The sequence below is a fragment of the Schistocerca americana genome, chromosome 11 (assembly GCF_021461395.2).
Source record: "Schistocerca americana isolate TAMUIC-IGC-003095 chromosome 11, iqSchAmer2.1, whole genome shotgun sequence".
NCBI classification, from domain to species: Eukaryota; Metazoa; Arthropoda; class Insecta; order Orthoptera; family Acrididae; genus Schistocerca; species Schistocerca americana.
Genome location: NC_060129.1, coordinates 132,452,913 through 132,525,001, shown reverse-complemented (window position 1 = coordinate 132,525,001; position 72,089 = coordinate 132,452,913). Strand labels below are relative to the sequence as shown.

At 42.4% G+C, this 72,089-nt stretch overlaps 1 protein-coding gene across 1 annotated transcript; it reads right to left on the bottom strand.

The window, feature by feature from the left end:
- Nucleotides 1-18,810: 18,810 nt before the first annotated feature.
- LOC124553901 (BTB/POZ and MATH domain-containing protein 4-like) lies at nt 18,811-65,519 on the bottom strand. The gene is made up of 4 exons (XM_047127915.1): nt 65,352-65,519; nt 41,472-42,051; nt 26,612-26,761; nt 18,811-19,385 (listed from the first exon to the last, which is right to left on the bottom strand). The coding sequence occupies exons 1-4, from the start codon at nt 65,440-65,442 to the stop codon at nt 18,899-18,901; spliced, it is 1,308 nt and encodes a 435-aa protein (XP_046983871.1). The 5' UTR covers nt 65,443-65,519; the 3' UTR covers nt 18,811-18,898.
- Between the last annotated feature and the right edge of the window lie 6,570 nt (nt 65,520-72,089).

The window sequence follows — 72,089 nt, the reverse complement described above, 5'->3', positions numbered from 1 at the left end:
AGCAGGACGGGGAAAGGCATCCTCTTGCTTACGCATCACGAGCTTTGTCACCAGCCAAGTACTCAGTGTACGAATTAGAGGCTTTGGCGGTCATATTCGCCTTGGAAAAATATAAATTCTACTTGGGACATCGTCAGTTTCGTTTAGAAACAGACAATCAGGCCCTGAGTTGGGTGCTTGCTCGGCCAAGGAAGACAGGAAGAATAGCGCGTTGGGCCGTTAGAATCTCGCCGTTCCAGTTCGATGTTTGTCATATTAGAGGGGGACAGAATCAAGTGGCGGACGTTCTCAGTCGCATGTTTCGAGGAAGCAGACGATCATTTCGAGCTAGCCACCTGTAATATGGCTGTGTTAACTGAAATTCCATCTCTGTTCAGTAAACTTAAGGAGGAACAACGACAGGACCCCGAATTGCGAACTGTGGTATACAGACGTAGTGCCGGGGAAACTGTTCCGGGTTACTCCTTGGAACGGGGGTTTCTCTGCTTTCGCGCTAACCGCCATAAGGTTCCTAAATTATACGTACCCCGGAGTTTAGTGCCTGGAGTTTTCGAATATTTTCACCAGACCTTGTGCGGGGGACATTTTGTTGTTGTTGTGGTCTTCAGTCCTGAGACTGGTTTGATGCAGCTCTCCATGCTACTCTATCCCGTGCAAGCTTCTTCATCTCCCAGTACCTACTGCAACCTACATCCTTCTGAATCTGCTTAGTGTATTCATCTCTTGGTCTCCCCCTACGATTTTTACCCTCCACGCTGCCCTCCAATACTAAATTGGTGATCCCTTGATGCCTCAGAACATGTCCTACCAACCGATCCCTTCTTCTCGTCAAGTTGTGCCACAAACTTCTCTTCTCACCAATCCTATTCAATACTTCCTCATTAGTTATGTGATCTACCCATATAATCTTCAGAATTCTTCTGTAGCACCACATTTCGAAAGCTTCTATTCTCTTCTTGTCCAAACTATTTATCGTCCATGTTTCACTTCCATACACGGCTACACTCCATACAAATACTTTCAGAAAAGACTTCCTGACACTTAAATCTATACTCGATGTTAACAAATTTCTCTTCTTCAGAAATGCTTTCCTTGCCATTGCCAGTCTACATTTTATATCCTCTCTACTTCGACCATCATCAGTTATTTTGCTCCCCAAATAGCAAAACTCCTTTACTACTTTAAGTGTCTCATTTCCTAATCTAACTCCCTCAGCATCACCCGACTTAATTCGACTACATTCCATTATCCTCGTTTTGCTTTCGACCATCATCAGTTATTTTGCTCCCCAAATAGCAAAACTCCTTTACTACTTTTTAAGTGTCTCATTTCCTAATCTAATTCCCTCTGCATCACCCAATTTAATTCGACTACGTTCCATTGTCCTCGTTTTGCTTTTGTTGGTGTTCATCTTATATCTTCCTTTCAAGACACTGTCCATACCGCTCAACTGCTCTTCCAGATCCTTTGCTGTCTCTGACAGAATTACAATGTCATCGGCGAACCTCAAAGTTTTTATTTCTTCTCCATGGATTTTAATACCTACTCCGAATTTTTCTTTTGTTTCCTTTACTGCTTGCTCTATATAAAGATTGAATAACATCGGGGAGAGGCTACAACCCTGTGTTACTCCCTTCCCAACCGCTGCTTCCCTTTCATGTCCCTCGACTCTTATAACTGGCATCTGGTTTCTGTACAAATTGTAAATAGCCTTTCGCTCCCTGTATTTTACCCCTGCCACCTTTAGAATTTGAAAGAGAGTATTCCAGTCAACATTGTCAAAAGCTTTCTCTAAGTCTACAAATGCTAGAAACGTAGGTTTGCCTTTCCTTAATCTTTCTTCTAAGATAAGTCGTAAGGTCAGTATTGCCTCACGTGTTCCAGTATTTCTACGGAATCCAAACTGATCTTCCCCGACATTTAGCTTTCCATAAAACCCTGCTCAAGGTGAGCGAAAGGTTAACTTGGAAGGGATTGGTCCGCGATGTAATAAGGCTTGTTAAAGGGTGTGAGGCTTGTAAGATGTCGAAGCCGGATACTGCGCCCAAGAAAGGGTTCTTGCAATCTACTCGAGAATCTCGATCCTTAGATAAAATCTATATTGACTATTTGGGTCTCTTACCGCGTACCCAGAGAGGCAATCGCTTCGTGTTCGCCATGGTAGACACCTTCACCAGGTTTGTGTGGTTAATTGCTAGCAGCGGTACTACTGCTAGTGTTAGTATTCAACATTTCGAGAGTGTTTTCGCTATCCTTGGCGCGCCAACGTTGCTAGTGAGCGATAACGCCCCCGCTTTTGTTTCTAAACAGTTTAAACAATTCTGTTCTGACCGGGGTATTTCTCATATTACCACTACACCTTATTATCCCCAACCGTCCTTCGCTGAAAGAGTCCATAGGAATTTAACGTCCCCGCTCATCGCGTACCATTCTGGGTCACAATGACGGTGGGATTTCTCTCTCCACTGGTTATATTTTGCTTTTAATACCGCTCACCACGAAGCGCACAAATTTTCTCCTGCTAAATTAATGTTTGCCTTCCCGTTGAATTCTCCCTTGTCCAATTTGTGTTCGCTTAATGATCTGCTACCAGAGCAGGTCAACCCGGAGGAAAGTAAAGTGAACTGGGAGGCAGCACGCAGAAACATCCGGCTGGTACATCGCCGGGAGCAGCTGCGTTACAGTAAGGGTAGGCAACCCGCGCAGGTCCAGAAGGGGCAGGAAGTGTACCTTAAGAATTTTTGGGGTCAGAGTCAGGCCAGTCAAGGTGTCACTCGTAAGTTGCTGCCTAGATTTGAGGGTCCATATAAGGTTATTAAGAGACTCTCACCGGTGAACCTTCTACTGCAAGACCTTAAAAAGAAGGCTGAAGGCACACCTGAGTCAGCTCAAATTGAGTACGATTGATCGCCGTTGAGAATGTCAGGGGGCAAACGCAGGTTTTCCACCCCAATTTAAGCCTTTAAGGGGGGGGGGCGGAGATTAAACCGTATCATCTTCATCTTTGCCTAGGTTTGGTGTGTCGTCTTCCGGAGCCTTGGCTTTGCTCTGCCGCGATTGGTCCGTTTGCTTACGGAGGGCGCTGCGTGCGAGGAGAGACCTGCTGACGACGAGGGTATCGAGTGCTGCTGCCAGAGTGAGACGGGGAGTTTTGTTTCCGGTTGTGTGGCAGCGCAATGTTGCGGGAAAGGTGGTACAACTTCCTGTGAACGCACGTGATTGCTACGAGCGTGTGTACTCGGGAAGGCGGCAGTCGTTCTGGACGGGCTGTGTGATAAGGAAGCTCGGCGTGACAACTGTTGACGCGGCGCTGCACGTTGCTATGGCGGATCTGGGGCGGGTGACATAACCCAAGTTGGTGCTGGTTGCAACCTGTCGCCGAATGCTTGTCTGCCTTCTGGACTAACGGTGAGAATTTCTTGACTTGAGGTGTCTCACTCAATTTCTGCCCGTGTCGTCGGGTGTGTTTCGCTCTAAGGTCATGTGCCATGGGGTTTCGCAATTTTAGTAGGCTCAGGCGTGCCCGGAATCCCGATTCAGTGATCTGCTGTTATATTGTCAAGTGTAGCTATCACTAGAAAAGAGTGTTAACTCTGTGTGCCTTAATAACTGAACCTAAAATATTATCTGTGGTTGAAATTTTATTCTGACCCAAGTGAAATAACGATCTTGTATTTTACAATTTGTTGGGTGGTATTATTATTTAGGTCTGGCTGTCACATTTACTAAGTCGAAGATTTACGAAGGCCAGTGGGCGTCATCAACAGCTCCTGCCTAGATAGGAGTTATATTTTGAACCATGTGTTTCAATGTTTAGTAATTTTTATTTTATGTGTTATAGAGAATTGCTGTGGTGCCCTATGTGAACGATTCGCCACGTAGGTGAAGTTACTAGTTGTTCTGCTGGTCTGCGTCATATTACTAAAGCAGGCAGTCCTAGCACAGCTGGCCAGCCGGAGTGGCTGAGCGGTTCTAGGCGCTTCAGTCTGGAACCGCGCGACCGCGACGGTCGCAGGTTCGAATCCTGCCTCGGTCATGGATGTGTGCGACGTCCTTAGGTTAGTTAGATTAAAGTAGTTCTAAGTTCTAGGGGACTCATGACAAATGTTAAGTCCCATAGTGCTCAGAGCCATTTGAATCATTTGAACCTAGCACACCTGATTGTAAATTTTTCCTAGTTGTGAGGAGCACGGGCTGGTTTTAAGTGCTAACTCACTAACTTCAACCATTCTCAGATATTTATCACTACTGATATTCAGGCCCTTCAGGCCGAGTAGCGACGTCACTACCCTTTTTTGGTTATTAATTTTATCTTGTTAGCTTGTTTCATTAAAAAAAACACACCTTTGGAATATGAATTTGTCATTTTGTCTTTACTGTTCCTTTGGAGGAAGTAAATTAACTGTTGGTTTTGCATTCTTGTAGCATTATCAAAACAGCATTTGTGGTTATATTTGATTAGCCTTTCTGGCCTAATGATTAAAGTCATTCCTTAGAGTAACTTATTGTATTGGTGAATAATTAATCAAAGGTTTTGGGTCCTTCAGACCGTGATTATCTCCTTATGTTGAATCTTAAGGTTGTCATTCTGACATTACAGTTGTGAATGTTCAGTGGCCCTTCAGGCCTGGAATTTAAAAAATATTATTGTGTTTATTGATATATATATATATATATATATATATATATATATATATATATATATATATATATGTATGTATTTGTACCAGTGCACAAGTGTTTTTCAATGTTTAATAAAATTATATACATTACTGATCATTAAAATTGCTACACCAAGAAGAAATGCAGATGATAAACGGGTATTCATTGGATAAATATATTATACCATAACTGGCATTTTCACGCAATTTGGGTGCATAGATCCTGAGAAACCAGTAACTATGACAACTACCTCTGGCCGTAATAACGGCCTTGATATGCCTGGGCATTGAGTCAAACAGAGCTTGGATAGTGCGTACAGGTACAGCTGCCCGTGCAGCTTCAACACGATACCACAGTTCATCAAGAGTAGTGACTGGCATATTGTGACGAGCCAGTTGCTCGGCCACCATTGACCAGATGTTTTCAATTCGTGAGAGATCTGGAGAATCTGCTGGCTAGGGCAGCAGTAGAACATTTTCTGTATCCAGAAAGGCCCGTACAAGACCTGCAACAAGCGGTCGTGCATTATCCTGCTGAAATATAGGGTTTCGCAGGGATCAAATGAAGGGTAGAGGTACGGGTCGTAACACATCTGAAATGTAACGTCCACTGTTCAAAGTGCCGTAAATGGGAACAAGAGGAGACCGAGACGTGTAACCAATGGCACGCCATACCATCACGCCAGGTGATACGCCAGTACGGCGATGACGAATACACGCTTCCAATGTGCGTTCACCGCGATGTCCCCAAACACGGATGCGACCATCATGATGCTCTAAACAGTACCTGGATTCATCCGAAAAAATGACGTTTTGCCATTCGTGCACCCAGGTTCGTCGTTGAGTACACCATCGCAGGCGCTCCTGTCTGTGATGCAGCGTCAAGGGTAACCGCAGCCATGGTCTCCGAACTGATAGTCCATGCTTCTGGAAACATCGTCGAACTGCTCGTGCAGATGGTTGTTGTCTTGTAAACGTCCCCATCTGTTGACTCAGGGATCGAGACGCAGCTGCACGATCTGTTACAGCCATGCGCATAAGATCCCTGTCATGTTGACTGCTAGTGATACGAGGCCATTGGGATCCAACACGGTGTTCCGTATTACCCTCCTGAACCCACCGATTCCATATTCTGCTAACAGTCATTGGATCTCGACCAACGCGAGCAGCAATGTCGGGATACGATAAACCGCAATCGCGATAGGCTACAACCCGACCTTTATCAAAGTCGGAAACATGATGGTACGCATTTCTCCTCCTTAGACGAGGCATCATAACATGGTTTCACTAGGCGACGCCAGTCAACTGCTGTCTATGTATGAGAAATCGGCTGGAAACTTTCCTGATGTCAGCACGTTGTAGGTGTCGCCACCGGCGCCAACCTTGTGTGAATGCTCTGAAAAGCTAATCATTTGCATTTGACAGCATCTTCTTCCTGTCGGTTAAATTTGGCCTCTGTAGCACGTCATCTTCGTGGTGTAGCAATTTTAATGGCCAGTAGTGTGGAAGTTGCCGGCAGCAGTGCTGTATTCTGTCTGTTTACATATCTCTGTGTTTCAATAGGAGTGACTATACCAGTTGCTTTTTTCGCTTCAGTGTATATGTGGTGTCCGTTCTTTCAGACATGTCCTAAAGAACGGGCACCATATGTGTATTTAATAAATGCTTTTGTCAAACTGACATACATATTTCAAATGACGACGTGATACAAGCAAATTCAGTAAGATGAGTTGTGGTCACTAGCAGGTTTGAAGTGACTGATGAGGCTGCTTCTATTACATGCGTTTGTGCTTCCTTGCGGACTTGTAGTTTTCGTCAAAGCCTGGGCAGACGTTCCTGTCTTGAGCTTGCTTCCATGCGATCAGCGCCTGCCTTTCCATATCTACATCTGCCCTCCGTAAGTCACTTACGGTGTGTGGCGGAGGGTATTTCTGCTACCACTGTGATTTCCTCCCCCCCCCCCCCCTCCCTTTGCTTGTTCCATTCTCGAACGGTGTGTGAACCGAATGGCTTTCTATAAACATTCTCATTGGCCCTGCTTTCTCTGATTTTCTGGTTGTCCTGATTTCACATGTCATGTGCGTCTCTTATTTGATCACACAATCTCGAAATCTCAGCAGCAACCCACTGCATGGTACAAGGCGCCTGTCTTGTATCGACTGCTACTACCACTTCCTAAGAATGTTTGTAAGATTCTTGCATCGAGTGAACGATCCCGTGGCGAAACGCGCGACTCGTCATCGAATGTTCTCCATCTCTGCCAGTCATCCTTCCGTATGACTCTCGTACGCTCGGGTCGGTGCTCTGCTGTCGGGCATAGGCTGCACAGCGCATCCTTATAGCCGGGGATTGCGCTCTATGCGTTTGAGTGAGCCAACACCGACACTAGTTAGTTGGCCATAAGTTTTCTTCGAGATTTCCGCTGCCAGCTGCTTATCCAACGACCATTTTCCAATTCTTGATTAAAAATCCTTTATCTATACAATTTATTATTAAAGGAGAGATAAAAGGTACCACAGAGGAAATTCGGGCTTTTACTTTAGTAGTGGAAAGTAATTAAAGCTAAACAGCACATTTTCAGTGGACTTGCAGACCTGGAAAAAGCGTCTGAGGTCGTACAGTCGACACCTAAGGAAATATAGGTAGAGGGTGACACTTGCTGGACTACATGAAACAAAATCGTCAAAACTTCTGAACGGTTTGCGTTAAGACGTTCGAACTGCACGGTTGGCTTCCGGGAAAGATGGGAATTAATATGCGCATGCCGGTTTGGTTTAGCGACGAAGCCCACCTCATTTACTTGGGTTCGTCCATAAGAAAGACTGACGCATTTGGGGGGCTGAGAATCCACATTGTCCGACACGTCGCTTATGTAAGTCGAGATAACTGGGGGTCCTTCTGTAGTGTCTTCCGACATACACACAGTGGGACATGGGTTTCTGTTGAGCTGTCGCTCTCTGTTATTTTATAGTGTACGAGGTCTGTTAAAAAATTTCCTGAACATTCGTAATTTCGGACCAATGGTGTGTTGGGACGAATTGGGTTGGCATCCCTGAAAACGCCTGTGTTTAACGTGTAACTGTCCGCCCCCATTAGCTGAGTGTTCAGCGCCACAGAATGTCAGTCCTAAGGGACCGGGTTACATGCCTGGCTGGGTCAGAGATTTTCTCCGCTCAGGGAGTGGGTGTTGTGTTGTCCTAATCATCATTATTTCATCCCCATCGATGCGCAAGTCACCGAAATGGCGTCAAATCGAAAGACTAGCACCCAGCGAACGGTCTACCCAAGGGGAGGCCCTAGTCACACTACATATACATTTAACTTGTAACTACCGGAAGTTCCATTGCTGTACGTCCGTTAGTTATGGTTCAGTGCTGTAGTGAGTAGAAAGTTGTATCATACAGTGTGCGAATTTCACGATGGCAGAGTTCGAGGAGCACGGCGTCTGCATTAAATTTTACGTGAAAGTCAAGGAAACCTTTACAGAGGCCCACCAAGTGATGCGGGAAGCCTACGCTGAGTAGTTAAGCCGTTACGAATGTTCCACACGGTTTAAAAACTGCCGGACGGAAGTTGAAGATGACCCTCGTTCAGGACGCCCTTCGACGTCTACCGAAGACGCTATCAGGAACGTGAACGAAATTGTACCTGTCAATAGAAGACTGATTGTCCGAGAGATTGCAGTAGAATGTAGCATTTCAGTTGGATCATGTCACGAAATCCTGACACAGCATCTTGGAATGCTCCTAGTTGCTGTTCGATTTCACAAATGAGAACGAGATATTCTTTAAGAGAATCATAATTGTGATGTGACGTGGCTCTATTGTTATGATGTTGATACCAAGGAATGATGTGGAAGGAAACATCAGAACCCTAGGAATCAGAGGATGGAGAAGGAAAGTAAATGGGAGGAAATTGTTGAGAAGGCTATGACCCATGCAGCGTTGTAAAGGCACAAAACTAATTAAAATGGTTTTGCAGCCTCATCAAATGTATATCTCATTTTTGTGTAGTTAAGAGTTGAAGTAATGAGAACTGGTACGATTTTTCAACAGACTCTGTTAATAAGGTGTGTTGGTAGGTAAGTAATTATTGATTCTTCTCTCAGAAATATAACTCGTATGCATACAGGGTGTTTGGAAATATCCGTTACAAATCTAGGACTTACAGAGGTGAGTTCATAATATCTTGAATAGGAAACCACATCTGGAAACATACTGTTTCCGTTCTATTACAGTTTCAATTCAGATATTGAACTCATCCACTTATACTTGATGAACTGAATGATCCGTGACACAGTATAGTTATCAGGTAACAATTCGAAATGAAACATAACGAAACATGGATTTATCACTTAGGCACATTTATATGTATTAGCACTTTAGCGTCATGGCCTGTGTGTTTGTACAAAGAGCTTATGTGGCTGACCATGTAATTTTATACAAGACAGATGAGAAAACAGCATATTTACTAGACATTTTTGCAACACAGTATGTTTACATTCGTATCAAGTTTTCACCCAACACAAGAACATTTGCAGTATTCCACAGCATACTACAGTATGTAATGTATTGGTAAAGTATGTTATTTTCATCTGGTGTTCGCAGAGAGCGCCAATGGCCTTGCCGCAGTGGTTACACAGTTTCCCGTCAGATCACTGCAATGTCTGACAGCTGGGCCTGCCACAGCCTGAAATTCGTTTCGATTGAAGTTCGCTGACAGTGCTGCCAACAGCCGAGTGCACGGCATTACCAATATTACTTTTGCTGTTGTTGAGGAGAGTGAGGAAATAGGCCTTGTATTCAAGTGGCAAGTTCGAGCTTATTGTCTCTGAGAGAATCAGTTTGTTGTGCAGAACAGACCATTGTGTAACATGCACGCCACCCACTGCAGACTAAGGGAACGACTTGGAACAGTGTATCAGGACAGCAGGAAAGATGAACAGCTGTTCTTGTTGCAGAAACATAAGAAAATTCTGAGTGATGTTACATTAGTTGCTGACATTTTAACATATCCCCTACAGTACATGGTAGTAGCAGCTTCGTGTTCCTAACTATCTGCACTGCAATTTCTAAGTGTCAGCACGTGAGATATAAGAGTCTGTTTTCATTGAAGAACCGCAGACTTTAGTAACGTGCAGCTTTGAGAAGTATTATCGAAAAAAAACCTGGAAGATTCATACCATGATCCAACATGTTCAAATTTGTTTTAAAATCAACGTCTTCTGGCTGTTTGCCGCTTTACCATTGAGAAAGCTAAAAAGGCGGTTATAGATTATCTCCAAGTTAATAGCAACAATACCAACCATATAACTGTTAAACTATGACACATGGCTTATGGTTTCATTCTTTTTCGTGTGCGGTGAGATTTACAAAGAAGGTTTGAGAACCCTCCACGTGTGTGATACCACTGTTAGAGATATTTACAAAATTTTTTTTGAATAAATTGTTTCATATTTGTCTACACTATGGCCTCAATAGGTTACAAGCAGATGAAGTTAAAATACAGCGACAAAGAGCATCAGCAGACGAGAGATCGGCGGAGCAGCGAGTCCCAGCAGCGGTTTTATAAATGTGTGCCTATTGTTCAGTAAGAATCTGGTGACAGTAGTTGTTACTGTATTTATAGGATAGACACAGCAATTTTTCAAGGTGTTTACTTAAATTATCTAGCAAACATAGGCTGTACATGTATAATCACCTTACACCAGTCTGCCATTTACTGTGCATTGCACTGTTGGGTTCCTCAACACATCTACACCAATACTCACACTGTACAAACCCTACAGGTAGGTGGCAGTGGACCATTACAACTGTACCATATGGTACTCTTAGCTTCTGTTTTCTTTCCATTCTCATGTGGAACACAGAAAGAATGGTAAATTTAAATACTACAGCGAAATACTGTTTGTGATGTCCTTTTTGTAAGCTTTTAAAATCCCCTGTCAGTTCTATTCTCTACAAGTCCAACATACTATATCAACGTTCAAGAATGGATACAAAGGAGTTTTGTTGGCTGTTTTCTTGTAGACTCACTGTATTTTCACAATATCATACGAAAGAATTGTAGTCTGTTATCTACTTTACCTATGACTGTGCTTTTGTGGTCGTTGTGGCCATATCCCTACAAACAGTTATCCCTAGGTATCTCTATGGGTTGACTGATTCTAGATTTTATTCACTGATATTCAAATCATAGAACACAACATTTTCGCATTTTGTATAATGCACAGTTTTATATTTCTGATCAATTAAAGCTAGCTGCCACTTTTTGTACCGCTATTAAACGTTATCAAGTTGTTACGATTTGTGCACTTCCTCCACCTAACTGCCTTTATCCATGGTCTTAAGGGTATCTTGCGAGGAAACCGTGAGCTGGAATTTTTATAACCAGTGTCTTCAAAGTCGATGCAAATTGACATGGATTAGGTTAATTTTTTCTACATACTTATCAATGAATACTGCAGATAAACATCTCCAAAACATGTTTGCAATGAAATCTCCTTATTCACTGTTGAACATGGAATGGTTGACTGATTATTGTGGAGGGTATAGCTTACTCAACATTTACATAGAGTAGTATGAGACATTCATAGGCTGCAGCTGATTTTGCTTGGAGCCGTATTGGATACCTTAACTTTTACAAAAACTGAGAAGAAATATTCTGCTTTAGCATCCTGCAACAGTCAGAGCCGCTCTATAATTGCGATCAATAAACGTATCGACCTTTCATTTGATTACTGAAGCACTAACTTAATTTGAATTATGTACTTGATTTATAGGCCAAAGTAGAGAATTTTATTGCCAGTACTCTAACTACAACCGTAATTGCACCCTTGTGGCTGATGCGTGTGTCCAGCATTGTGAACTATGTGTTGCTGTTTTGTGCCCATAGTTGACAGTCTGCCGTCTGTCTGAAGTGCAACTTCAGTTCTTTTGACGGTTGTATTTTGGTGGCACAAAATAGGCAGGACAATATTAAGATTAGACTAATTTTATTTTTCGCATGCGCCGTCTTCCATTCACGGCTGTATTAGTGCATCTCGTCACCCCTTCAGCTTTCTTTACTCTAAACGAAATTGATCTGTTGTTCATATTTCATTGAATATAACTTGCTTTTGGATACTCAGTCTCAAAGAGTATTGTATTACATTGTCATTATACCAAAGATTGTTAGCTGTTAACTGGCAGTCCCTGGCAATCCTCTGTTTGAGAACTGACTGTAATCTTCTATTGTCTGTTTTGGCGAAAGCGAAAGATCTCTCTAGCTTTGTAGCCATTTTTTTTAAATAGCTTGAGTGGTTTCAGGTTTTACCCTGTGAGAGTGGAGTGGCATTCGCACACCGTCTGACATGTTAAATTTTCTGATACAATCGCCCACACTAATTCCTCATTCACATGTACATTTCCTGCAAGCAGTAGTTGGCCAGACTGATGCCTGAGGCAATGGAGATGCTATCGGCAGGGGCGTCTGTCTGGCCAGGGCTGCTGTGCAGCTGGTAGCAAGGCGGCCCCTGCAGGTGCGTTGTAGACGTGATGCCTGACAGAGGAAAATGCACTGAGGACGGCCAAATGGAATATGTGGAAAAATAGAATAATTTCTCTGGCTTCCTGTAATGTGATAGAGGAGATCAATGTTACATGATACCTGGTAATACATCTCCTAAGTCGAGTATTACATCTGTGAGTTTTATTTCCGATCATATGTGAATTCTTTTTAATTTAAGATAACCTATTGCGCTTTTCAAATGATCAGCACATAACTGATTATTGCTGCAGTTGCCACACTGTAATTATGCAGATTAATCACTGAACCATCTGTTTTCACATACATGATTAAATTTGTTCTGGTGTAAAGTCAAATCCCATCACGCCAGTCAGGAACGTTAGAGCAAGAGGGCTGTGGAGAAGGTATCAGCCAACGGCACGCCTCTCGAGGACGACAACGCGGCAGCAGCGGCCTCTAGGCGAAGAGAACATAAGCGCCGCGCCCGTCTGGTGGCTGTCACTTCTACAGCAGCATCGAGATTAGGAACATCAAGACCAGCGACTTAGGAATTGTATATACTGAAGAGATTTCTTATTTGCATGTCACCCTTTCCTTGCCACACTTCTGTGTTATTGTCAAAGTTAGGTATTGTCATTGACTCATTTAGTAATAAGTCTCTTTAATACTATTTGCTTCAATTGCTGTCTAGAAACCCCCGAAGCAGGTTTCCTAGGCTCCCCATTTGCGAAATCGAGGGAGGATACAACATGAGCGGTGAGTATTAAGAGGAACCCAGTGCATGACGGCCACTGATTCTCTTTCGTGTTTTGCTGCCGCCTTAAATCTACATTGGCTTTTCTTTGCAGAGGCGTGTTTACATGCTTGAATAGTGTATCTTATAGTGTTTTTGCTAATCAGTGTTTTCAGGAGGGCGTTGCGGAAATTTTCTTTGCTTTTGTACTTACTTTTTTGCTTGCTTAGTCTGTTTATTGCATTTCTCTCTTCCAAAATGAACAACCCACCTCTCCCAGCCCCTGCTCCAGGGCCACAGCGGCAAGTGATAGATGCAACGCAGCTGACACAGATCACAAATGTTTCAGCTGCAGACTCAGCAAATCGCAACTCTACAGTACAGCAGCTGCTCACCGCTCAAGTCACTAATGCAGCCCAAAATACCCGCCCTCTAGCTTCGAGTGTCATACTGCCTTTTCGCCAGTTCAATTAATAACAAGAGGAAGGGCTCGAATGGTTGCAACAGTTTGAAGCCCAAATACCTGGTCACAAATACCAGGTACTGTGAAACTCCATTATTTCTTATCAGCAGTAGGAAGTGCTGTGTTTCGCCTCACTCAGAGATTATTCCCTACCACAGCTCTGAGAGAACTTTCTTGAGATCAAGTTGTAGACTCGATAATTAACTATTATGACTAACAAGTCACTGTTGTAGAAGCTAGGTATCACTTCTTTCACTGCAAGAAACGGTCAGAACAAACTTATCATGAGTGGTTAACAGATTTGCAGGGTATGATCAAGAAATTCAAATTAAAATGTGCTTCTGGTGCTTTATATTTAGATGTTATGTTGCGTGATGCGATCATTTACAATGTAACTGATGTCACACTTAGAGAACAAATTTTGAAACTGGCCGATCCACCAGTTCAGCAAGTAGAGCTAATACTAGATCAGTGCAGTTCAGGTGCCATGTCGGCTGATAAATCTGAGCGGCCACCAGTTTGTCAGGCTGAGTGTCTTGCTCACGAGCGGCCTGTCAGGCGGCGGCTGCCTGCGCACGCCACGCCTCGTAAACAGGTCTCTACTCAGTGTAAGCAGCTCTCTATAAGGTATTGAGAGTTGAGTCATGCCCTTTGTGCTATTCACAGCACAAACGCCAAGATTGCCCTTGTAGACGAGTACAGTGGTATGCCTGCAGAAAGAAAGGTCACAAACAGTCAGTATGTTTGCAACGGAACAACCATAAGATTTCTGTTCACTCACATAATTCTAGTCATAAGACCCATGTAATCAATGCAGTGTACTCAAAGCCTGCTGCAGGTATTAGCATAACTAGCAACCACAAACGTTTTGTTAATTTGCATATTAGTGAAAAACGTGTGAAATTTCAGTTGGACATGGGTGCCTCTGTAACGTACCTGAATCGTAACACATATGAACTTTTTGGCTCCCCATGCCTGTCTAAAACTAGCACGCACCTGATGGCCTATAATGGACAAGACGTTCATGTTCTCGGAAAATGTACTTTGCCTGCAAAGTATCACTCACGTACACGAACTGTAGCGTTCACTGTGCTACAATCATGCGATTGTGAGAACATACACTACGTGATCGACAGTATCCGAAAACGTGGATGAAAATGAGTTACAAAATCCTGACGCCCACCATCGATAATGCTGGAATACAGTGTGGTGTTGGCCCACCCTTAGCCTTGATGACAGCTTCCACTCTCGCAGGCATACGTTCGATCAGATGATGGAAGGTTCCTTGTGGAATGGCAGCCCATTCTTCACGGAGTGTTACACTGAGGAGAGGTATCGATGTCGATCAGTGAGACCTGGCACGAAGTCGGCTTTCCAAAACATCTCAAAGGTGTTCTGTAGGATTCAGGTCAGGGCTCTCTGCATTGCAGGGACGTTACTGTCGTGCAACCACTCCGCCAAAGGCCGTGCTTTATGAAGAGGTGCTCGATCATGTTGAAGGATGCAATCGCCATCCCCGAATTGCTCTTCATCAGTGGGAAGCAAGAAGGTGCTTAAAACATCAATGTAGGCCTGTGCTGTGACAGGGCCACGCAAAACAGTAAGGAGGGCAAGCCCCTCCATGAAAAACACGACCACACCATTACACCACCGCCTCAGAATTTTACTGTTGGCACCACACACGCTTACACATGACGTTCACTGGGCATTCGCCCAATACACACCCTCCCATCGAATCACCACGTTGTGTACCATGATTTGTCACTCCACACAATATTTTCCTAAGAGGACAACACCTGAATTGTTCTACTTGATGTTGTCGAGTTCATTGGCACAGCAAAAGGAAACTTGCTATTAGCGTATACCACAACTAACCAACGAGTGTTTCAGAAAGATCCCACAAAGTCTATGTTTTGCCTCGAATGCTTGCCTGCTGTCTTAGGGTTGGACAACGGCCCTGATTTCATGTCAAATGAATTTAGAACATTCTGTGTACGCAATGGCATACAGCAACTAACTAGTGCACTGTTCCATCCACAGTCAAACTGGAAGGTGGGACGTTTTGTCAGAACTTTCAACCAGCAGATGGCTGAACATCGCAAGGCATACACGAGGCATCGAGCAATGCAACTGTTTCTCGTCTCCTATCGTTCACGTCCACGAGATGGAACATCGCTGGCGGACACTGCTCCACCCTCCTCAACATCCGGCGCCCAAGTAAGGACACAGAGGATGGGTGCGAGGAGAGATCGTTCGTCGACTTGGCACTTGCATGTATCTGGTTTCAGGCTGAGACGGATTGCAGGGCCCACTTCACAATCAAATTTTAAAAAAATGTGTGTGAAATCTTATGGGACTTAACTGCTAAGGTCATCAGTCCCTAAGCTTACACACTACTTAACCTAAATTATCCTAAGGAAAAACACACACACCCATGCCTGCGGGAGGACTCGAACCTCCACCGCGACCAGCTGCACAGCAATCAAATTCGCCACTGTTAGTGCACAGTGACTCTTCTGTGCCTCTTCCTCAAGATTCACGTATCCCGTGGACATTGCGGCCACAGTAGCCATCAGTGGGCATTGCGGCCACTGTAGCCATCAGTGGGTGTCATCACAACATCTTGGGACACAACGATGGAGACGGTGCCGTCACCTCCTCTAGTCCTACCAATGGCGCTGGAACCACCCACACCGCAGCATCTGACGCCTTCTACATCTGGTTATTGGCTTCCAGAGGTGGATGCATACCCTTCTGGTCGTTTTCTGGGGGACGTTTCCGCCAGAGTGAAGGCCGGATGGCGGGGTACCACTGGAAGCCTGACATCCCCTGCAGGCACAGCTTCCGGTCCATCGCAGCGACCACGACCCTGCCTCCCCTCCCCTCCAGACGGCAGTCCGTCGGTTTGGGAGGGGAGGAAAGTTCCGGCAGAAAGCCAAGCGCCGGCACGCCAGTCGGGAACGTTAGAGCAGAGAGGGCTGTGAAGAGGACGTCAGCCAATAGCACGCTGACCGACCGACAGCTGCGGCCTCTCGCCGAAGAGAACACAAGCGCCGCTGCTGACTGGTAGCGGCCACTTCTATAGCAGCATCGAGATTTGGTACATTAAGACCACCGACTTAGGAATTGTATATGCTGACGAGATTGTTATTTGAATGTCACCCTTTGCTTGCGACACTTCTGTGTTGTTGTCAAACTTAGGTACTGTCATTTACTCATTTTGTAATAAAAGTCTTTTATACGTTTTGCTTGAGTTGTTGTTTACCAATCCGAGAAGCGGATTTCCTAGACACACCATATTCGGCAAATAGGCAGGATACAACAAAATTCAGCATGTAATCGAAACTAATGTGCTGTAAGTACTGGTGATAATACCACTTCGAAACTACACACCAAAGATGCGGGATCGTCAGCACATTAGATACAGAAGTAAATTCGGTCGAAGATCTAAAATGAAGACGTGTTTTAAGTACAGAAGTTATGTGTCAGGAGTCTGGAGATTTATACAAGTTCCAATAGCACCAAACATTTACCGAACAAGTATTTAATAATAAATATTGTGAGAAAACTGGTGTTTATTAGTAATCGAGAATTATTCAATTTCTTTTGAATTTTCAGCAAAAGGAGATTCCCTCTGATATGGCGCCTGCCGCTATCCTGTGATGTTTAGAGCGCACGCTATAATGGATTATAGTTCACTGTTCTGGTGCGAGTGGCGCTGCGGTGGTTATTTGCTGTTACATCGCTGGCGTGTAATTGCAGTGGCCGGCGGAAAGCGAGAGGGTAGTCGGTTTCCGGGTATTGCACGGAACGTGAAGTTCGCTATGCCTGACCTGCTGGTGACTAGCGCTAAGGTTGTCGTGCTTCGCAATATGAGCAAGGTGGTCTGGGGCGGAGGCGACTCGCCGCTGTTCCGGCCATGCGGCGGTGATTAATCTGAGTTGGCGTACTTGTTCAGCCTGCCTGTGTGATGTGGAGGTCGGGTGAGGTCCTGTGATACTCTGGCCCGGAGACAACTAGCTGCTGAATTTTGGAGTCGTCTGCTAGGTTGGGATGTAAGCTCGGTTGGTTAGTCAAATTTTCCGCTGGAAGCTCCAGAACCGGTTTCTGAACTTCATTCTGATGTGGGACGGCGTTGCTGGAAGTTTGTGCTGTGTGTGTGCGTGTGGCACGTAACGATACTTCTTGGTACTAATTTGTTTGCTCAACTGGAGTACCTTTTGGTTATCCTGCTGAGTGGGTCGTTGCCCACCCAGTCTGCTCAGCGTTACCTTTGGTGGTATCTGTTTGTTCCTTTTTTGAAATAATTCACGTAGGTGGTTACTGTTACCTACCCGGAGTTGTGTTCATGAATATTTGGCATTTGATGTTTTAGGTAAAGTCTGCCTAAGACAGGCGTTTTTGGAAAGTATATGCATACTGATTTACTGGTGCTTGGTATATGTGGTCTTCTGCGACCTGAACAACATGATCTCGTCAATTTGGTTTGTGTAACAGAATTTAGTGATATGTTTTGTATTTTATCCTCACTGTGTTATTATTAACTTGGTGGAATATTAGTGTTTGGTATCATTAAGGCACTTCTAAGACTGTGGTTTTACTATTCATATGCGCTTGGCTTTTATTGTTTTGTTTTAAGAAGCGAGAATTGCTTATTAATATTTGTGTGTGTTGGCTTCCGGCACTTGTTAAGAGCGCCCGAGTTAACGGCGCCGTGGTTATCATGTGCTGTCTGGATGTTATATTGTTATTTGATTTTTTAAATTTTATCTTGTGTTGATGTTATCTGTCGTGTGTTACAGAACATAACCAAGGTGCATAAGTAGTGGGCAGTTGTGGGAGGCATGTCGGGGAGCTCTCAGTGGTTTATTTCGGGGACTGTTTCTAGTGGGAAGGCTTTGAAGTGTTGAGAGCTCGCTCGTTTGTGATTGCATTGGGGATTGGCCTTGCCCTTTGGTTGTATCAAATGATTATTTTGTTGTTATATTTATTGGTTGTGTGTTGCGCTTCTTCGATTTTATAGTGCCAAGTGCCATTATCTTTCTCAAGGTTTTTTTTATATAAATGATTTTAAATTGTAATGCCAAGTTAACATATTAGTGGATGTTGTCTCTTGGGTAAACTCCAAAGGCACTATTGTAAAAGGTTGTTTGATTTTATGGTGGCAAGACGCCGTTATTGTTTTTAAAGCTGTTTGTTTTAACTCTTTGTTAAGCTCTGTAAGTTACATGAATATGTTGTTACTTAAAAGAGCTTAGCATTGGCAATGTAATAAATTGTGTACAAAGTCTGCTGTTTTGATATTATTGGGCGGAAATCCGTGGATAGTTGTCCTATAAGGACACACATTCCACCCTCCTTCTACCTACAGTTCTCACTCTAGTTGTAACGGTAATGGATCCGTTGTATGTACTACGTAAATATGGGCGCAAAGCAAGACTGCAGGATTAACTTTTCTGAATTGTTTATTTTAAAAGTAGCAGAGGTTACACAGAAAGCTTTATTTATTTTACTCCGTAGTCGCCTGCATTACACTCAGCTTGATCTTAGGATGTCTATGAGCGACTGGTGGTTGTTCCGCTCGGCTAGGTCCAGCGGCGTGTCCCCACCATAATTCCTGTCTTCCCTGTCGGCCCCTGCCTCTAACAGTGCAGCCGCCGCCTCTGCACGGCCACGCCGTGCTGCATCGTGCAGTGGCGTGCTCCCACTTTGATCCCTGGCGTTGTGGTCGGCAGAAGAAGCTGCCAGCAGCCGCACAACAGCTGCATGGCCTTTCCATGCAGCCAGATGGAGAGGCGTGTTCTGCCAGCGGTCCCTGGCGTTAACGCCTGCTCCTACCTCCAGCAGACGGGCCACCACCTCCCTGTGCCCCATGGCTGCTGCCCAGTGCAGTGCTGTCCGCTTGTTCTCGTCCTTCGCCTCCACGTCCGCCCCCATTGCCAGCAACGTTCGCACTTTGCTCACTGACCCCTCCTTAGCTGCCGCAATCAGCATCTCGCCCTTCATGTCTCCAGATAGATTTCTGCAACAAAAGGACAATACTAACAAATTTCTTCAAAGACGCATGTCTGAGGACGAAACACTATCGCAGAAGCAGAACTGTGATGAGTTCCAAGAACTCATGTCCCCAAGAAGGTTACCACAATACATTGGTGTCCAAAATTAAAGCAACAAACTGCGATTTCCCTGTCCTGTGTCTAATTCACGATGTGATCATGCATACTATCTACAGATGTCAGCACCATCATGTTCTACACGGAAGACAGCATTCCAGTCTACAGGCAACCAAGCTCACAATGAAGTCAGTGCACCTATGAAATGGGGTAGTGTTTTCTGGGTAGTCAGTCCCACATCCACAATCTCTGTAGGCACAGTCACAGATGGTGGAGTATGATACAGAGAAGACGCATGCCAGGCTCTCTGCAGTGGAGGGCCATAGGATGAATGGAAGGAGCACAATCACAAACTGAAGTGGCCTGGTGGCTCAATGTGGATCTTACTGTTGTTTCTCAGATGTGGCGATAGTTTGTAGAGACAGAAACTGTATCTCGAAGACGAGGGCAGGATCCAACACATGTGTGTTGGATCCTGCCCTCGTCTTCGAGATACAGTTTCTGGCTAAAGGGCATCACGGTACTGCCTTACTACTGCATGGCAACTGACATCACACCTCGCAGCATGCACTGGATGTGTTGTATCGAGGCAAACGTTATACAGAAGGCCTCAGCAGAGTAGCCTATATAGTCAGAGACCTGTTGTATATGAACCCCTGACACATCTCCACAGAGAGTAATATGTAAAGTCATCAACACGCGAACCAGATGGCCGAACCATGGGCCAATGTTATTTTCACAGGTGAATCCCAGTATGGACTGGAGAGTGATTATCGACAGATTTGCATATGGAGGGAACGTGGAACAGGATTTTCGAGCCCAAACATTAACAAGCCTGTTATCCAGAAGGATCTTTAATGGTGTGGGCAGCGATTACGTTGACACCTTGAACACCTCTTCATGACACTGTATGGGTGAATTGGCAAGGGTTAACTCCTGTCAGGTATCGTAACGAGATCTGGGGAACTCATATGCCATTGTTGCGAGGTGCTGTGGCCTCATAGGGATATGCCTCATACAGATCGGGTGATTGACGTTTTCTTGGAAATAGAAGATATTGCACACATGGGAGATCCCAATTTGAATCCCATTGAGCATGTTGCAGATACACTAGGGAGACGGGTTGCATCACATAAGCATCCACAAACAATTCCATAAATCTTGTGAGTTGCTCTGCAGGAAGAATGATGTTATTGCCTCCACATGAGAGTGATGACTTCATTCGCAGCTTGCCCTGTTGTTGTCAGGGTAGTATCAGCCACAGGCGGTCACAAACTATGCTGAGCGCATTAAACCAGTAGTCGAATTGAGTGTGCAGTTCTGTTAAGTTGGAAAAAAAACGAAGAACATTTTCGTCTACCATAGTGGTCAGTGCTAATAGACAAGCAACGCTGCGTGAACTAAATGCAGAAATCGATATAGAATGTACGACTAACGTATATGTGAGGACAGTGCGGCTAAATTTGGGATTAATGGGCTGTGGTAACAGATGTCCAATGCTAGTACCTTTACTAACAGTATAGTATCACCTGCAGCTCCTTTCCTGGTCTCGTGACCAAAATGGCAGGATCCGAGACGGCTGGAAAAGCTTGGTCTGGTCAGATAAGTCTCGAATTCCGTTGGTGAAAACTGATGGTGGTGTTCGAGTGTGACGTAGACCCCACAAAGCTGTGGACCCTAGTTGACAACAAGGCACTGTGGTGTTGGCTCCATAATGGACTCCATTTTCTCAAACAACGATATAATGAGCCACAACTGTCCGCAACTGATTTGAGGAACATTGTGGACAACTGGTGTAAATGATTTGGCCATCTGGATTGCGCAACATGAATCCCATAGAAGATTTATGGGACATAATCGACAGGTCAGTTCCTGTACAAAATCCTCCACCAGCAACACATTCGCAGTAGTGGGTGGCTCCAGGGACAGCACAGCAAAATATTTTTACAAGGGACTTCAACGACTTCTCGGGTCCCCGCCACGTCGAGTTGTCGTACTAGGCTGGGCACAAGAAGGTCTGACACGATATTAGGAGGTATCCCACGACTCTTGCCACATCAGTGAATGTAGCTGTATTCCTGTCTTTCTCTGAACATTTCTATATTTTCTTCTTTCGTCGATCAGTTGCTGTATTTCTTCTGTTACTAAAGGTTTCTTCGAAGTTAGCTTCCCTTTATCTGTGTTGTCCGTCCACCGTCGGTGATTTTACATTCTAGAGATGTACACTCGTCTTCAACTGAACAGCCTACTGTGTTGTTCCTTACCGCCATATCCACATCATTGGTAAGCTTCAAATACATCTCATCATTTCTCAGTACTGCATGATGATACATCCTTCTACACAGATTCTTCTGGACGATTCTCTTGAACTTCACTCTACTCTTCATAATTATTAGATCTCTATTTACATCTGAGTACACCTTACAGTCCAATATCGGATTTCGAAATCTCTGACCATGATGTAATCCAGCAGGACTCTTTCAGTGTCTCTGGGTCTCTTCCAAGTATATTTTTTCGTCACACGATTCCTGAACAGAGTATTCGTAAATACCATCTCACATTGGTTGCACAACTCAATTAGACTTTCATCTCTGTCATCCCAATGCCAATCCCATATAGCTGATGACCCTGTCTGCTTCTCCTTCCCATGCAACCGCATTTTAATTTCATACTTTCTTTTCTCCTTTTTACTTGTGTCATTGGCATGTGTACCTGAACTGTCGCTGTCTGAATTCGTTTGATGTCGAATCTGGTGAGAGAAACTCTGTCGTTGAGAAGTTCACAGTTGTCCGCTCTCTCCCCTATTTTCCTATTCATAACGAACCCTGCTCCCACCATACCATTTTCTGCTGCTGATCATATACCTCAATGTGTCTTAAGATAAATGCTTAGCCTTTTCCTAGTTCACATCAGTGACCCCCAATGTATCTAGACTGGGGTTTTGCACTTCCGTTTTTAGACTCTAGCTTTCCAATTACAATCAAACTTCTGAATTCAAAGCTCCAAGTCATAGAATCTTATCCCACAATAACTTATTCCGTCTCTATTTCATAGTCACTTCCCCCTTGGCAGTCAATTTGCAGAGATCCAAGAGGGTAACTTGTCCAGAATCTTTCCACAATGCAGATGGCATCATAACCGTTTTCCTGTTACTGTTATATTTCCTGTGGCTGCAAGTTACGTGGTTTTAATTTATTAGATTCCATTGCCTTCTGCATCCTCATGTCATTGATCACTTTTGATTCTCCAGCTTTCTAGGGGCAGTTTACTACTTGAAGGGCAATAGAGTTCCTTGAAGCTCTATCCTTTCCTCCTCCCTCTTAGACCCTTCTATTATTGGTTGTCAGGAAGCTGATAACCTCGACGATGAGCGCCTGTAGCCCCAAACACACACACACACACACACACACACACACACACATTCTTTAGCCTTTGTCAGAAAGATGGCGACTTCTTATACTGGATGACTTCTGCTGCCACTGCTCTTAGTTTTTTTCAGAGGTTAAGCAGCGTCTGTGTTCGAATGTTTTCATTACTAATCAATGGCGCACTCCTAAACCATTGGTATATAACAGAAACACTGTCCCAGCATTTATTTGACTATCTTGTAAAAATGTGAAGTAAGTCGTTTAAGAGCTTTTTGAGATTCTTGGTGACAATGTTAAAAACGTCTTTTCCCTTTGCAGTGGTATATACATTAACGGAAAAATATTGCAGCACGAAGAAGTAGTGTGACAGAAACGAAAGTTGGTACGTGTGTTTCTACATCTGAATGATGATGACTTTCTGTGGCAGTCGCGTCGCTTAAGAGTGGCGCTAGTAGTACCATTATGAGGAAGCAAATCAAGCTTGTTGTAATTACACGCTGTAACGAGCGTGAGCGTTAGTTACCTTTGAGATTAGATGCAGGAAGCTGATGTTAGTCAAAATTTCCTTCGACACGACAAAGACGCCGTTATGAACATCTCACAGAGATTAAACGAAATCTGTAATAGGGACTATGAGAAGCTGGATGTTCCAACCGCGATGCATAAATATTTGAGAGGCATGTAGCCACTATGCAGGCCTGCTGGCTGCGGTGATTCCAAGAATATTCCGTCGCAAGAAGACTGGGTTCCAGACAGCCACGTGACACTACTGAGATGGAAGACCATCGTGTTCACTGTATGGCTCTGGCGCACTGTAATACATCTCCAGCAGCAGTTTGAGCAGCAGTTGGCACCAAGTAACACAATGAAGTATTACAAATCGGTTACTTCACGGACAGCTCCGAGCCAGATGCTCTGTAGCGTGTGTTCCACTGATCCCACACCACCACCGTTTGGCACTTCAGTGGTGGCAAACTGAAGGGAATGGTCGAACTCTGTTGTATTTTATGATGAAAGCTGGTTCAGCCTCGCTGCCAGTAATGACCATGTTTTGATTTAGAAGGAGGCCAGTTGGGGGCCTGCAACCAACCTGTCTGTGTGTTAACACATTGGACCTAAACCTGGAGTCATGGTCTGGGGTGCGATTTTATATGACAGCAGGAACACTCTCGTTGTTATCCCACACATCTTGAGTGTAAATATCTGTTTCAATCTGCTGATTCAACCCATTCTGGTGCCATTAATGAACAGCATTCCAGGGGGAGTTTTCCAACAGGATAACGCTAGCTCACTTACCGCTGTTGTAGCCCAACATGCTCTATAGAGTGTTGACATGTCTCTTGGCATGCTCAATCATCAGGTCCGTTCCCAGGCGAGCAGATATGGGACATCATCATACAGTAACTCCAGCATCATTCACAAACAGCATTACAGTCCCTGTACTGACCAACCAAGTGCATCTGACATCGAACTCCATTCCACAAACTCTTGCCGATACTTGTGCAACACAATTCATGCATGTCTGCATGTTTTAATTCGACCTTCTCACAGTGTATGACCATTTCACGTTTCCAGTGGCTCATCTCACACCTACATTGACCTGCGATCTTGCAATGATAATCAGTTAAATATGTTACCCTGGCAAATGTATCCTTGATGTTTCACTACTCTGTATTGACAAGTTTTTGGTTTTGTGATTCTTTTCTATCAGTGTATTTATGATTGTAAACTATTTTTGTTTAAAGTAGTTGTCGCTTTTAGTCTTCGAAAGACTGTATTTTTTTATGTAGGACCTTTTATTAGTCACCACAACTGTCTGATGCCCAAGAAAAAAGGAAGCCTTCACTGTCTTCGCCCTGTACATTGTTATTCACATCAGTACCATGTTACGCTCCATCTGTTCCCCAGCCTGGTTTTCTTAACTCTCTGTCAACAAACTTTTCACTCCATTATCAAGTATTTTGTTAATATATTTCATTTCCTGCTCTTTATCTTTTATTTCCGCATGCTGTTGTTTCCCTCTCGATTTTTAGCCAGCTTTCTTAACTTTTTATGTCAGTCTTTTTATGCTGAAACATTCTTCCCTTCCATGTCTTGTTTCTAAGTCAACCACAATAATTTATTTTCTACTTTGTTTTCTGCTGCTTTTCTACTGAGATTGTACTAATTTCGTGTCCAGTATGTGCAACGTAATTTAAAGACTATCCCTGAAATTGTATTCAGCGTTATTAATTATGCTGCATAATGAGTTTCTGGATTATCCACAAAGTATTCTTCCCTGTGCTCTCTATCTTTAATCTTTCCTGCTACACTTCCTTATCGTCGGTTGTCTTCTTATGTTGAATGGCTGATGCTATTTGTGTACGAGAAATTAGGTAAATACCCGTCAGGCTATCTTATTTACATAATTTCACCATACCTTCTCTGTATCGTTCAACATTATCAGACCCATGGATGAACTTTTGTTGACTGCTTGTGCTGCGAAAGGCGTTCAGATTGGGATAAGTATTCTTATAAGTATTTGCTCAATTTGGCACAGACATTAAATCTAATGACATTGTGCATCTGTGGCTGACCATAAAAGGTAATTAAAGCCCGAAATCCTTGAATAACTGGGAGAGATATGTTTTCTTAAGTCACCTGAAACATTACTTATCCCATTTTCAACGTTAAAATACTGGGTAACCTTCCTTATTTCCCCTTGAATAGGTACAGACTCCTCTATTGTCCAATAACTTGTTGGATTCTACTCTGATTAATTGTAAAAGCATGTTGAATACTCTGAATTGCCACTTTTGGGCCTGTAGAATTCAGCTAGCCACTGAAATGCATTTTGCAACAATATCAGTTCACTATCAGACTATCATTGTTTCACGAAGCGACAGTCAAATATCTGTGACTACCACTACAGATCAATAATTTCAAAGAAGAAAAGTGACGTGATGACGAATTTACGCTGAAGCTGGTCTGCAGTGAATAAAAAGAAAACTTTCGCAATGTCAGCTGTAAAACTCCCTGAGCCACAGAGGGTTTTACAGCTGGCGAGGTATGGCTGCTGTGTCCATCTCCACTCAACGATCCCCACGCATTACAATTGACCTGATTTTTATTGATCCAACATGCCTGCGTTAATCAGCAAGATATCGACAGTTTAGTAGAGGCTGATGTTGTCACGAATGATTTCCAAAAACTGCCACTAGAGGTTCTCACGTACATCTTTCGTAGTAGGGTAAGACATGGATCTCAACTGATTCTCCTCTCCCAGTGGTGGGGTTCCCACAGACCCTTGAGAGAATATCTCATTATAGTGTTGGGAGAGTAATCGCGGAAATGCAAGTGACGGTGGGAGTTTCAGAGATTCCTGGTTATTTGGTGAGGCAGCCCAATACTGAATAATAATGAATGTGGTTGCAAGTCAGAAGAAACAAACAAGATCCAGTCTCTGCAGAATTAATTCATAATATAGCAAATCATCGCCGAAAACACAAATTGCCTCTAAATCACCAACACAGTCGCTATCTTTGGGGAAGTATCTTACACAAGTAACTGCATTAAGTGGCTCAGTTGTGTTAGGAATTGAAAATACGTCACGATGCAGACCTGTAGATCCTTGCCTCGTCAAACAGCATAATTTATAAAAGAAATAACTTAATACCAGAACTATAACATCTGCTTCGTCAAAACATAAAATAGCAACATTCGATTTCTTCACTTTAACACTGGGCTAACTGCCCAACGCGTAACGCTGTTATTGTGACAGAACTCACCGCAGGTGAGAGACGGCAGCGTCATCAGGCTGTGGAGTGGCCTGGGGAGTGGTGTGGGGCACAGCTGTGGCTGGGCTTCGGCCGTCGTCGCTGTGGCCACTGTGTGGCTGCGAGGAGGGGCCGGTCCTGCTCTCTCCAGCGCTTGGCGTGCTGCGCAGAAGGAACATTGCTTCGAGAAGGGTTTTCACATCGAAGCCAGTGGTCAGATTACCACAGACAGTACTGCTGAGGTACTGTCCCCACACAGATAATGGAACACACACTACCAAAGACAGTAGTGGGACAACTAAGGCGTTCAGCTAACCACTTCACACATTGCATCTCCTAATTTTCTCATACTTGTAGGCTAGCATACTACACAGTATTTGGTGCAAAATAAAGCACAAATGAAAGGCTCATACTAAGCTCAACAATTATGCTTATGACAACTATTAGCCAACATAGTTTCAATACATAACAATATAAATCACAAAGAAATTTGAATGACAGTATCCCTCCAATGCACTTAATGTAGTGCTGTCGTTATGGGATGGTGTTCCTAGCTCGTGTGTTATGGGGGCTAGGATGTCAAGCCGGCCGACTTGGAGCAGGAGAGACACCAGAGGACATTTTAGTTTCCACAGTCTATACTTTTACAAATAAAATCATAAAACTTCGTCAGAATGTCCACGAAGGATTCAGTATTCACACTCATAGCAGTGGAACTGCAAAAACATAAAGAAAAAATTTTTTTTACATGTGAAATTTCATAATTTTTCCTCTTCCTATCGGCTGCAGCTGTCGCTATAGGTACACCTTTCTTCATAAGTAAGAGAGATCTTTCGATGAATCTTGCACGGCATACAAACCATGCTTACAGGTACATGAAACTCTAGAATTTATTTAATTTATGAAAAAATGAATGTGCTGTAGCATTTTTAACTTCATCTTTAGAGAAAACTCAAGTTTTATAGTTATATTACTTCAATTTTTAGCACAGTTTTTAATCGACTTGCAAAATTATAGAGATTTGCATTAAGGAATTCGTGTTTAATGAGCATACCAAGTTTGAAAGTAATAGGATACTTATTATGAATGTTACATGCACCTAAGTTAAGAAATGTCTGTTTTGCGGAAAATGGCCATTAAAGTTTCTGATTGTATGTATCATTCCTTTAGAACTGTCCAGCACCATAAGCAAGTTCTTTTCCATTTTCTTAGTCGGTTTTCATTCTTTTCACATTCCTGATTTTATCACCTCCAAAAATAATTTATCTCCTTTCACTACACACTCTCTATCGCATACAAAGCTTTGATGCAGTTCACTCCGGTCTTTATTCCCATTTTCTCTAAAACATATTTCTTGCTTTGCACACAATCATTAAAACATGAAACCGCGTCATAAACACAAATAGAAACTGCATTTTGTCCAACAAAAATGGTTTTAGGCAATATTTCCCATACACATTGGTTAAAACTTTCATTTGGTTTTTGGGTACCACCATGAACACATTTCTTCAATAAGTTTTCATTTGCAAGGTCCCTGATATAGGTTTGGTGGCTTCCATTAAAGTCCTGAGCCATTGGTGTCACATTTGTTGCAGCACCCTTTGCTCTGTATTTGTTGCCCTGGTGACTTTGTGTAGGATTGAAGCTGTGCAAAGGGGTTTGGCTTGTAATCACTAAAATGTATATTTTTTATACATCATACTATTCAGGAAGATATGCGGTACAAAATACGCATATCTTTGAAAAATCAATTTTCTAAAATTTTTGACATTCTCCCCTTAGCAGTCAGGAATCCGACTGTTGGAGGAAGAATCTGGAGAGACGTGTGCTAAAAATCTTTTTCGGTTGTTTTGTCCCTGTTGTGTGTAAGAATGATACGAAAATAAACCTAGAACACGAAGAAATGGGATACAAATTACAAAGGGGAAATTATACCAGTGATATGATGTTGTGCAGTGTTGTTAGTTCGAGGGATGTTAGTTCCTAAGATTATTGGTGCATTCATATCGCAAATTAATTTGTACTTCTACTTGTACTCTAAACATCACCATACACTTATTTTTTCTCCAAAATGTAAGTAATATATACAGATTGAGTTATCCCACCATCTTTTACACATTACAAACATAGAAATTCTTCTACAGAATAGGAGTTGTCAAGGAGAGACTTTTTCAGTTTAATTTCACATTTCACCTTGCCATCTGTTAGACGTTTTATATCACTGGGTAAGCTGCCAAAAATTTTTTTGCAGCTTTGTACACCTCCTTCTGTGCTAAAGACAACCTTAATGTTGATTAATAAATGTCATTTTTCTGCTAGTATTGTAATTATGTACCTCATTGTAGCTTTTGAACTGTACAAAAAAATTCATACGGGAGTAAATATACTGTGAAGCAATGGTCAGAATACCCTACTCCTCAAACAGATGTCTACAAGGTGATCACGGGTAAGCACCACATATTGTTCTCGCAGCACGTTTCTGGGCAGTGACGACCTTCTTTCTTAATGATGAGTAACCTCAGATGATTATTCGATATGACATTACTGAATGTAAATAAGCAAAATATGTAAACTTACTGATTTCTATCTCTTCAAAATTTGCAATGACTAAGTTAAAACGTGGCTAAACTAAATTGTTTTAGGAGTTCCGAAATTTGTGTTTTTTCCAATTTAAATTCTCATCAATATGGACACCACAGAATTTTTAATTTCCCACTATATGAATTATTTCACCACAACATGTTACACTTATCACTGGTGCAGTACCCCTGGAGGTATAGAACTGAATAATATGTGTCTTTGTGAAATTCAGGGTGGGACCATTCGCAGAAAACCAGTCAATGATACTTTTGAGAACTTTGTTCACCGTTTTTCCAATTTCTGCACGTATACTGGGAGTGATTACCATACTGGTGTTACCTGAAAAAAGAACTAGTTCTGCTTGTTGTACATTAGACTGTAGATCATTTATATATGTGAGAAACGCTAGTGGACGTACGATTGAACCTAGGGGAAACCCATACGTGATTTCTCCCCTGCCAGAATTATGTCCCTGGATTCTGTTTGTTGAATTACTAATAAGTACAAATTTTTGCATTCTTTTGGTCAGATATGACATGATCCATTGGTTGGCTACACCATCAATCCCAAAAAACTTCAATTTATCAAGGAGTATACTATGATTTGCACAATCAAATGCTTTGGATAGGTCACAGAAAGTACCTACCAGTACTATTTTGTTATGTAATGCTTGTAATATCTGGTGTGTGAACATGTAAACAGCATTCTCAGTAAAGCAACCGTTCTGAAACCCAAATTTTGATTTGCTGAGGACATTATTGTTGCCAAGATGTAATACTCTTTTAGAATACATCTCATTCTCAAACATTTTGGAAAATGATATCAGCGGTGATATAGGTCGGTAGTTACTGATGTCTCTCTTATCTGTGAAATAAAAAGTGTCGACATTCCAATTCGAAACTGAACGCTATTCATTCTGTGAATCCCAAGACGAGCGAAGACACGGATTGAAACAAGTGTGCTGTTACGAGTCACTGTTCCATAATTAATAATTCGCTGCCTGACAGATAAATTGAAGCATACAGGGAACACAGTCAGAGGTCGCTGTGGCTTTTCCGTGACGCGCCGGGAATTCTGCATCAAGAGGATCGAAGATAACAACAAGAATTCGCTTCAGCAGAGGAGGTTCGATCCGAACCAGTTTTGTCATACAAATATTCATGCACAATAGCGGTAACAAGAAAAGGATGTATGTAAATTTACGAATGCTGAATACATGTATTGAATATTGAAGGTCTGTTTCTATTAGAGCCAGTTAAAGTTCACACAGGATATGTGTACCTTCCATTTTTTTCAATCATTCTTTCAAAATGTACTTTTTAATTTATTTAAACAGCAAATATTTATTCAGATTTCCAATATATATCACATTTCTAGTCCCCTCGCCACTATTCAATGGCAACCGTGACACGACGGCGCCGAGAGGAATGTGAACAGACCTTTCAATTCTTGAAGAAAAAAATTTTTTTAGGTAAATGATCCATTTCAGCTGAAAAAACAAAATTCATGACAAATACAAAAAATGCACCAAAATACATAGAAACACAAATAGGTAAAATAGAGCGAGTAAATAAATTTAAATACCTTGGAGAAACTATACAACAGATTGGACTAGAATAATCTGGAATAGATGTAAGAATTAACAAAATGGAAAGAGCATATGGTTTGACCAAAAATATTTACAATAAGAAATGTATATCTAGAAAAATAAAACTAAAACACTACACCACAGTGGTACAACCAGAATGTTTATATGGATCTGAATGCCTAACGATGAACTACAAGATGGACAAACTAGAGGTACTGGAAAGAAGGATTATTAGAAAAATAATGGGTACAATGAAATCCGCAGATGGTTGGAAAATAAGAAGTAATGAGGAGATCTACAAAAATATAGAGAAAATATCTGCAGTAATGGCCAAACGAAGATTAACCTTTTTTGGACATCTCCACCGAATGAATGGAAATAGACCAACAAAACAAATACTGCTATATTTCTGGAAGAAGAAATCGACAATAGCATGGATTACAGAAGTAAGAAAAAATCTTGAAAGAAACAACATAAAAGAATCAGAAATAGCAGAAAGAAACCATTTTAAAAACAAAATACTAAATTTGGAAGGCTTTCAAAGGAGAAGAAATAAAAAATCGTGATTAACATGGACAGAAGAAAAGAAGAGACTTCATGGGGATGAAATGAGGGAGTCCTGGAAAAATAGGATACAACAACAATGGAAGAAGAGGAACTGAAGTTGTTAACGTGATCCTAGTAAGTCAATACGATTGTAAAAAAAAAAAAAAAAAATCCATTTTATCGTTACAAAGAACTAATGGGGCCTTTGTTGGATTTTTACACGTCCTTGAGGTTGAAACTATTAACAACTTGAAGGAGCAAATTAAAATGAAATTCTGCCTACGAACGAGACGTGCTGGGAATGCGAATTTCAGCGGTTAAAGTAGGAAGTTGCTACGCTGTATGCTTATATGGCCCCGCTTGGCGCCGTCTCTCTCGCAGTAAATCCTTGTTCCTTCCAATTAATATCCTTTACGGAAAGTGGATTTCTATAGAAAAGACGAAGATACGTGTAAAGTCAACATTTAATTGAAGGATACGATTCAAACAAAATTTCATGTTTAAAATTATTTTCCTTTCATAATTTTAATAAAAACTGTTCAGAATGGAGTCAAAGGAAATGGCCATTGTTGAAAATTCATTACAAAATGCAATATGCCAAGATGGCGGAAATTCGAGCTTGTCAACATTTGAAGGTCACGCACCAACTCGTGAACTGGCCAATGACTACCAAAACGACGAGGTTGGCGTTCCATTATTAAAAAATTGTGATACTGGTAATATAACTAGTCATGAGGCCGCTCTTATGACGCTCTATGAGCCAATTTCTCAGGTCTCACCGGGAAACATTTTCTAAAATAGAGAATCTGAAGTGCGCAATAGCGAAAATTTCTTTGATTATCTGCTCACGACGTCGCGGACGCAAGCACAGGAAACAGTTCACAAAAGCAATGCAAATACCAGTGAAACACACACTCTGACACAGCTAATGCAGCTAATAACACAACAGTTTGCACAGCAAAACCAGGCGTTTAACGATTCCAAGAATAGTATTAGTCAACAGTTGAGAGAGGTGGGCAAAAATGTACGCACTGAATTATCTGACGAATTATCCGGTAAGTTCACAGAGCACGGTAAACAACTAAAACAAGAAATAATTACCGACATGTCCCGCAATATAAATATGTTAACGGAAAAGGTAAGATCCGCAAATTAAAATCGGGAACAACTTGCAGGTGAGTTGCAAAACCTCAGTAAAGCATTTTGTCAAGTTCATGACACGCAATCCCATGTGGATGCGTCGGTAAAAAATGTGACGAACGTAGTCAACGAGCTGCAAGACGTATGCAAAAACCTAACTACAGAAATACCAAACTTGAGTCTAAGAGTAGATCATTTTAGAGTCAGAATTTGATAAAAACAGAGAGGTATGCTATGTGTAGATGTAAAGGAAGTAACTGAAAAAGCTGAAGCCGGGATGCTGGAGAAGGGCAGCACCCTTGCTGGAAAGGTAGTGTCAGAATGCAATATCTATGTAGGTACTGTACAATTTGTACATTTGTGGCAAGATCTTATGGGACCCAACTGCTTGGGTCATCGCTCCGTAAGCTTACACACTTAACTAACTTACTTACGCTACGGACAGCACGCTCACCGATGCCCGAGGGAAGATTCGAACCACTGACGGGGGGAGCCGCGCGGACCGTGACAAGACGCTTTAGACCTCACGGCTACCCCGCGTGGCCCTTATGTAAATCCTGCAGGGCTCTTTAGAGCTCTAAAAGAGACGTAAAGCCAACTTCTTGCTAAAACAGACTAGGGTTATAGGAAGCAGAGGAAAGGTTGCGCGGCAGTGTTGCTAAAACTACGGACATCCCAAAACAGCATATGACAGAATACAAAGCTATGCCCTTAGATGCCTTCACTGGTTACCAACAATTCAGGATTAGCCCTTAGAAGGGAAATAGCGAAGGTTGCACAATGCAACTTGCAACTTGCCGGCAGTTGCACCTGTCGAGCAGGCGCAGTTGCCATGGATACGCCACAAGCGACCATAAACACGACTGTCACTGACAGCGCGGCGTGTTTGTCAACATTACTTGCAGATGAATGATTACTTACGCATCGACATTCCCGATATTTGCTTATGAATGAAAGGAACACACCCTGTGGTCTTTATCAGAGCATTTCGAAATGTTTTACCTCGTACCTGGACCAAAGCCCAGAAAATTAGATTTCTTCTTGGATACACACAGGGTGACGTTCTACTGTGAGCTACGGACATATCGGAACGTTGCCAATATTATGAACGGAATGAGACGGCATTTCTGAGTAAGTATTGGTCTGAGGCCGTACAAGAGAGGCTCAGACGTGAAGTATTCAACCCAGCTCCGTTCAATAGCAAGTATGGAAGCTTACGAGGATATTTTGAAAAATATTTGAATAAAACTGGGTCTGGACGAACCAGCTAAATTTTCAAAAAATTTTAAAGAGCCGCCTTCCTGCCCACGTTAGGGAAAAACTCATTAACATCCCGTAAATCGACACCGAATACTTTCTATCTCTACTGGACTCAATAGATTTGATAAACGAAGAGATACCAGTACAACCCAAGCCTGTTAATACCCCGATAGCGTCACGGAGATTTACGGATAATGGTAACGATAATCACAGCGGCAATGGAGAAAGTCGTAAATGTAAAGGCGCATATAAGAGAAATGGGAAAAACTTTAGCAAAAACAACTACAACAGGCGCGTAGCGTAAGGCCAGCCTGTACAGTATGTACAGACACAAGCCACCGGCAACAGTCAGCCGATCGTTGGCAAACGCAAAACAATAGTAGACAACCAAATAACCCACAGACAGCGGAATGCCGCCAGAAATGTAACGCAAATATGCTGAATAACGCTCAGAGGCAAAGAGAATTTCAGTCGAAAGCCTCACAGGATACTAAGTGGTGTAATCAAACACCAACACTCCACACAGTGGAAGCTACACCTAACTCAGAGGCCGATGCCATCGCGACGCGAGACAACTTGAACCGGTCACGGTAGGCCCCCGTTCCGTGACTTTGGAGGATAGTGGGGCACATGTTTGATCGACACTTGCTTCATAAGGTTACTTTGAATAAAGAGGTTCAGGGTAGCATCTACAGCTCAAAGAACAGATCGTGCTTGCCCTAGCTGCCAGCAGCACATGTCACTGTGTCTGTCTCTGATCTGAGCAGCCCATCATTGTGTCCGTCACTAGAACGGAACCTGCAGCGGCCACAGCTAATGTTCGTCTTTCTTCAACCACTTGATAGGCTAACGTAAATAACAGCTTGCTGTACACATGCAATTTAATACAAATGACGACTGCAAATAAGACCAAAATAATTCACAAAGATATGAACGTCTTGGCTATTGCAGGATTTTTGGAGGCTAGCTTACGTGCTGACATACTCAGTTTAGTACGGTGATTTGATGAAACTCTTATGAGAATTTTACGAAAGCAACGTGAGCCATCAGAAAATGCTATTGCTAATTTCAGTGTCTGTGTTTAAGAGCCTACTATGCAATGTCCTTCAGACATGCATGCATGTCTGAAAAAACAGATGCTGCTGTGATCTACAGCTGTGTAAAATACAGGAAGCTTATTCACAATGGCGAATACTTCACTCCAACTGTACGGTTTACTGTTGGACTGGACTGGAATCAGAATTTCCCACTGTGCACGAGTGGTCGCCGTAACCACTTTGTCTATGCGAGCGTACTTCAGTGACCGACCCAAAACTCGAGACATCACAGTGAGTTTCCATGTCTTGCTGTAGAACAGTCACTGTAACACTCACACAGGAAGAAACACACTTATTGTTGTTGCGGCCTTTGCCTGGGCATGTAAATACTACTTACAGTGCCTGTGTTTAAAAACCTTCTATAGCATGTCCTTGAGAAAAAGGATTCATGTCTGAAGCAACAGACGAAATGTGTTCAAGTTGAGAATACGATCACATTACAGCTCTATAATTTATTGGTGACGTATGAATATTTGTGCCAGACTGGGATCCCAACATGGATATCCCACTTCATGCGAGCAGTCGCTTTAACGACCTCTGCTATTCGAGCATACTTCCAGGTTCTGGGTTCGAGTCTCAGTCTGGAAGAAGTTTTACTATGACGCAAATATACAGGATGAATCGCCTAAAACTTCGACTGAAAAGAATGGCGGATATTGGAAGTGCTATTCATGTGCTGCTCTCATAGAGTGGATTGGAACTGCGGGGCTCGTATTGTTAGCCATACAAAAGATTGTATTAGTAACTAGGAAGTGTATTATTAGTGAAAAATTACACTTTTCGAAATAGATCAACGCCTATTGACATTAACAAATTAGAAGTAGAACAAATCAGATGTCACTGGTGTTTGTTGAGGATTATGGTGCGAGTCGTTTTCGAGATACAATATTCTGAAAAGTTTCGACACTGACATTTATTTGTGATATTCAACCTGCTTCGTTGCTAGGTACAATGTTGTTGAGTTTGCTTACTGAGTGCTTGTGTGTACCTTGAGTGCATTTCGACTTGCTATTGAGGTAGTGTCTGAGAATCCAAGCAGTAGGTCGTGAGTGAATAACGGGATTTACCAATGCAGATAATGCCGGCATCTGTATGACGTATGGAGAGTGTAGGAAGAATGCATTTCTCCCTCATACAGTGTATGTGGAGAGATATCCCAATAAACATCAGCCACCTCAGCAATTAGGGCCAACGGCCTTGCCGCAGTGGTAAAACCGGTTCTGGTCAGATCACCGAAGATAAATGCTATCGGGTTGGGCTAGCACTTGGATGGGTGACCATGCAGTCTGCCTAAAGCTGTTGGCAAGCGGGGTGCACTCAACCCTTGTGAGGCAAACTGAGGAGCTACTTGATTGATAAGCAGCGGCTGCGGTCTCGGAAACTGACATACGGCCAGGGACAGTGGTGTGCTGACCACATACCTCTCCATATCCGCATTCAGTAACGCCTGTGGGATGAGGATGACACGGCGGCCGGTCGGTACCGTTGGGCTTTCGTGGCCTGTTCGAAAGGAATTTAATTTGCATCTTAGCAATTATTTATCAACCTCCAAGTTCATTAACTGAAAGAGGTAATGTAACACATAGACAACGTAACAGAAAGAAAAAAAGTGACGACAGAAGAGGGGCAATTTAATGTGCTTCCTGATGTTCCAGATTAGCTGCCGTGTAATCGCATGAGGACGTGGCATGGGTCAGGCAATTGTCGTACGTATTGTCCCTCGACATATGTTCCATTACCACCACATCTCTCTCTCCATCAAGAACTGAATGGAAATTATTATGACAAACGTGTTACCTTCTATACATGGGCCTTAAGACAGAATACTCCAGGTGTATCATGTATCTTTTTCAGTGATGAAGCCACAGTTAATAAACATGGCCAAGTAAATCATCGACACATACCCTGTGGTCTGTTGACAATCGCTGTCGGCTTCGTCAGATGGAGCGTCAGCATCCATGGAACGTAAACATATAGTGGGATAGTGAACTGCCAGTTCACAGGTCCGTTTTTCATATACGCCAATCTGAATGCGAACAAGTATCACAGCTGCCATCATCCATGGATGCTCTGCTCTTCCTCTGCAGACTAGGAGGAACCTGTGGTACCAACATGATGGCTGTTCAACCAATAGCGCACGAACTACTGCAGTATATCTTCACGAATTCTTTCCAAATTGCCGGATTGGATGCTGCGGACCTGTACCTTGGCTGTCCCACTCCCAAGATTTTACGCCCGTAGACATTTTTCTGTGTGGAAAGCAGAAAGTCTCTGTCTACGGGGACATACAGACTACAGTCGATGATATGCAGCGACGTATTACTGCAGCCTTCTTGGACATCTCCGCTGAAATGCTAGCATGTATGGAAAGGTCGTTGAAACCAGACCGGAACTGTGTTTTGTCGTTGCTGGTGCTGATTTTGAACCCAACCTGTGATGGTCAACTGCCTCGTTGCTGGCCAGAATCCACATAACTATTGTATGCACTTCTGCTTTTCTTTATTGTGTGCTACCACAGACACTCTGATCTGTAGATTGAGAAGGAAGAATGAGTAAATGAAATTATAAAGGAGATTTTATCCTACGTTCAGAGCCAAATAAGCCACTGGGAGAACTTGAAAGCAACACAGCATGCGGTGTAGATGACGTTCCGGCGGAAATCTTAAAGAGTTTAAAAGAAACAGGCAAAAATGAGTTGACCTCTCTCTGCAACTACATCTACGACAAATGTGAATGGGCAGAAGACTTTCTCGTAAGTATAATAGTCCCAATCCCAAAGACTAATTATCCTAAAAAGTGTAAAGGCCACGGGACAATCAGCCTCATACCGAAGGTAGCAAAAGTAGTTCTTCGGATTCTAAATAGGAGGCTATATGGAATACTGCAAGAAACACTTGGTGAAGAACACTATGGTTTCGTAAGGGGAAAGGTGAACACGAGATGCCATTGGGGTTCTAAGAACCATCAGTGAAAGATACATAGAAAAGAGCATAGAAATGTATGCTGCCTTCATAAACCTTGAAAAGACATTTGATAGAGAGCAGTTTGATAAGCTGTTAGGTCTTTAGAAAATGAAGGGAGTAAAGTGGAATGTGAGAAGACTGATGGCAAATCTGTACCTGGATAAGAAAGCTCGGGTACGTATAGGTAATGAGATGTCTGGAGACAACAGGATTGGGAGAGTTGTTAGACAGGGCTGTTGTCTCTTGCCGATCTTATTTAACAGCTGTCAGAAGGATGTACTGGAAAGCCGACAAGAGGCGTCAGGATAGGTCGACAAAATATTGAATGTATAAGATTTGCAGATGACATGGCGATCCTCGCAAAAAATCAAGAGAAGCTGACACAAGTGCTAAATGACCTGAATGAAGTCTTTGTAGTATATGGTATGACAATTAATAAAAAGAAAACCAAAAGCATTGCCATAAGCCTAAAGAAAAGAAAAGTAAAAATTAATTTGGAGTCAGAAACCATAGAACAGGTAAGAGCATTCAAGTATTTGAGAACTTGGATTAAAGAAGATACGGACTGACAACAAGATATCAAAATGAGAATGGCTCGGGCGGAACAGGCATTTCAAAAGCAGAGAAGACTCTTAACTAGTTGTTTAAACAAGGAATTAAGGAAGCGACTGGTTAAGTGCTTAATATGGAGCATTGCCTTGTATAGAGCAGAAACGTGGACTTTGATAAAGCAGAATGAGAAGAGAATTAAAGTTTGTGAAATGTGGATATGGCGTGGAACGAAGATCAGCTGGACTGATAAAGTTAGGAATTACTCAGATATACCGAGGAGAGTTGGAGAAGAACGGAGGATGCTTCTAGCGATGGAGGACAGGAAACTAAACTGGATAGGCCACAATCTAAGAAGAGATTGCCTTCTCGTAGAGACAACTGAACGTTTCCTTCTGGGAAAGACAAGGAAGGGCAGAAGAAGGTTTCAGTTGCCGAATGATGTCTGCAAGCCACAAGGTGGGTACCAAAGAATGAAGAGAAACGCAGCAGACAGATAAGCATGGAGGGCTAGGCAGTTAAAACCTGCTGCAAGGCAGACAACCCAATGATGATGATGATGATGATGATGATGACCACAGGTACAAGTTTTGGCGTGGGGACTTTTCAAAATACGATATGTCGTAATTGAGTCACATAGAATCCTACACCAAACAGCATCGACATTCTAATTTACCTTACTTTTTGTTGATTAGTATCACTGGCATTGTTCCTTTTAAGGAATTGAATGTTTTCACCAAGAAAACCCATTCTATGTATTATTACAATCTATTGATAAGTGAATAACACGAGTCCCTCACTATTAATCAATTTTGTGAAACCGCACATCAATTGTGCTTTCTATGTTTACATCATTTGCAAGTTTCCAGTGATTCACCCTATATTGTATACTTGGCGTGTCATTGTATTAGCAGTTGCGAATGCATTTATTGTATTTGATACAGCTGTCGGTCATAGCAGTGTGTGTTCCCTCAGATATGCATGCATGTATGGAGGATATTCCATAACAAATAAAGACACTGGAAAATTTTTACATGTCTAGGAAAGACTATGGCAATAATCAGTAAGTCTCTTTCTGAGTGAGAATCAAAGCATTTGTGCAAATGCTGGATGTGGACACATGGTGAAGTTTGGAGGTCCGGAAGCGTGCTTGGATAGCCGCAGTGGTTGAGGCAAGCTGTCCCATAAAGTGGCAAGCCTAAGCTCGAGCTCCACTGCAACACAAATTCTAATATGTCATCAGAGAACTGTACAGCTGGAGTCTCATCCTACTTGCAGCTGTAAATACATTACTTACACGATGTGATCAAAAATATCCAGACACCCTCCAAAACCATGAGTTTTTCATATCAGGTGCACTGTGCTGCGAAATACTCTATATAAGCGACCTCAGTAATCATTAGACATCGTGAGATAGTAGAATGGGGTGCTATGCGGAACTCATGGACTTCGAATATGGTCAGGTGATTGGGTGTCACTTGTGTCATACGTCTGTACCAGAGATTTCCACACTCCTAAACATAACTCGGTCCAGTATTTCCGATGCGATACGTGAAGGGACATATACAGCACAAAACGTTGCGGCCAACCTCGTCTCTTGACAGACAGAGACTGCCGACAGTTGAAGAGGATGGTAATGTGTAATAGGCAGACATCTATCCAGACCATCACACAGTTATTCCAAACTGCATCAGGATCCATTGCAAGTACTATGACAGTTATGTGGGAGGTTTGAAAACTTGTATTTCATGGTCGAGCAGCTACTCATAAGCCACACATCACTCTGGTTAATGCCGAACCACGACTCGCTTAGTGTAAGGAGCATAAACGTTGGACCATTGAACGGTGGAAAAAACGTTGTGTGGTGTGACGAATCACGGCACACAATGTGGCGACCCGATGGCAGGGTGTGGCTGTGGTCAATGCCCAGTGAACGTCATCTGCCACTGTGTGTCGCGCCAACAGTAGAATTCGGATGCGGTGGTGTTATGGTGTCGTCGTGTTTTTCGTGGAGGGTTCTTGCACCCCTTGTTCTTTTGCGTGGCAATATCACACCACACTCCCATATTCATGTTTTAAGAACCTTTGCCACTGTTGAAGGGCAATTCAGGGATGGCGATTGTATCTTTCAACACGATCGAGCACCTGCTCACAATACACGAGCTGTGTCAGACTGGTTAGACGAGAATAACGTCTTTGTAATCGACTGGCTTGCACAGAGCCCTGACCTGAATGCTATAGAACACCTTTGAGATGTTTTGGAACGCCGTGAACTCCGTGAAAAATGGGCCCAAAGCAACCTTCCAGCAGCTGTTTGAAGGCTGAGGATGGGCCAACACCATATTGAATTCCTGCATTACCGATAGAGGGCGCCACGAACTTGTTTGTCATTTTCAGCCAGGTGTACAGATACTTTTCATCACATAGCGTATACAAGAAACTGGATATTGTATGTAGGCTGTTTAGGTTTTTATACTGGTAACGCCACGTAGCGCTCTGTATGAAAATCACTGGCTGTGCTGTGTGCAGTCTGTGGCTAGTTTGCATTGTTGTCTGCCATTGTACTGTTGGGCAGTTGGCTGTTAACAGCGCATAGCGTTGCGCAGTTGGAGGTGAGCCGCCAGCAGTGGTGGATGTGGGGAGAGAGATAGCGGAGTTTTGAAATTTGTTATACTGGATCATCATGAACTGCTATATACATTATGACTTTTGAACAGTATTGAGGTAAATACATTGTTTGTTCTCTATCAAAATCTTTCATTTGCTAACTATGCCTATCAGTAGTTAGTGCCTTCAGTAGTTTGAATCTTTTATTTAGCTGGCAGTATTGGCGCTCGCTGTATTGCAGTAGTTCGAGTAACGAAGATTTTTGTGAGGTAAGTGATTTGTGAAAGGTATAGGTTAATGTTAGTCAGGGCCATTCTTTTGTAGGGATTTTTGCATGTCAGATTGCGTTGCGCTAAAAAAATATTGTGTGTCAGTTTAAGCACAGTCATGTATAATTTTTCTAAGGGTACGTTTCAATACCAATAGTAGTGTATTTTACGGCGCAGGCACATCTAATTACACTTAGTGGTGGACATTGTAGGCTTGTCAGTACGCACACTTAGAGCTGTGTAACATAAATGAGGAGCTTGTCTCATGCTTACCTGGTGTCTGTCGGTGTCTCTGCAATCAGGTGAACCAACTCTATAAAAGTTTGTGGGTCGTTGACTACAGCCTCATCCCAGCCCTGAGTCGCCATCACACTGAGCAAATGGGCCTTTATGAAGGCGACGGCAGCCTGCTTCAGCATGTTAGCGGAGTGCCTAATCGCGAGAACACCTGTGGCTGATGCAGTCTCGACAGACAGCTGTGCGGCCACCTGTTGCTCGCACTGCACCTTCAGTACTGACAAGCCGTATTGGTCAGCGGCGACCAGCAGCTGTGGCGCCATGCTGGGCAGCTGTGGGGGCTGGAGGGTGTAGAGGTGTGCCAGCACCTGGCGCAGCACAGGGCCCTCTATGTCGGAGAGTGCGAGCTGGTTGCTGCTCGCCTCTAAGGTGAGACGACGGAGCATGCCTGCAAACACGGCGCTCCTGGCGGCCAAGATAGCCCTGTGAGCCACCAGCTGCGTATTGTCCCCGGCCAGCAGAGTCACCACAGCGCCGTCCCCGGCGTCCAGCAGGGCACCCAGATCCACGGCCGTGGCCTCCTCAGCCTCATGAACTCGTCCCACTGTTAGGGCTTCTGGAACACGGTGTCACTGAGCAGTCCTTTGCCCTCATTCAGTACCCTCTATACTTGTATGAGCCACAATCAAATCTGTATAAACCTCCAGTTGGGATATGTTTCAAATCACACGCCATTTGCAACAATATGATATACTTTCTGTGTCAGGCTGATGCCACAAGCGAATAGATGCAAATCATTAAAAAAACTGTTTCAGTAGGTATGTAACAGAAAATGTTTATTTAAAAAATCATTACACCCACATTTATTAATGTAGAAATCTAAAATTTTCCGTTCATAAAGCAAATGAGCAGCGTTTTAACAGAAAAATATATTGAAATAAGCAGGATTAATAATTTGCAATTAATTTGAATTTTTAATTTTTGTTGTTTTCTTATAAAAAGCCGTAACTTATATTCTAACCATGCAATTAATCTGAAACTTTTATTGTAGTGTTCTAAGAAGGTTATAAGACCATTGAACCGCAGTTATTAATCTATGGCACAAACTGTGTCATTAAGAAAGTTTTTAATCTTGCACATCCAAAATTAACTTTTTCTACATATAATCATCTAAAATTCCGAATGTATTTGGAGGATCTCGAATTTTTTAGTTCCGAGGAGACAGCAGTACGTGGCGAACACTTCACGAAAATTTCAAAGCATTAGAGCATATACTTTTTGATAAAACGCTTCTAATAAAGTAAAAATTGTGAAACAGACGAAATGATGTTCAAAGTTTATCTTCTCATATTTAAACATGCAATAATATTACCTCAATTTTAAAATCCTCCATACTGATATTCCTCATCCTTCAGGTTTCTCTTCTCTCCTCTTCGAATCTGCCTGGCCTGCATTTGCAGCTAAGACACTGATCTGTTAGCTTTCTCGATGGTGTAAAATGCATTTCTTGTAAACACATCAAGATATATACCAACACTCTTCAGAACTTCAATTCTGCCATTATTTCCGTTATTGTGACATATAACTGCATAATAGACACCTATTTTGAGTACTTCGAGTCCACAGAATGTCCCTTTTGAGCATCTAATCCAAATTAAATAATTGAGGCTTTCATTTGCATTTTGTGTCTTTCCATGAAGACACTTCCTAAATAAAGAAGGTTTTACAACAAACCTGAATGTGGGTTTAAATGCATTCATAACATGTTCTGGTTATCAGTGTTTATGTAAATACGTCTCATTTCTGTTGTTTAACTTACACCAATCGCCTTTCGGACACAGATTGTGCATTGGTGCTTGGTCAGTGGATAAGCTGAGAGCTTATATTCTTCATTTCTAGCTACTTATTCTTTTTTGTTGGTGAACCGATTTCCATGAAACTTCCATCAGCTAAACACAATTTTTCCGCCACCCATTATGCATAAATCTAGACTTCCACATAAAGGTTCGCGAATTCAACTTCCCACCTACTAATATGTGTTAGTATTGTCAAAACGTAAATAAACCACATAAAACCAAGTTTTCAGGCAAAGATATAGATGTGAGCCAAAGATATTGAAAGAAAATATCTTCAACACTGACAAAAATTCCGCTGAAGCCACCAATTCCCCAATTGTCGGGAGAGGTGGGAGCGGCCTGCAGTGCAGATTTAATCAGTTTAACAGTATAAAGGTATTTCTAAAGCTGCTATCATGATAAAATTCGCACACAACTTAGATTAAACTGTGTAGATCAACAAAATGATATTTTTGAAAAATCGATTTTTCGGACCAAAATCTCCCCTTAAAACTTTCCTATTTGCTAGTACAAAAAGCCCCAGAAGGAATAGAGACCTCTTATCGTTAGTCTCTTTCTACAATTATTTGCTCAGAATATCAAAATGGAGATGTATCAGATTACTAAGAGCGTCAGAAGGTACTGAATTCGTAATTTATTCAACACAAAGTTCCGATTTCTAAAGTTATTTAAGAAAAAAATGATATTTTACGCCTGAAATCTGTATCACACTGTCCTCAACCGCCAATCCAGCATGTTTCTCTGCAGGAACTGATACCCACAGGGGATCAACTAACTGCTATCACAGTCTGGAATGACTTTCTAGAAACATTACGTCAAGGTGGCGGGCATAGCTGGATGGCAACTTCTGACATAGTGCAATATCACAACACACAACGTTGTGTACAGAAGTGGCATTGTTACACCCCCTACCCCCACCCACAATGCATAAAATTAAATTTCGTGAGGGATAAAGACAAATGTGTCTATCTGTGTTTCGATCACAATACTAAATTATTTTAAAAAACGTCGCGCTTATTCTTACTGCTTCATAAAAGTATAATAGTTATTACATAGGTTACCATTAATTAACTTTTACTTTCAAATAATAGCATTAACGAATGACACAATGTGGTGAAGACAGAGCTAGTCAAATGAATGTATGAACCTCATCTTCCACACATAATCCTCCTGCTACACAGAATAGTTTGTACTTTTTACCATGCACCTATGATAGATAAATCGAGACATATAAATCATGTATGGTTAAATATCTCATAAAGGTTCTTGCAATAGACCAGATATTTCTTCATTTCTCACTTCATCCAAAAAGCATTGGCAAGTTGAAATCGTTCGATTTCTAACAGTTCAGAAGTAAGGTTTCCCGCAATCATGTGCTTTAGAAGCAGTAAGTATAGTGCGCGGATTTTAGCTTCATCCATTTTAAGTAAAGCTGCAGCGAGAGGGTGAAGCAACTGTCATGAGAGAGAGAAGTGGTGTAGAGGAAACATGTTTTCTAACAAGTGTATACCGTCAGTGCAGACCGGTAGCTAACTTTCGTTTTTGAGGAGAAGTAAATGCAGTGAGAAAGGGTACATCAGTCTATAAAAAATGGTTGTTACAAATAAGAAGTACAAATTGTGTCATTGACTCATTAGTCTGAGGTTTAATAAAGCGTCTACAAAAGCTGAGTATAATTTATGTTTCATCATTTGGGAAACAAAAATTACCAAAGAAAATATTCTTCTTTGTAAAGTTCAGTTAATCGGTAAAGATGATGATTTGGTGTGTGTGTATGTGTTTGCAAGTCCTAGCTAGTATCTGGTTGCACTCTGGTACTATGGTTGGAAGCTATTACTGCAGGGCGATATGTCAGGGTCAGTTATGGAGAGTATGCCACCTTTTCAACTAACATATTTGCCATCATTTCATAACTGATGTCATGCTACCACATTGTTCCAGGTGGTATTGATAACTAATCTTTCTTGATATAAGTTCTTTATTACACGGTATAATTAGTGCTGAAGATAGTCATAGTTCCAGTTACTACATTAGACGATCAGGTTGATCCTTTAAATGACATGTTAAATGATTATTATTTATTGCAGTTATTTTGTATCAACTAGCTCTGAGAATCCTGAGAAACAAGAAAGCACAAGGGAAAGACAACATTCCTGCTGAATTTCTCGATCCCCGGAGGAATCGAAATCAGAAGTGTGTTATATACTCCTAAGTGTAACATATGTGAAGAGGGAAAACTGTCCTTAGATTCTAGAGAAACATCATAATATTAATCCTAAAAGGAGGAATGTCTTAAAATACTAAAATTGCCGAAGTCTTAGCTTAGTGGTAAGTGCCTCATAAAATAAAAGCTTCCATTGTCTTCGAATCTTCGAACAGTTGACATAATATTATCAGAGTCAGTTTGGATTCAGGAAAACCCGAAGTATCGAAGGAGGAATAATATCTTTAAACTTAATTTAAAAATGTAAATAGGCAGCTTATTTAGGTATGCAGAAAATGTTTCATAACGTAAAATGGCTAAATAAACTTTGAGTTATAGAAGAATGTAGGAATATGCACAGACACTGATATGTTCTGTGGAAGCTGTATACAAAAAGAAAGGACTTTTATTGGTGTGCGCTCTACACAGGTTATACACATTTTCAGAAATGAGTCCAGCAAGGAAGTGTGCTATAAACAATTATTCTTAATCTATTCAACGAATAGGTAGAAAGTGAGAGTGGTTTTACATGTACAGGTAAGCATGGCACAGCTGTTTTATCTGAAAGTGAATCCAATCGAGGCCCATGCCAGTTGAATCTGAGTGCCCCAGAGCCAGAATGCAGTCTCCAAAGTGCTTCTCGAGGACATCAAACGCTCTACTGCTTCGATATGGGTCGAGCCCATTCTTGCACAAATCACATCTCGTCGAAATCAGTGGCACTTTCGATAATGGGGATGAAATCATTTTTCAACACCTTCACGCACCATTCCGTACTCACCAAAGGAATATCCACCGATTATTCGGTGAATGGAAATTGCAAACCACACAGTCTTCTGTTGAGAGTGAAGAGACTTTTCGACCGCCAAATGTAGACGCCCAGTCCCCCCTGATGCGCCAATTACGCTTATTGACGAATCCACCCAACTGGAAGTGGGCTTAGCCGCTAAACCAAACTGTATTCACATCAAAGCACTGTTCGTCAGTTCTGTAGACAATAGTGCTGGCAAAACATAACGGCTGTCCAATGGCCCTGGAACCAGACTGATAGGTCTGAATTTTATATGGGAAGAAATGCGCGTCTTCAACAACAATTTCTTTCAGTGTGTCCCAGTTGATTCAAAGCTGTTATGCAGCTCGTTTCACCGATTTCCTGGGGCTAGTTTGAAACAATGCAAGCGTCTTCTTGGTGTTTTCAGGCGTTTTCATCCTATTTCGACGACCGACATTGCGAACTCAGTCAGTACGAACGCTACCCGTCTCTCAAACTTGCGAATCATATTCTCGATCGTTAGCACACTTGGACCGGTTGTCTTCAGATTGAACTCGGTCGCAACACTTCCTCTGAGCCGCAGTTGGGCTGTTATTGCTAGCACAGCAGGCCTTCACAAGCGCTCTATGTTCAGGTACGCTGTACCGTGACGTTTTCTCGCGCAAATAGACGACAACAAAGAGGCGCGCGCGCATACACGTACCAATTACAATCATGCCCCGCGGCTAACCGTACAGTTTGAACGTCATAACGCAAACCACTCAGAAGCTATGACGATTTCTTTCAAGGTTCAAATGGCTCTGAGCACTATGGGACTTTACATCTGTGGTCATCAGTCCCCTAGAGCTTAGAACTACTTAAACCTAACCAACCTAAGGAAATCACACACATGCATGCCCGAGGCAGGATTCGATCATGCGACCGTAGCAGTTGCTCGGTTCCGGAGTGAGCGCCTAGAACCGCGAGACCACCGCGGCTGGCTTCTTTTCATGTAGATCAAAAATTGTCATCCGGTATGAATAACGTAAATTCCTGATTTCCATCATAAACATGTTGCTGCTTTGATGCAGCTCTCCATAATACTCTATCCTGAGCAAGTTTCTTCATCTCCAAGTACCTACCGCAAACTACTATATTGGTGATGCCTTGATGCCTGAGAACGTGTCCTACCAACCGATCCCTTATTCTAGTCAAGTTGTGTCACAAATTTCTCTTCTCAACAATTCTATTCAGTACCTCCTCATTAGTCACGTGATCTATCTAATCTTCAGCATTCTTCTGTAGCACCACATTTCGACACCTTCTATTCTCTTCTTGTCTAAAATATTTATTACCATGTTTCACCTCCATACATTGCTACACTCCATACAAATACTTTCAGAAACGACTCCCTGACACTTAAATCTGTACTCGATGTTAACAAATTTCTCTTCTTCAGAAACGCTTTCCTCTCCACCGCCAGTGTACATATTATATCCTCTCGACCATCATCAGTTATTTTGCTTCCCAAGTTACAAACTAATTTACTACTTTAAGTGTCTCATTCCCTAATCTAATTCCCTCAGCATCACCCGATTTATTCGACTACATTCCATTATTCTCGGTTTGATTTTCTTGAGGTTCATCTTATATCCTCCTTCAAGACTCTGTGAATTCCATTCAACTGCTCTTTCAGGTCCTTTGCTGTCTCTGACAGAATTAGAATGTGATCGGCAAACCTCAAAGTTTTTATTTCTTCTCCATGGATTTTCATTCCTACTCCGAATTTTTCTTTTGTTTTCTTTACTGCTTGCTCAATATATAGATTGAATGACATCGGGGATAGGCTACAACCCTGTCTCGCTCCCCTCGTCACCACTGTTTCCCTTTTATGCCCTGGAGTCCTATAACTGACATCTGGTTTCTGTACAAATTGTAAATAGCCTTTCGCTCCCTGTATTTGACCCCTGCCAGGCTCAGAATTTGAAGGAGAGTATGCCAGCCAACATAGTCAAGAGCTTTCTCTAAGTCTGCAAATGCTAGAAACGTAGGTTTTGCCTTTCGTTAATAAACCATATAATCATAAACATACGCCAGTGTCTTGCTCTTACATCATTCACCTTAGGGAAATACACTTTCTTCAACTTTGGAAGGCAAGACACAACTATAAATGAAAAACGAACGTAGTGTTGTGAGTGCAGGACAGGAGACCATAAGTCTGCCGGAAAAACAGGTTATCACAACTACCCAGTGGTCGCAGGAGCAGCCTTGACGCAACCATTGTCTGTCTAACTTCCATGGATAGTGTTCCTTTGTTAACTACAGAGCTATCGCATACAGATACCATTGAAACAGTTTCACAGAATTGACAGCCAGGGTGTAGTTCGTAAGAAACACAAGGAGTTAGGGAGGCAGATCGTGTCACTACCTGTGGGTCCTTTTGGAGGGAGCCACCTGGCTTGCAATGGCGATGCCTGGAACCTAGATCAAATGGGTGATGGAAGGATGCATGGGGCTGGTCGTTAATTCTTGCTGCTGCAAGGTCCATGTCTACATCAAAATTTGCGTGATTACTATGCTACTCACAACAAACTGCCTGGCAGAGGATTCAATGAACCACCTTCAAGCTGTCTCTCTCCCGTTCCACTCTCGAAAGGCGCGGGGGAAAAACGAGCACTTAAATTTCTCTGTGCAAGCCATGATTTATCTTATTTTATCTTGATGATAATTTTTCCCTGTGTAGGTGGGCGCCAACAGAATGTTTTAGCAATCGGGGGAGAAAACTGGTGACTGAAATTTCATGAGATCCCGTCGCAACAAAAAATGATTGCCACTCCAATTCACGTATCACGTCTGTGACACTATCTCCCCTATTTCTCGATAATACAAACCAAGCTGTCCTTCTATGAACTTTTTCGATGTTATCCGTCAGTTCCACCTGATGTCCAACCCACACAACACAGCAATACTCCACAACAGGGGGGACAATCGTGGTGTAAGCAGTCTCTTTAGTGTTCTGCCAATGAATGGCAGTCTGGTTTGCTCTACTCACAACATTATCTATGTCATCGTTCCAATTTAGGTTATTTGTAATTTTAATCACTAAGTATTTAGTTGAATTTACTTACTTCAGTTTTGTGTGACTTATCGCGTAATCGAAATTTAGCGGATTTCTTTTAGTACTCATGTAAATAACTTCACTCTTCTTTATTCAGGGTCAATTGTAACTTTTCACACCATACAGCTATCTTATCTAAATCATTTTGCAATTCGCTTTGGTCATCTGATAACTTTACAAGACGGTAAATGACAGTATCATCTGCAAATAATCTAAAGACGGCTACTCGGACTGTCTCCTAAATCGTTAATATAGATCAGAAACAATAGAGGGCTTATAACACTTCCTTGGGGAACGCCAGGTATAACTTCTGTTTTACTCGATGACTTTCAGTCTATTACTACGAACTGTTACCTTTCTGACAGGAAATCAAGAAACCAGTAGCGCAACTGAGGCGATATGCCATAGGCATGTAGTTTGGTTAGAAGACACTTACGAGGAATGCTACCGAAAGTCTTCCGGAAATCTAAAAGTATAGAATCAATTTGCCATCCCCTGTCACTTGCTCCCATTACTCACTACTTCATGAGTATAAAGATCTAGTTGTGTTTCATAAGAACAATATTGTCAGAATCCAAGGTGACTATGTGTCAATAAATCGTTTTCTTTGAGATAATTCATAATGTTCGAACACATATATGTTCCAAAACCCTACTGGAAATCGACGTTAGTGATATGGTCCTGTAATTCAACGAATTACTCCTACTTCCGTTTTGGGGTATTGGTGTGACCTGAGCAATTTTCCAGCTTTTCGGTACGGAACTCCCTGTGAAAGAGAGGCTGTATATAATTCCTAAATATGGAGGAATAGCATGAGAATAATCTGATGGGAACCTGACTGCTATACAATCTGGACCGGAAATCTTGCCTTTATTAATTAATTTTAGCTGCTTTGCTACAACCTGGATGTCTACTTCTATGTTTATCATCTTGGCAGTTGTTATTTATTGGAATTCAGGAATATTTACTTCGTCTTCTTTGGTGAAGTTTCGGAAAACCGTGTTTAATAACTCTGCTTTAGTGGCACTGTCATCAATGACTTCCCCGTTGTTATCGTGCAGTGAAGGTATTGATTATGTCTCGCCACTGGCGTGCTTTATGTATGACCTGTCGCTGTCCTTGATCACCATCAACTGTCTTCAGTGCGTGATTGGCCGCAGACACGCACTGCTGCTGGAGGAACACCTGTTTCTGGAGCTGAGCCGTGTGCGAAGTCTACGACCATGGAAAGGGGTTGCTTGGACGAAATATGCACTCGCGTCTACCTGTCGGTAAACGGTTAATAAAGGTGGGGTTTGGACATTTAAGCTGCTGATTCAGAACAGCTTACACCATGGACTTCCCTTGTACACGTAGGCAATATTGAAACAGTTGTACAGAATCACTGCATACACACATACATATCTTTCGTGCATTGCCTGTTAGCTTTTCCTTTCACACATTTGTAACCACACGAAGAACGTTTATATTTTGTGTTCTGTCAAACATTTAGGTGGTTATGTCTCTTTGTACGAATATGCACACACAACTGACAGTGCTTAGTCATTAAATGTTATTCTCTTATGTCTCCCTACGGCCGCCACACCTACAGGACAGGTGATACACTACTCCCTACTGCGAACGTCGATCTATAGTGCACCACGATCGTCGTATGCCATGTCAAAACAATTTGGTCGCCGCGGAATCAAGGTTGGAGAGTTGTTTTGCTCTCTATGCAAGTCTGTCTGGAGACTACAGATCGTGTTCCTCGATGCTCAAAATGCACTCACAATTCTTCTCTTACGTTCCTCCTTTGGGGCTTCTGCACCTGGGGGGGGGGGGGGGGTCAGCACAGATCAGGCGATTGCATCAGTCTACGCCTTCCATTCGTCAGTGAACACTATACTGTTGTATGCATTTTATTAAGTCTCTAGGATTTATCTATAATATCTGGTCTCATTCCTGAATAACGACGGATGTCTCTGCTGTATACATATTACCTCTGTTTGTTACCAGATTTTTCTGACACAATGTTAAAGATTTCTGACACAGAATTTAGAGATTAATAGGATTAACTTTACTTGTATAGGCATTTAAGTATTTAGGAACCATGTCTAGATTTTTATATATTTTACGTACTGCACCATCGTAATTATACCTCAAAGTGGACTACCCCTGTCGCTACAAACTTTCTTTTCGCCTCTATGCATCCACACTTCAGCACCTGACCTACTGACCACAGGAAGGTACATTTTTAATGACTTGCTTGTGCCATCCGTACTTGCAAATGCTAACAGGTATAAAAACATACGCTCTGTAACAGCTATAATTATAAGTCTGCAAATGGTGTAAGTACTGATATAGTATTGTTTAGTAGACTGTTCTCACTCACCGATAGAAATATCTGTACTTATACACCTTGCACCATGTGTGTCTGTCTATATGTAGGAAGTTAAATGGCTCTGAGCACTATGCGATTTAATTTCTGAGGTCATCAGTCGCCTAGAACTTAGAACTAATTAAACCTAACTACCCTAAGGACATCACACACATCCATGCCCGAGGCAGGATTCGAACCTGCGACCGTAGTGATCGCTCGGTTGCAGATTATAGAGTCTAGAACCGCACGGCCACTCCGGCCGGCTGTAGCAAATTATATGATTTGGACGTATAACTAACTACACACACTAAGCATTTGCATGTTATATACACTGAAGAACGAAAGGAATTTCGTATAGCGCCCCACCCCCCTCCTGATCATGCAGGAGTGCCGCAAGACAAGACGACGTGGCACGGCCTCGACTAATGTCTGAAGTAGTGCTGGAGGGTACTGACACCATGAATCCTGCAGGGCTGTCCATAAGTCCGTAAGAGTACGAAGGGGTTGGAGATCTCTTCTGAAAAGCACATTGCAAGGCATCCCAGATATGCTCAGTAATGTTCATGTCTGGTGAGTCTGGTGACCAGTGGAAGTGTTTAAATTCTGAAGACTGCTCCTGGAGCCACTCTGTAGCATTTCTGGACGTGTGGCGTGGTGCATTGTCCTGCTGGAATTCCCCAAGTCCGTCGGAATGCACAGTGGACACGAATGGATGCAGGTGATCAGGCAGGATGCTTATGTTTGCGTCATCTGTCGGAGTCGTATCTGGACGTATCAGGGGACCCATATCACTCCAACAGCATACGCCCCACACCATTACAGAGCCTTCACCAGGTTGACCAGTCTCCTGCCGACATGCAGTATCCACAGATTGATGAGGTTGTTTCCATACTCGTACTCCTCCATCCACTCGATACAATTTGAAACGACTCACCCAACCCGGCGATATGTTTCCAGTCATCAACAGTCCAACGTCAGTGTTGACAGGCCCAGCTGAGGCGTGAAGATTTGTGTCATGCAGCCATCAAGGGTACACGAGTGGGCTTTCGGCTCCGAAAGCCGATATCGATGATGTTTCCTTGAATGGTTTGCATCCTGATTCTTGTTGATGGCCCAGCATCAAAATATATAGCAATTTGCGGAAGCGTTGGACTTCTGTCACTTTCAACGAAATGGTTGTACGGGAAAATCCCCACTTCACCGCTACTTTGGAGATGCTGTGTCCTTTCGATCCTGCGCCGACAGTAACACCACGGTCAAACTGATTTACATCTTGATAACCTGCCATTGTAGCAGCAGTAACCGATCTAACAACTGTGCCAGACACTTGTTGCCTTTTCAGGTGTTGCCGACCGAATCGCCGTGTTCTACCTGTTTATATGTCTCTGTGATTGAATACGCAGGACTATACCAGTACTCCAGTACTTTCTTTGCGTATTGCCCGTTGGCTTTTCCTGTCACACACTTGTAACAACGCGGAAAACGTTCCGGTGGTTATGTAGCTTCGTATTTATATCCAGACATAGCTTACCAGGCTTAGTCATTAAATGTTCTTCTCTTATGTCTCCCTGTGAACACACATGTACTCCTTTAAAAGTACTGATCACAGACAATCGTCTTCTTTTCATATTTATCGTTTGATATACACAGACCAACGCAGTACTTTTATTTCAGCCACGTTAATTACTTAAGACTCGATTTTCGAGTTATACCGAGTACTGGGCATGTGATTCATGCCGCTCAAAACAAAGGAAGTATTTCTGTTTAAATTCTGTGTAGTCAAATATTTTGGTTACTGAATTTTTTTCTCCTTTTCTGTCTGGTGCACACACGAATAAATCAGAACACTTTCCAACGTCTCATCAGGCGACGTGCAGCATTTGAGAAGCACGGATTCGCCAAAATTTAGTACTCAGACTTGTTGCGAACATCCCTGTGCTTTGTTGGTTCAAATGGCTCTGAGCACTACGGGACTTAACATCTTAGGTGATCAGTCCCCTAGAACTTAGAACTACTTAAACCTAACCAACCTAAGGACATCACACACATCCATGCCCAAGGCAGGATTCGAACCTGTGACCGTAGCGGTCGCGCAGTTCCAGACTGAAGCGCCTAGAACCGCTCGGCCACTTCGGCCGACGCTTTGTTGGTGGTCTCTGAAAATGTGAGACGCATTGGGAACAGCAAACCTTTCAACTTGAACGGCATATCTGCTGGGACCGTTGGGATGCGTGGTAGCAGTATATCTTCTCCTGCCACGCTCCCATTTAACAACGTGGCTTCAATGATATTATCATCGTTTCTTGCAGAAAACGTGGTACCGCTGAAAAATCGTAGTTTCTTTATGTTTCGAAGAGGAATGACAGCCAAGCAAATTTTCAGATTTAAACCGTGCAGCGAAAGGCCTGGCAAATCAACGAATTCAGGAACTTGATTGAATTTTTAAGAACTTCATTCTGATTCATTGCAGTATCAATACACAGAAATACAGTCGCTTTGCCTGATACTTTGTTTTAAACGCAGACGGTGACGGCACTGGCATCGATGAATAGGTATGTTTAGGGATCCGTAGTTCATGCACGAACTAGTTGAAATGAACTAGGCCGCTACGGTCGCAGGTTCGAATCCTGCCTCGGGCATGGATGTGTGTGATGTCCTTAGGTTAGTTAGGTTTAAGTAGTTCTAAGTTCTAGGGGACTGATGACCTTAGAAGTTAAGTCCCATAGTGCTCAGAGCCATTTTTTTGAAATGAACTACTCTTAGAAGAGATCTGTTAGAAGTGTCCTTTCTCTTACTAACATGTAGTTCGTTTACTTCTGCCTTCCCCTACATGTTGGAAATTAGAATCCGTGAGAACGAATTTCCCCTCCCTCGATACTGAGCGCAGCCGACTCCCACGAACTAGGCGTCCTTAGTCCTGACATCCTAATGGTGGACTGTGCGGATGGCATCTGACTGGAAGACTGAAACCATTCCGTCAGTTTGCAATCTCACCCCTCCTTTCCCTTTCCATTTATTATCCACATTAAGCAAAGTTTTTTATCAGGAGTTGAGACGTGCGTAGTTTACAATAATCTTTCTAGTATGCTTAGCGTGCCATGTTGAGTTGGCTCCAGTTCTTCTTGTCTAGGGGTCTGATTCTTGAAGATGTAAATGTCAGATCAGATCCTCGCAGTTGGTTTAAACCAAATAAATTTGAATATTGTTGTTGGAAAAATTATTTTATGTAGATGTATTTTCTCACATTTAAGTATATCATACAGTATTTTGAGTTTTCACGTTAACAAAGCCGAAATTAAATTGTTCTCACAAAAATACCTCCCATCACGTCATAGGCATGCTTACGACTCTCTTACTCTGCGGAAATAACAATATTTTACTACTTTCCTTAACAAATGAATCCCTTGTAGTTTTATTTACATTATTAATTTGTATTATTATTTCATAAATGAATCCAGAAACAAATACTGTAAAAAGTACAGGGCTATGTAATTAATTATAGAAATTTTAAGTGAGCCAATAATTATCAATTTGAAGTGTTTGTAAAAAAATTATTTTAACTATATATCCAGAAGTAGTACGTATCGGTTATAACATCTAAACTAAAATATCGTATGAAAATAGTTCCTTTTCGTAAATTTTAGCTCGAAATATAACATACTGTATATAAAATTATCTGAAAGTTTTTAGAAAATCAACTGAGATAATACTGACCTGTCCTAAATTCGGAAAATAATACTGGTATCGACAAATACTGTTGAGGAAAACGAAATGCTAGAGGAGGACACGGTTAGAAGTTCTGTTACTTAAGTTCAGGCTCCATTTCCGAACTGTGCCAACTGGGTAGGATAGAAGAGAGAAACTGTTCCCTTAGTTCACTTAGTTCACCTCAGTCTACAGTACCTGTATCTAAACATTTCTTTCCTGTGTTAAGACTTATATATTTAATAAGAGCTAGTTTTTTTCTATTTCTAGGGCTTGTTAGATAAGAAAATTAGAAAGCAGATACTCACTCTTGGTGGCAAGGAGAATACTTCCATCTTTAATGCCTCCCACATCCCGGGTTCCCAAGTAAAGGCCTAGGTTAAAACTAAAAACGCTCAGCCCTGTGTGTCAAAAAGATTGCATGTAAAAAAGTCGTAGAAATGTGCACTCTGGTTTGTTTCTGAAGGTCATTCAGTTTGGTACCCCGCCTCTATCGCCGAGTTCGGCTCGCGCAGCCGTGTGATGCGGACGTCTGCTCGCGTCCCGCCTGTTCTGGAGTGCACATGCGCCATTTCCTTGTTTACCTCTTGCCGTGGTTTCGAGTACTGCTTCCCTCTTAAGAGCGAGCCATGGCGCACACATAACACTGGGTAGCGATCAAAATAACATTTCAAGTTGAATATGCACAATTACGACCTTTTGAAATCGAGAACTTTGCACGGGATGATATTTGCCTGGACCCACGGGACGTGACTGGCATTCACTTTTCCATTATCGGAAACGTTGCAGGTGTCATAATTGTGTACTGATATTGAGAATCAGCACGTGCAACACCTCAACCTGACGGACATGTAGAGGCCTCCATTCGATCAGTGTCTTTGACCGTCCATTTGAGGTCCCACCAGACATCGTCATGTTGGCTTCCAAGCCATATGCCAATGTACTCAATCACCAGGCCGACAAATGGAAAACCTTTGATACCTATTCTTTTCTGTACAGTGTCCATTAACTGAAAACTGAATTAGTGAAACATGTGCCATTATACCTGGTTATAGGACGATGGAGGGCCATATATGACAGGCAGCTCCATACCTGTGCTTCCTGCAACTAGGAAGGACATTCCGCCAGAACTGTCTCTGGCGACAGCTTAGAGAGACCCCACTCAACGACGCTGCCCCCATTGCGACATCCACTGTCCGTCCTGTGGCTTATGCTGTGGTCACCGCACGATCTTCAGCACAACTCACGTGATCCATTACAAACGAAGACTGCCGTCACAGTGACTGATCCGGCACTTGTCACATCACTGCAACCAGAGTTGTCAATGAGAGTAGAACTCTCCTACCTAGTACTGATGGCAACAATACAGAAAGGGCACCTAGTGTCGTAGCGACTTCTGCCTTCCTTCCATTGGGCAATGAGTCAACAGATAACTGCTACCATTTTCAATCTGAGCTGCACGTTGGAAACAAAAGTCACCATGGAAGCGCCAGAAGTGGAAACGTGACACTTAGATGATTACCTTCAACAAATGGCTATATGATGACAATCAAATGTTCGTTGACGCATATTCCTCTGACACCTTCGCCCACAAATGCTTCACATCATAGTAACACAGTGGCTCATCCGACCTGACTTCCCTCTTTTGATACCAACTCCACTTGTGGGTACAGCAGACGGATCACCAAACGACACAATATCTGTACTAATGAGCTTCTGGGCATATAAGGTAGAGGATGACACCATACTACCACCTTGTACCACAAAAGATAATGTTCTGATGGAGGTACTGGGCAGAGCAACGACACCACTATGGATGCCACGGCTGGTACACCCCAGACACCTACTCACAGAGTGCATATCACATTCCAGGTAGACATGGGAACTCAAAAGTACTGACTGGCCATGCTCAACGTCAATAACAACCATTTCGAGCATAAACTGACGATGTTACTGGAAACACTGAACACAGCAGATATAGACATAGCCACCCTTCAGGACGTCTATGTCACGGATTTTGTAGAGCCTTTCGAATACGGCACACACATCACCCACACATCTGGCACTGGTAGTTGCATGGCGCTCTTCTCTGTGATGGCTCAATTGCCAAAGACATCACTTTTATCCTTGACAGGAGCAGCATTGCGTACACACTTCATGGCACGAAAACCATAAACATCTACACACCCTCCGGATTGGGCCATCATGAAGAATGGTGTGCTTCTTTCAGGATGCCTTCATGCCCCTCTTGATGGGCGTCAGGATGACTTCGTTTTCGGTGGTGATTTTAACTCCATCCAGGTGCCTTAGGGCAATCTGCCACACTATGCTCAATGTGTGGCCCTCTCAACCATTGTAATCAGCCTTCAATTCGTTGACACGTGTCAATATGTACATGTCGATAGGGAGAGTTTCACACACCATATTAGCAACTCCTCCAGTCACATAGACTGTTATCTATCGCTCATGCTCCAATGTTTGGGGCAAACAAGTCACTTAAACATGACTCATTGGCTTTTCCTATCATGCAGCCTGTATAGGTACTGTCACCTTTCAATGCCAGATGGTATGGCATTGGGGAGGCCCCTGCAAATTGAATGTGTCTTTCCTACATTTTCGTGAATGCCAAGTGCTCATGGGGGCCTTGTGGACATCCTGCACCCTCCGGGCTTCCTTTTAGGGTTGCTTTATTCTGTTGATAAACCACATGGAGGAGCTAGCGTCAGTGACTATCGACCCCTGTCAGCCCTGAACTCTGACGTGAAGATCTAAACTGGCTTTTGGCAGCGCGCTTGAAAAGTGTTGCCTGCTTTGTTGTATACCAGAACTAGGCGTCATCATGAGGTAATTACAACATCTCGATTTCCTTACGTCGATACTTTGACATGTCCGCATTTATGCAGATACGGTGTATGATGGTACTCTTGGCCTCCCTTTATTTCAGCGAGGACTTTGATAGGGTTGATCACTGTTATCTGGCAGCGAATATCCAGAATATGGAATTCCCAGACAGCTCCTCTTAGGCACGACATCTTGGATTATGTACCATGGTCGTCTTACACCATCCATCCTGGTCCAAGGACTGGTATGGAATGGATGCCCTGTTTCCCCCAGTCCTGTACGTTGGCACCATAGAACTATTACTTTGGTGCATCTCCAACACTTCAATGACTCTAGGCACCCACACTTCTTATTCCATGGCCTAGGTGGGCGAGCTGGTCCTCCTGCGCTACAGCAACGATGTTCAAGCAGCAATGGAGTGGGTGGGGTCCTATGATACTGCTTCAGTAGTGTCATCAACCTTCACTAAAAGTCGTGCACTAACTGTAGTACATGGGCTACCCACTGAATGTGTCACTCCCCTGCAGGTCTGTGGCATGACAACTTATCTAGGTATTGATTTTATGTGAGATTTGTGATGATCTATGGACCTTAACAGTAGGCACTTGCTATGTTAGATCTGGCCAGAGCTCCTTGACCATCAGCTCTGAAGTTGCTGCAATGGACGTCCTATGCAAACATTTATGTCACATCGCAAATCCTGCACATGGCCCAGACTTTCCCATTCTGCTATCAATGGCTAGACATATGTTGGCCACGTTGGGTTCCTTTGTGAATCAAGGCATGTTATTTAAGGTCAGCTATGAGTTCCTCATACTTATGAAGGGCGAAGGAGGCCTCAATGTCTGTCATCTCCAACATCGAGGAACAGCCCTCTTTACAAGCTTGCATGTCAAGATGTGGCAACGTATTCTGACTTGCCTCACCAGCTTATTGAGAGGACCCTTACCCGAATCTCTCTCGTCGCTACAGAGCCACTGACAGATGTCGCAGCATGTTTTTCCTACTTCTATTTTCCTATTTCTTTCTTCAATACAGCTACATCCGGACCCAACTTCCCCCTCCACGTCTACCAATGGCTCAGGTAGTGTATACCTTGCTGCAATCGCAACTTTCACCGAATATAACTGAGAAAACACACCGCCTCTTCTGGTGGAGGGAATTGCGGACCCCTACACTCATGTCAGATGTTCAGTCCACCTGATATATGACTGTTAGTAGGAAGCAAGTATGAAAGTCGTGTCTCGACCAGATAAATCTGGTGGCATGTACCACATGTGGAGTACAATGAAGGCCATCGAAGCGAGGCGAGTGATGTTAAGCCTTTGGTCCACCAGATGTTGATGTTCATCTCATGCGTGACTCCTGACATCATCACAGCACAAATGTTTCTCTTCCCAGGCATTGGACTATTTTCTGTGGACTAAGATCCACTCAGTAACTTGAATTCGTGGACACACTGTCCACTACCTGTCTGGTGGTGGTGACAAATCATCTCTCAATTTCTGGCAATACCTTAACGACCAACATTGTGCAGTTGTGATATTAATCGAAATTTCTGCAGAGCACGTCCTGCAACAATCCTCGTAGCTGGATCACAACAGCAACAAGCATCTGACATACTTTTCTTTCCTCCATTTTACAGAGTTGATTCCCTCATCAGTTATTTGTACACACTTTTGAAGAGATAAGCATCAGTGATCTGCAGACACATCTCCACCACCCAGATTTTCTCCCAGTGATGTTCAAGGTGAAGCCCAGTCTTTGTGAGGATGTGTTGGTGCGACTGAGATGGCTTGAAAAAAAGGGTTGGCAGATGTTAATGGTGTCTTACTAACTGGGGCCTACACATGAAGTGGTGGAATCTTTTTTTGGGGGGGGGGGATGCTTATTAAGTTTAGCGTACGAGTGGCGATAAAATTAGCTTCTTTTCCTTTGTAGGCCTACATATAGTAAGGAATGTGAGGAATGTGTTAAAAAATGTGGTCGGTGCAGCGTACCTGACATTTTCTCCATTCAGAGATTGGGTGTTGTGTTGACTTCACCATCATTTCACACCCATTGACACACAGACGCCAAAGTGGCTTCAGCTGAAATGCCTTGCAACAAGTGGCTGGACTCTGCACAAGTGGCGATCCTGGCCTGGTCACATGTATCATTTTATTCAGTTTTGTAGGCAATGAAATTATTAAATTTTACTTTCAGATTATTAGTTTGTAGGTTTTTATTAGTGCTCTTGTTTCTTGGCCCCTTTACATAAATATTATTCATGTAGCTAATTTGAAATGGTTGATCCAACTAATTCAATAAGAAGAAATATCTCTGAAGGACTATTTGCGTACAATATATCTAACGATTTTTTTTAATTCTATGGGATATTTCGAAAAATTTGAGGATCATTTTGTATGTGATTGCTGTGACTTTGTGGAAATACATTGGCAATGTGATATAGTGTGAGGATTTATCGGTTGTTATTCTCACATTCCAAATATAAAACAACTGTGGTGCAAAACGTTCAACTAATGCATCATGTTGCAGTCGCTGATTCATATTCATCTCCAAAGTCAGTTTTGTACATGTGGCCGTAATACTGATAGTTGAGAAGTGCTTTCATTTCATCAGTGGCTGCTGAATACGGTAACATTTAGAAATGTTTCACCAAACGTCTTGTCTCGCCCACCTCTTAGAGAACTGTCATTTGGCTGATTGACTGTTGCACAATTAGCATCTATTCAGCAATGCGAGTATGACTTGGAAACTTATGTACTAGTGAACTTGGGTTTTCTCTATAACTTTTTGGTTGCATCTGGAGTAGGTCTACAAGTTGATACAAGGACCAGATTCAAAATTAATGCCCACCTTTGATACTGAGTCTTTCTCAGACAGTCTCGCCTGCTGTTTCAGTTTTCGTTTCAGTTGGTATTATTTTTCTATGAAGAACGACAAATTGCATACCATCTCCATGTACATTTTTGATACAGACTGAAATTTTTATCAGTATCTCACAGTTGTCAATTCCACGTTTTCACCCACTTTATGTACCCAATATTATGCGAGCTCTACTGGGGCAGCTCCAAACCCTGGCACGTTGTTATCTGTGCTTTGGAACTTAATCTGTTGAAATGTAGTACTGTCGCCTGTATGGGACACTTCAGTGGAACTTATACTGACACTTTCAGGTCCTTATCGTCATCTGGACTGGATAAGAGTAGTCCAATCTGAAAACTGGTGTGTACACTCCGCGTCCAATCAGCTACCTGAGCAACTGACCCATTTAGGACGTCCCTATAGTACTCAACACTATGATGCAGATCCAAGAAATTTCAGCCTGCTTTGTCACAGAAGCTTCGAACTCTTCAGTCAGTCGTTCCAGTCGATTCAGAACGGGGAGTGCACGATCGGTTTTGCACTGCAGCAAATTGAGTGTCTCACTGAAATTAGATGAGCTTTCTCAAGGTTCTCTGCCAGTTGAATGATCCAAGTGTGGCCACAGAGCGCAGTCAGCAGCCGGTAGCACCCCGCGCCGTCAGCGGCTGACTGAATGGCCTCTTTAGCAGGCTGAATAAGGCTCCCAGCCATACAAACTGAGTGCACTTTGTGTTCCCTCCAATCTCTTTTTACCATTTCCCTAAGGGATACCTTCTCTCGCTGTCCATTTGAACTTCCTGCTGTTAATAGATCCTGCCCTTTCGCGTTTGCCTCTTCTTGACACAGCACATACCATGTTTGTCAACAGCTGAAATGAGTCTCCGTGACTCAGTTTCGGTTTCAGTGGAAGACAGCACCTCAGACTCGTAGGTCAGGGTGATGGGTACCACGTGCTGAGTCCTCCCTGGTCCCTGCCTCCCCTGTACAGGGAGCCTAGTCCTGCCACTGACAGGATGAGTGGCGACAGATCATCTACTTCCTGTACAAGCTGCTGACAGCCAAGTGGATGAGCGGTAACAGATCGTGTACTGCCTGTAGAAGCGACAGCAGGAGGTGATAGCAACTCAGGTATCTGTGGTATATCTGATACATGACTGCTGGTAACTCTCCAGAAACATCCATATACAGTAGCTTCCAGGCGACTGATCTTAACTTATGAACGTCAGCTAACTCTTCCCACGTTCGAGGACGGTGTTCACTGTAGGGCTGCAGTGTGGCTGGTGTAATGTTTTACAAAACAGTAAACAAGTATCATTGAAGTAAGCCTGCAGGTTCTTTTTCATCTTCCGGACCAGTTAAGCTCCTAGTATAGCTAGTTACCGTTAAGATCTGAAGCAGTCCGTACGCAAATAGATGTTTCCTTTATAGCTGCAGTAGCACCTTCTATAAACGCTACTAATATCGTGAAATGTTTAGAGGATGTAGTCGAAAACAAAATGAAAATTACCGTTAGTTTACGGTAAATGCAGCCAATCGAACACGAAATGTTACTTGCAACAAGCGCTACACAAACACTGATTTTCTACGACATACGTAATGCACAACATTGGTAACATACGAAAATTTCCGAAAATTTACGTTTATTCACTTTGATACATAATGAAATACGGCATAAACGTTTCTTTGAATGAGGTGGCTACTTCGAAATTTTTATCGAGGAAAATCGTTGATCGTAACTAATGGTATAGCACAAAATACGTTTCTCATGACACACAAGGTACCAAAATACGGAATATACTACGACACAAGCACGGATGTTGATAAAGCTGAAATGTTTAAAATTGATGTGAAGTTTTAGGACGTGACTCTTAGAGGAGAAATTATCTGTCACATCTGATTTTACTTGAAGGAAATAGAGGAAGTCGGTTTGTATACGAAATTATGAGTAAACAGCCATGGGAACTGTCGGATTGTCCATTTAGCTGGTTTCATGTCAAATTTTGCACTTGCGTGTCAAAGATGTACTCTGGAACATGTCTTCAAAAAAAAAAAAATGCAAAGAAAAGGGTGTACAGTGTGGAACATAACAGAGCTAAAGGTGAGTTGGTATACCTTTGTGAAAAGTCTGCCGATACGTTCCACAGACAGATTACCTTTATCACTGTAAGGGTCTATGTAATATACAAGGTGATTTTTTTTTCTACCATGTACAATCTCTAGTGGTTGATCAATGAGCGGATAAGGAAGAAGGAAAAGTCTAATGATGTCCGGAAATGCATGGTCCCTATGCCAGAGACAATTTATTAAATCATTCTTTGTTACAGAAGCTGCACTGTAATACCATGCAGCTACAGTTACAGTATTCACGGTTTCCTCCTAGTGGGTGGTACTGTTTCTGGCACATCATGACCTAGGATGCTGGAAACCATGAAGGACGTACCGGAAATGGCCAGACACTAGAGTTGGAAGAAAATGTAATGAACACTGTGGAAGGCGACCGCCATATCAGAACCAGGCAGTTGGCCCACCACTACAGGGTAAGCCAGACGACCGTGTGGAACTTCCTCTATGACGTCTGCTACCACCCTTATGAGTTACAGCGTGTGCAGGACTTACTAACGACAGACTTTCCACATCTGTACCAATTTTGTCACTGGTTTCTTCACCAGGTAACCACGATTCCGGGATCTGTGTCATCCATCCTATTCAGAGATGACGCCACCTTTAGTTGGAGTGGTATCTTCAACTCTCATAACAGCCATCTGTGGGATGGTATGCAGAACGCCCACGGTATGGTCACAGCGAGTCATCAGCATCGGTGCAGGCGGAATGTGTGGACAGGGATAATTGGCGGCCATATTTTGGGACCAGTGTTCCTTCCATGTCGCCTAACTGGCGGCAACTGTTGGCATTTGTTGCGGGTAGTGCTATTGATGATTGTAATGGTTATGTGGCTGCTCCATGATGGGGATCCAGCCTACTTAGCCGTTAATGTCCGGCCGCATCTCAATCGTGTCTTCTATGGTTGATGGGTTGGAGAAGGTGGTCCAGTTGCATGGCCTGCTCGTTTAGCGCATCCCGACCCGTGCGATTTCTGGTTATGGGACCACCTCATAAGCATCGTGTACGCAGAGGACATTCCAGATGTGGAGACACTGGAGCAGCGTATTCATCCCGCCTATGGCCCTGTTCGTATGCAGCCTGGCCGATTTGAACGTGAGAGACAGAGCACACTACGGCGCCTATACACGAATGCGTTGAGGCACACGGAAACCATTTTCAATACATACTGTAGTTGTCGGTGCGTGATACAGCGAGTAATAGACTGCAGTCTTCGTAACAGTGTATGATTGAATAAATGGTCTCTAGCGAGGAAATCATTCATTTCCGGACGTAAATTCGTTAGACCTTTCTTGTTCCGTATGCTGTCATTGATCAATCCCTAGAGACTGTACACGATGGTAAAAATCACCCAGTCTACGCAACATGATGACCAAATGGCATTCCAACTGGAGCTTTCTGCAATACCAAAGGCAATGATACACTGATACCCAACGATATTACGTAGTTCCCTCGCAGTATTCTTATGACTGCTCTGTGACCCAAAGCAGTTACCCGTACAAGATCACGCCGGTGTGTACCACGGGTGGGTTACGTCCGACTCTGCCAGTTATGCTACTTGCATAGCAATAACGTCTGACGAACGTATTGCCTATCATGCAGGAGCAACGAACTGTACTGAATACAAGTTTGTGTTGCCCTTGGACGAGAGAGATTTCTGAACAAATGAGGTATATTTATTTTATATCTTCTCTCGCTGTTCTAAAAATAGAACGTCGATATATTCAAGTAGGCTACTACTCTAGTGTGTTTGAATTAGACAAGCAGGGAACAGGTGGCCAAGGCAGCTGGAGGGAAGCTTGCACACGCTCGCCGCAACACGGCGCCGGCGGTGACGTCTCAAACCAGAGATAAGACTACCGTGATTAAATAAACTAGCACCAAAAGAACCACTTGGACCATGAGTAGCGGATGAAACACTTACCTGAGTTCTCGGCTGTTCAACTATGTACGGTGACTTCCGTATACGATTCCGGAAAATAAATTCGTAAGAATCTCAACGTAAAACTTAAACATTTACTTCATTACTTCACAAAAAATTGCTGTCCATTCTCATACCCAGCCTCATAGGAATCGAAAAAATATAATATTTACCTGTAACGGAAACTGGGCGACTGTAGTCACTACATATGACCACCGCCACAAAAATGCGGATGAACCAACCAAAGCCTCTGCGGAACATCATGGAAGGTCGCAGGTGTCGGGCCAAGTAAAAAAGTTTTCCCTCAAAATAACTTCAGCGAACTTGCAGTCTGCTGAAGAACCTGAAATTTTACAAACAAGTGTAATCACAAAACACAATTTTTGCAACTACCTGTATAGTAAATAAAGAAGCGTAAATTAATCTGAATTACACCATTTTACAAGATGGATATCATTCCGTTATTCCGAATATACAGGGTGATTCACGAAGGCATGCAAATATTTCGATAAGTTATTCTACAAGTAAAACTAAACAAAAAAGTTCGTGTAAACACAGGTCCGCAAATATTTCGGTACGGAGTTACGGCTAATAAAAAAATTTGCATGAAATTTACCAACTTTGCTAATACGAAGCCATCGCAAAACTGTATGAGGTTACAGTAAAGCACGATTTCCACTTATTTTGTTGTTATTCATCTGGTGAAACTAATAAAAGATTCTCCAGACGTGTATCTGCAGTAGTTTTTCAGAACATCCAGAGAAGCAAAGAAGTAAAGAAGCAAAGAAGTAATTTCGCAAAATTTTTAATTTATTACTTGGCCCGATTTGTTTTTTAATTTCGAGGCGACTGCACAAAGTTTTCAGCAGAAGTTGTAGAGAATTTAATTTTGAAATAATGATGGTAATAACTTTAACTGAAACTGTATGAATTTGTCAGATAATCTGCTTTTATTAATACCATATCACACGTGAATTCATGTTACAGTGGATAAAACAAACCTCAGTGTTAGGGAAGTTGTACAGTGCGCATACAATTTCACAATACATTCACAATAAATGTTCAAAAACGTATCCACTGAGTTTAATGAATTTAGCTACACATGTATGAAATGATTTTGTTGCTCGTTTCAGTTTCACAGAGTTGTTGTTAATTTTGCCTATTGCATTCACAACGTGAGCAAGTAATGCCTCACGTGTACTGACTTTGTCCTCATAAACTATGTCTTTCACCCATCTCCATACAAAAAAAAAAAATGCATTGGTGTTAAATCGGGCGATCTTAGTGGCCACAGACGTGTAGCACCTCGACCAATCCATTCATGGCGAAAATGTTCAATTAAATGTGTAGTGACGGGTTGGCGAAATGTGGAGGCGCGCCGTCACGTTGGAAACACATTTGAAATCGCGTAGCAAGTGGAACATCTTCGAGCAAGCGGGGTTTTCTTCTTGAAGGAATTATAAGTACGTCTCGCCAGTTACACGTGCTGGGAAAATATTTTATTAGATTCATCATATCAATAACTACGAATGAAATGGAAATCATGCGATGGCTTCGTCTTAGTGAAGATGCTAAATTTCAGGCAAAATCCTTCATTAGCCGTAGCTCCGTAACTAACATTTGCGGAACAGTGTTCATATGGACTTTTTCTTTAGTTTTACTTGTAGAATAACGTATTGAAATATTTGCATATCTTCGAGAACCACCATGTATACTGGCTGATCAGCGGCACTGTTTAAGACAAACACTTTCGAAACCATTTAAGAGCTCGTTATGATGTTTGCACCTGATTAATTGCGAGAAACTGCTGTATGAGCGACGTAGTCCGTTGTAATACTCATATTAATTGTAGGAGACGGGGATCAACTTCGCTTATTCAAGTGAAACCATAGTGTATGTCTATACGTGGTGATCTGGTATGCAGAGGGAGAGAAGGACGGGGCTGTGTCTCGCCTACAGCAGGGGCGTTAGCCAGCTAGACGAGCCTCAGGCGGCTAGAGACACGCCAGCGTGTGCTTCCGAGTGTGGTGCTGGCGGGAACTGTGCTCCAAAAAACATAGGGTGAATCAAAATGCGTCATCCGATTTCAAAACTATCGTGACTGTTATGTTATTTGACGTATGTGTATGAACAACTTACTTGTGGAAAGAGCAGGCCCGAGTTTTACACCATTTCAGCCAGTCAGCAGCAGTGTGCGCCCGTTTCAGTTCCAGTAAAAATGGTGTCGGGACAACTGAAAGCGCTTTGTGTTCAAAGTTTTGCGCACTGCGGGTCAGTAATAACCGTTCAGCGCGATTTTCGTGTGGAACATCCTATAGCACAGATCGTTAGACAATGGGATGAACAATTCCAAGAAACAGGTTGTGTGTGTAAGGGCAAATCGCCGGGCCGTCCCCGAGTGTCTGACGAAGATGTCGAGCGCATCCGCCATAGTTTCACAAGCAGTCCGCAGCAATCCGTTGGTCACACAGCACGACAGCTCAATGTGTCCGCGATGTCCGTCCTGGCGTTTGTTGCGTAGACGTTTACATACGAAACCGTACAAAATTCCGCTACGGCAAGCTTTTCGTGAAGGTAACAAAACGACAACGTGTGGAGTTCTGTAATTTCGTTCCCGGAAAGATGGAGGATGACAGTTCTCTTTCACACTTAGAGCTTAGTGACGAGGCAAAATTCCATTTAAATTGACAATTGGGATATGATCTATGAGTACGTGCGTGCGAGTGCGCGGAATAATTACAATAATGGACCACACGCTTCGCAACAGCACGTAGCAAACTGTGTCAACGGGATGTCGTACCAGCATAACAGGGGACAACCAAACGCTCAGGGTTACAGCAGTCATAATAATTTCAACCGCCGCAATGGAAAACTACATAGCAAATATCCAAACCAGAATAGATACAACCTGATTTATCAAAACACACAGCAACAGTACGGTAACTCACCAATAAATCACAACTGTAATTACAAGCATCCGAACTACTGGAAATGTAATGGAAAGCGTCACAAGGGAAAAAAATGGAACAATAATAACGGGCCACAACAGTATAGTTAGCCAAGTCACTTCACTCTCTCCCATCAAAAGAATTCTTTGCAGCCTCAAAATGCGACACATTCTTACCAACTCAACCAACAGTTCAGGAAAAATAATCAGGACAATCCGTCGCATGCTTTTCTTAACACAGCCAGTCACAATAGCCAAGGAAACCCGACAATTTTTTTCATGCAGTCGAACCAAGCATCAAACGCAATGTCAAATGACACGCAATTAAGTGATGCACATGTCGTATGGTATACGAACGCAAGTTTTGAGCCTACTACTCAAGTAAAATTAACTGACATTTCAACTCCACCTAAGTCGGAAAACTAGTAGCAGCTTCTTTATGCCTCCACAGGGAAGCTGCGGAACAAAATTACAGCACCCTGAAGTAACATTAGAAGACAAGTTAAGACAAGCTCTCATATCTTTAATCACTCATGCCAACCTAAGAAAAAAGGCGCATGACAAACACATTACCAAAGTCTTATCGTATCATGCAAATGAACGAGTGCTTTTAAAGACCGACTTCAAACCATTTTTGACTTATCATAAGAATCGCAAGTGGCAGTACTTGCATGAAGGACCATTTATTATACTAAGAAAGCCGCACATTGGTTGCTATCTATTAGCTGACCCTGTGTCTAGATGAATAAAAGGATTGTTTCATCATGCAGACTTTTATATATATATATATATATATATATATATATATATATATATATATATATATATATAAGTGTACATAAGAATATTGCACAGGACTAACACCCTGTCCACCTGCCTCCACAAGAGAAGTTATTTATGTGTGTGCCTGAAATAAAAGAGATTTATTGTAGGAGAGCAAGATTTGCCTTAGATGTTAAGTTTTAAGTTAATTGAGCCATGAGCAGCCACAGCCAAAGAGCTGAAAAACAAATAATATAGGAGAGACGTGCTAAGTGCCAGCTGATACCACTAGTTTTAAGTATAACAAAGCTCTCTCCTCTTGAGTGAAATAAATTAAAATGATCATTCGGACCAGAATGATATCTCGTAAATAAAAGTTGATTAAGGTCGCTTACTCCTAGGAGGGAAATGTTTTGTTATGTATAAGAAGTGTTTGATAACAATTTTTATGAGATCACCCGTAAAAAGCAGTTGATACAGACCGCAGCTTTACATATATGTGTGAAATAAATCAATAATTATCCAGGTAGCAGGAAAGAAGTGTGCAACTCAATTACTCTTATTACAGTACCGAGAAAACCGTATGCGCTCATAGGAATTTTACGGCAGAGTGCAGCTGAAATACTTACAAAAATCAATTATAAGTAAAATAATTTAGTACAAGAAGCATTTTTTATATTATTTTAAAATTTTTTTTTGGGAACCCAATTTTACGATACCCAGAACAGAAGATAGCTAACAGACACTGTTCACCGCTAATGCATGGTATAAGTAATTTTAGATATGTATAGAGAAATGCTTGGAGAGCTGGATCGGACGATATTGTAACTACTGTATCGATTTAATTACGCTAACTACTTATCATGAAAAAGTAGCGTGATAAGGCACAATTTATGTTACGCTCATCATTTCATACGTCATTAAAAGTTTAAGATCTTTTCACCCCATAAAAGTCTATTGTGTTTTCCTCTAATCAGTATTCTTATCTTCCTACCTTATCTAGTAGAGAAGTGAATTTTACGGACTGACAGCAAGCTTGATTCGTGCAGACTGTACGTATGGATGGTCGTGACACTTTAGTTGTTGACAGAATATGCATATTCTCCGCGAACCGCGAATTCAATTAAGGTTTGTTATGTGCAACTGCACGACCGAGAACACTAAGCTTCCCAATTTCCCTAATGGAAACTTGAACATGAGCTGTTCATCCCATAAGCGAAGCCATAATGACTATGTCTTCGAACAAACGACGTAATTAACAGAGAAAAAATATGAGCTGAACTTGAGAAAAGAGTAATTATTGTAAAAAGAGAAGAGTAACAAGTTTTCGAACAAAGTGTATGCCCTAAACCTGAAGTACTTTGGAAGCACAAACTATGAATAAGAGACACTTTTTTTCGTCAGGCATTGTGGTCACAGAAATTATTTTTCCTTTGTAAATAATATTTAGACATAATATGTATACCGAATGTTAATTCGGTAGTAGGTGACTATGGATTGGGGGTAAGAAATCAAAGAGGAAGCCGCCTGGTAGAATTTTGCACAGAGCACAACTTAATCATAGCTAACACTTGGTTCAAGAAACATAAAAGAAGGTTGTATACATGGAAGAAGCCTGGAGATACTGACAGGTTTCAGATAGATTATATAATGGTAAGACAGAGATTTAGGAACCAGGTTTTAAATTGTAAGACATTTGCAGGGGCAGATGTGGACTGTGACCACAATCCATTAGTCATGAACTGTAGATTAAAACTGAAGAAACTGCAAAAAGGTGGGACTTTAAGGAGTTGGGACCTGGATAAACTGAAAGAACCAGAGGTTGTACAGAGTTTCAGAGAGAGCATAAGGGAACAATTGACAGGAATGGGGGAAAGAAATACAGCAGAAGAAGAATGAGTAGCTTTGAGGGATGAAGTAGTGAAGGTAGCAGAGGATCATGTAGGTAAAAAGACGAGGTCTAGTAAAAATCCTTGGCTAACAGAAGAAATATTGAATTTAATTGATGAAAGGAGAAAACAAAAAAATGCAATAAATGAAGCAGGCAAAATGGAATACAAACGTCTCAAAAATGAGATTGACAGGAAGTGCAAAATGGCTAAGCAGACATGGCTACAGGACAAATGTAAGGATGTAGAGGCTGATTTCTCGGAGGGTGGGGGGGGGGGGGGGGGGGTAAGATAGATACTGCCTACAGGAAAATTAAAGAGACCTTTGGAGGAAAGGGAACCACTTGTATGAATATCAAGAGCTCAGATGGAAACCCAGTTCTAAGCAAAGAAGGTAAAGCAGAAAGGTGGAAGGAGTGTATAGAGGGTCTATACAAGGGCAATGTACTTGATGACAATATTATGGAAATGGAACAGGATTTAGATGAAGATGAAATGGGAGATATGATTCTGCGTGAAGAGTTTGCCAGAGTACCGAAAGACCTGAGTCGAAACAAGGCCCCCGGAGTAGACAACATTCCCTTAGAACTACTGACAGAGAGCCAGTCCTGACAAAACTCTACCATCTGGTGAGCAAGATATATGAGACAGATGAAATACCCTCAGACTTCAAGAAGAATGTAATAATTCCAATCCCAGAGAAAGCAGGTGTTGACAGATGTGAAAATTACCGAACTATCAGATTAATAAGTCACTGCTGCAAAATACTAACGCAAGTTCTTTACAGACGAATGGAAAAACTAGTAGAAGCCGACCTCGGGGAAGATCAGTTTGGATTCCGTAAAAACGCAGGAACACGTGAGGCAATACTGACCCTAAGACTTATCTTATAAGCTAGATTAAGGAAAGGCAAACCTACGTTTCTAGCATTTGTAGACTTAGAGAAAGCTTTTGACATTGTTGACTGGAATACTCTCTTTCAAATTCTGAAGGTGGCAGGGGTAAAATACGGGGAGCGAAAGGCTATTTACAATTTGTACAGAAACCAGACGGCAGTCATAAGAGTCGAGGGACATGAAAGGGATGCAGTGGTTGGGAAGGGAGTGAGAAAGGTTTGTAGCCTCTCCCCGATGTTACTCAATCTGTATACTGAGCAAGCAGTGAAGGAAACAAAAGAAAAATTCGGAGTAGGAATTAAAATCCATGGAGAAGAAATAAAAACTTTGAGGTTCGCCGATGACATTGTAATTCTGTCAGAGACAAAAAAAGGACTTGGAAGAGCAGTTGAACGGAACGGATAGTGTCTTGAAGGG

What these genes read in the sequence shown, in the direction of transcription:
- LOC124553901 (XM_047127915.1), bottom strand. Translation starts at nt 65,442, where the DNA reads ATGATGTTCCGCAGAGGCTTTGGTTGGTTCATCCGCATTTTTGTGGCG. An exon ending in TCGCCCAGTTTCCGTTACAG is followed by an intron (nt 42,052 to 65,351) that starts GTAAATATTATA and finishes ACCGTGTTCCAG; the next exon opens with AAGCCCTAACAGTGGGACGA. An exon ending in GCTGCCGTCTCTCACCTGCG is followed by an intron (nt 19,386 to 26,611) that starts GTGAGTTCTGTC and finishes CTTTTGTTGCAG; the next exon opens with AAATCTATCTGGAGACATGA.